General features: G+C 41.6%; 2 protein-coding genes across 2 annotated transcripts; both read right to left on the bottom strand.

Moving 5' to 3' along the window:
• Positions 1-2,567: 2,567 nt before the first annotated feature.
• On the bottom strand, positions 2,568-5,077 carry LOC147900940 (UDP-glycosyltransferase 83A1-like). Its single transcript, XM_087375721.1, has 2 exons — positions 4,143-5,077; positions 2,568-3,916 (listed from the first exon to the last, which is right to left on the bottom strand). Exons 1-2 carry the CDS (start codon positions 4,720-4,722, stop codon positions 2,967-2,969), a joined length of 1,530 nt encoding a protein of 509 aa, XP_087231847.1. The 5' UTR covers positions 4,723-5,077; the 3' UTR covers positions 2,568-2,966.
• A 23,580-nt stretch (positions 5,078-28,657) lies between these two features.
• Positions 28,658-30,795, bottom strand: LOC147900939 (beta-hexosaminidase 2-like). The gene is made up of 2 exons (XM_087375399.1): positions 30,013-30,795; positions 28,658-29,610 (listed from the first exon to the last, which is right to left on the bottom strand). The coding sequence occupies exons 1-2, from the start codon at positions 30,788-30,790 to the stop codon at positions 28,658-28,660; spliced, it is 1,731 nt and encodes a 576-aa protein (XP_087231525.1). The 5' UTR covers positions 30,791-30,795.
• Positions 30,796-72,089: the final 41,294 nt, after the last annotated feature.

Here is a 72,089-nt window from a genome sequence, read left to right as displayed (position 1 = left end):
AGGGGAGTAAGAAACCATATCATTGTTGCAGGGTCAACATACGTGGTGCTCGAGGTGGATGGAATTTGAGAAGCAGAATGGGGTTCTGGAGGTCGCTGGAGCACTTCCAGGGCCAATGCAGCTTCTCGCTCCTTAGCTTCTTCATCTATGGGCTCTTCATTGTAGATGTCAGGCTCATCTACAAAAATAAGAGGATCAAAAAGGGCAGGGGCAGGGTCAAGGCTTGAGATCGAGGCCTCCTCTTCCATTTGTCCCTCTTGGAGAAGGAAAATAAAGGTCATTTCCCAAGATAGGAACTATTTCCTGTGTTTTCGATGACTCCACATCCTAGGAGGTCATCAGTGTCCACCTCCCTAGACCCTAGGGGTGTGAGCTAGGATCGAAAGCGATCTAAATGCTTCACGAACCTGGGTTCTTGATTGAACAAGTACTTCAAATAATCAATTGGGACCCATATTTTTGTAGACTCATCAAGTTGATATGCAAAACTTGTGATGTAGTCTTGCATGTACTTGATGAGGTCTTCAAAATCATTTGGGGCTCCCAAGTAGGTGCCTAGGACATCTATGCTCTTATCAAAGACTGGAAATAACTTCTCCTTTCTATCAATTAATGGAGTACGGGAGATGAAATTGTGGAAGGCAGACCTAGCAGAATCCATGGTATTTTGGTAGCTAGGAGAACTATGGCTATGATAGTGAGGACTTTAAAACTAAAGTATTTTATAACCTATATATACCCAAATGTTCTAAATATAAAAAATAAAAAGAATTATAAATTTTTTGGGAAAAACTTGGCATTGACATGAAACAAAACCATTCAAAACATCAATAATTGGAAAATGTCAAAATCCACAATTGTTCCACCCCACATTGTTTACAATCTTCAATATTGCAGGAGGGATAAAAGTGGCACTATACATGAGCTTCTCAGCACACTTTCCTATGTTTTCACCATTTATTTAAGGTAAAGTGAAAGGAATCAGACATGCCATCCTCCATGACCAATAGGTGTTCCCGCACGTCCTTGAGAGTCCACTGTGACATGGCAGTCACATTCTTAACATCTCCTAAATGAGGACCAATACATAAACTTACCCCTGTATTTTCATCGTCGTTAGAGTCAAGGGGGAGCCAATTGCCACATGTTTTCTTCTAGTGCGGCCTATATTGGAAAGCAAAATATAACATTTAGCGGGAGATGTGGTACTCGATAATCACATTGTCCTTACATACATGGCATTGAAACAAATCCCCCTTTTGTTCACCTCACCTGCTTCCCCAATTCACCCCAAGCAATTTCTCAAGGGCATTCTCATGTAGGCACTTGCATGACCACATGGTTTTTGTTATGTGCATCTGGATATTCTGAAAACAAGAAGCAAAAATGTGTAGGGCATAAACCAAGACAATCTTACCCATTTAGAGCCAAATGTAAACTTCATGGCCATGCCCACATTCTTTGCAATCTTTTCCTTGTATGATTGCATTGTTCTTGTGTCCACCATGCTGCAATCCATGTCTTCAAGTTATGGTGTTACAATGCATTGAAGATGGCCATAGCCTGATGCCGTCCTTGGAGTAATGTACTTGGCATTATACTAATAGATATTTCTATGTTTCAAAGCAGAGGACTTCTCTCCAGCATGCATTTGCCTTCCTAAATCCTCATGAATGGCTGAAGGAAATACATCTGCTATGCACAAGTGCTATTTCAAATTAAAATTTCAAACTGACTCATTACACCGGTTCTATTTCAAAATACAATTTCAAACTAACTCATTACACTTCAAAATCTTACACAAAATGCTGACTTACAATGCGATGGTATTGTCGATTGATTGCTTGATGGAGGAAGGCGCATGTCCATCCCCATGTAGATGTGTTGCACCTTTGCAAGCCATCCTTTCTTCCCAAGCTTGAACTTCATGATGTGGCCCTTCCATTCATGCAAAAGATCACCTCTTTTGCTCTTGGGAAGCTTATGTGGATCAACCTCCTGCCTTAAATCTCTCTACATCAGAATCGTAGTCATCAAAAGGACAAGACTTTGACATGTCAATGAATTACATTAACAAGAAGACAATGATGCAAGCAAGTGCAGTGAACCAAACTAAAGCCTCCAATTTATACACAAAAGACATATTTAGAGATATTCCAAAAAGAAAAGCACCTAAAGCCCCCAAAAGGTCAATGATGAAGAAGAGCCACAAAGCTCTTTCCACCGCTAATCCCGCAACTCGACATACCCTTCGAAATCCCTCCATTCTAGTAAGAAATCAAGGAGAGAACATGGCTGGTCCAAATTCCTTTTCAAAATAATTCTACAAGCAATCGCCTAAAAGAATTTGTCAGCCAACGAGAAGCTCCTCACATAAAGAAACTAACAAAAAGAGGCATCAACAACTTATAGAGTCATTAGCCTTAGGGTTTCCTCCACAAAGCTTCTACCTATAAGAACTAAACAAGGGATGGTGCCAGAGTGAAACATGAAAAGCTAAAAGCACTTAGCACTACAAAACTCGTCTAACCTGCCATTAGTAGAAAGTGAATCTCATCCTTTGAGATTTTGACCCAAAAAAGCACAATGGACTCCGAAGACCCATAGCAATTTCACAAGTGCAAATCCATTAGAATTAATTGAGGATATGAGAGCATTGAGGGTTGAGGGAGCTGACTATTTAAATAACAAAGGAACCCATTTTATGAGATACTGGAGTCAATGTGAGCAAATGTGCTCAGCGAAACAGTGAATTGGTTGAATAGTTCCTTCTTCCACCTGATTCCTAATAACAATGGAGCGGTTCAATAGTTCCTTCTTCCACGTGATGTGTGATAATTGGTTGAACAATTCATACTTGCATCTGTGTTTCTGATAAGAATGAATTGGTTCAACACTTGCTTCTAAGCGTCCACCTCATGACTGATGAAGTGAAGTCACAATTCACGGAGATAAAGTGCTCCATTTCAGCTTTGTTTCTCTCGATGAGCTAGACTGAGTTGCCTCGCCCACTCCAAGAACTTATGTAGATTGGTGTGAGATGAACCTGCCTCCCTCGAAGCTGCAAGAATCACTTCCCTTACCTTGGTAGCTTTGGCCCTCGCTTCCTTCCCTTCCTTTCCCTCCATCAACTTCCTCACCTGCTCCTCCACAGTCTTCCTCCCCAGCCAACCCTTCCCCTCCCCATCACACGCCAATCCCACCCCCCATTCTTCCACGATCAGCTTCTCATTCAGGAATTGATCCACTATCTGCGGCCATGCCAGCATTGGCACCCCCATCGACATGCTCTCAATGGTTGAATTCCAACCGCAGTGCGTCAGAAAACCTCCCACAGAACCGTGAGCGAGCACGAGAACCTGGGGAGCCCATGATACGATCTTGATGCGTCCGCTTGTGCGTTCCAGAAATCCTTCAGGAAGAGAGAAGTGTCCATCGCCCAGGATGTCCGGTCGGAGTACCCACAGCAATGGCCGCTGAGAAGCTTCCAAACCATGCGCTAGCTCTTCGAATTGAGGCTTACTCAACATAGCTATACTCCCCATTGAGACATAGAGAACCGAAGCAGTTGCCTGTGTATCTAGCCAGTCCAGGCATTCATCGTCCTCGGGCCAGAGTCCGGTGGTAATCCTGCTCCCTCTTGCACAAGTTTTTTCGAGAAACTCCAAAGGGAGTAACGGACCTACAGTACTCATTGTTGGGAAACCCTTCGGTAAGAGCTCTAGTGTTTTGGCTTCGAGCTCATACACAGAATTGCAGAGAACCCACTCCGACTCTCGCAGCGCCTCCACGTTCCGGTCACACGACAGAAAAATGGGTTCGCTGTCCGCCTTGCAAACGACCCACCAAGGTAGTTTCGAGCTAGGCAAATCCGGAATGCCTGGAAATGAGACGACGGCATTCGAATCAGGAACACCTGCGCGAGTCGAAGATAGGAGAAGTGTGAGTATTTGAGCATGATTTTGGAAGCAAATATCTGCACTCGTATCGGTAGCCCCTACTGAGTATCTGAGCGTGCTTTCAAACCAAAGCTATGCTAGAAACATCATCAACAAGCATCATGCTCAAACCAAAGCTATGCTAGGAACATTATCAACAGGCAGAAATAACCTGTACGAATTGTAATCGTAGCTAGCGCTTACCCATTTGAGGGAACTCCTGCTTAGAGGCAGCAGCTGAAGCATGGCAGATCAAAGCGTGTGTTGCGACGGTGGGAGGCCAGAAACCTACTCTTGGAATCCCAAACTTCTTCGCAACATCGAGAGTTCGCACTGCGCTCACGTCAGAGATTATGCATGTCACCAGAGGCCCCTGCTGATTCAGGTTCTGGATCAGATCTTGGAGCACTGGTCCAATATTCTGTACAATGTTAACCATCAGCCTCACATCGTTGTCGCGGTTGTCACCTTCCGAAAGGCCATCAGGAATTCCCACCAGACGGATGTCCAGGCCTTGTTCAGAGGGCAACTGAGCACTGTTAGATCTAAGAATCCGGTTGTGGTTGTATTGTGTATTAACAAACGTGATGACAAACCCGTGGGAGGCCAAGAATCTGGCGAGTTGCATCAGAGGATTGATATGTCCGGTTTCAGGAAAGGGCACCATTACTGCGTGGGGCTGGAGGGAGGGATCCATGGATTGACTGAACGGGGGCTCAGCAGAGCAAGAGAGTTGTTGAAATGAAACAGAAGCTACGATATGATGAGGGGCCGGTAGGTGCATTCAAGGCGCTCTAGTATCTATCTCTCTCTCACCTTTTGAATCCTTGAAGATGGTAACTTGCAAAGCCTCACTCTCTCCCTCTCTTTAAAAAACACTGAAGGAGAAGACAGTGTGAGAAATATCTCGAGAAGAATCGGCAAGGTGACAGCGCCACACCAGCTTCTTGCAGGGTTGAGTAGGCACGAGCTGGAGATACTACAAGTTGGTTCTGTGGACGTTAGAAGGTCCTGCTCTAGCCTCCAACCGGATTCTTCACCTCTCTACCAGAGTACGCTGCCGTCTCAAACTTTCTGTACAAACTGTTGGCTAACTCTGAGTCTCTGACGTTCCTCCGTCGCGAACCAGGTCAAAACGTCGAGGTACAAACAGGGGATCCATTGTGATAATGTAAGGAAAGATGTTCGAACTTTGAGGAGAGCCGGCAAATTTGTCGGTGAGCGTGCATCTGAGCGACGTGAGAGCGTGGTGTAGCAACAGAAGTCAAGGTAGGGAATCACGATATCTCCATGAATCATAGATGATTGCTACGACAGAATTTTTGTCTTGAGAGCCATGTCAAATATCATTGCCACGATTTTATGTTTTGGGAATGTTATTAGATTATGAAGTTTGAACATGCTTTACGTTTGATAGCACCCACTCAAATCCCAAAATTATTAACCGCCCTTTGGTTCGGGACTGTTGACCACCTCTACTAACTGAATATTTAAATCTTTCAAGGGAGGAAATTTTCAAATTGCCTTTATTTGACCAGCGAAAACACAAAAGATGGCAATGACGACGTCAAATCTTAAGCTTGGTCAACAAGTCAACATTAGATGGCCTCCTCTTTCACTCATGATCATCCTTTGATAAGCACCTTCTTAATACACACGCATATTTACTCTACCCTCTCCTATGGCCGTTGCCCCCCCCTTCATCATGCCCCCCCCATGTAACATGGTAGAAAAGTATTACCAAGCTCATGTATATAGCCTCCATGTATGTAGTCTTATTTCAATGGTTGTGGAGAGAGAGAGAGAGAGAGAGAGAGATGTGTATATATTTAATATAAGAAGTGCCCAAAGGCACATTGCTAAATTGTCATTCCAAAATGGAATTCAAGGACAAGCTAGCCTACCATAGTGGCTACAACTATACCAACTATAAAATCCTCTCCAACTAGCATGACATCCTTTGGTACCATCATTGAAAGTAGTACATAATTATCTCCCCCTTCCTATGAGTCCTCGCTAAAGTCATTGCCCTCGTCATTGAGCTAAACATAGGTAGGACCCTCCTTCTACTAATTCTCATCATCACCACTTCCCCTCATAGCATTGCTCTCCATGTCCACTTCATGAGTCATTCTCGAGCCTGATTTTGCAATCCATATAAGCACATTGCATTGGCATAACTAAAGGAGGAAGGGAAGGAGGGAGTCAATCGGATGATGACATATGGGAGAGAAATATGCACATGGGGAGGGAATGGAAATTATCCACATAGGAAGGGATTTGTTACAATCGTAGAGGTAGATGGAGGAGTCTCCATGAGGATGGAAAACTCTCTTGATAATTTAATTGGAAAAAAAGATGGCATATAGAAGATAAGAAATATGAACAATGGAAGGTGTATGCAATGGGAGAGGTCCTCCTTTCTAGCTCCCATACCCCCATTTTATAGATAATTCTCCCTTCATTTATTGGAATCCCACGTCCAAAGGGGGGGCACAAGGTGGGTATCTTCTATGCAGGCATCCTAATATCTCTAGTTTTATAGACAATTCTCCCTTGGTTGTTGGAATCCCTCATTTATATCTCCATAACTTCATTTTATAGACAATTCTCCCTTCATTTATTTATAGGAATCCCACATGCAGAAGGTAGGTATCTTCTATATGGGCATCCTAATATCTCTCAATGGGGTGTGACAACCCTTAGGCCCATTATCCACATAAATCCAGATGATATCTTCTAAGTCAAGAGTGGATGACTCACCTCCTTGGACTCTTTCCCTACTTTAATATGCACACCAGCCTAATGAGGAAAAGTGGAGGTTGACACAAAGATTCTTGCCACCTCATCTTACTTTCTCCTTATAAACTATTATCCCTTTGGCAATGTACAACCACGCACCATTCAATACACCCATGGGACCATCCACATGGGAGGGTTTGCACCAGAGAGATATTGTCACCTCAATCATGGTCCATAGCCCTCCTATTCTATGTTATCATGCCACACCATAATACCTAGATTGCATATATTGCAATTACATTGTGTTCTCGTTTACCATGCGCACTGCCAACCATTGCTTTCACATGTGAAGGTTGACCGCAGTTGTCTACACATCAAAGTCACAATATGTACATATTTAGAATCTCTCCTAGAATTTCCATGCTTCCATAAATTAAAGTCTGAGATTAAGCTTCAAGGATCTTCTACTGTGAAGAATATAATTTCAAATGTTCACCTCTATCCTCCAACCTATGGAGGAGAGTAGTGGTACAAATGTCATATGCATATTCCCCAAGGATAATATCTCATCCTATCACACATGATGCATGAGATAGAGATGTAAGAAAAAGATAGTAAGAAATTATAGATATATAGAAAAAAAGAAGAAAAGATAAGGCTTAAAAAGTAGGCCATGATATATAGTATTACCACTCAATCCAAAGTGGGGTTTCCCCAATGTTTTTTGCTTCATTGTTTTATTAGTTCTTGGTAGGGGTTTTCTTGTCATCATCCCTAGCCTCCTTCTAGTCATTCTTATGTTAATGAGTAGGCTTGACTAGATGTGACTCTTGTATGGCCTTTTAAATCACCTTCTTTCAATGTTTTAAAAAGTAAATAGCATTTTCTTTGGCATCCACCCCGAGTCAAATGTGAGATGATCCAACATTTAGAACTCATCATGCAACTAGATTGGAGAATATTAACCTTCTTTTCCTTTAGTTGTGGTCTAAAATCTATTATGACTTCTATAAATTTAGTTATAACATAGTTGTCACATTTGCAAAAGTATAGCATGAACCTATTTGTATCCATAATGGGGCCTTGGTCACCATCAAGGGAATAGTGAAAAGGGGCATCGGTATCACCCTTGTCTAGAATTCAAGCCATGTGAGGGGCATGTAAGTGACATGTGCTAATACAACTACTAGAATGGATCCTAGTGTCTAATTGTTATAATGCCTTAGGTATGGCATTGAGAGTGAAATTTCATGCTCTCAGATTTCTCATTCTCTTGCTCCATCTCCCACATGATTTTCTCTTTCTCATAGGTATTGACCTTGTGGATGAATATTTTTCTCTTTAAACAAAATAATAAACATTTTCTTTGAAGGACCATTAGGTCCACTAGATACATGCCAGGTGTTTTGAATAAATGTTTCATATTAAAATAATGTATTTTTTAATTTAAAAGTATAAAATTTGTTCAAATCATTCAAAATCACTTTGCTTACAATTCGGTAGCCAAAACTGGCTGATTGATTAACTACTATGGTACCTACTACTTACCTTGTGATTAAATCCATACTCTGCATGGTGTTGTCAATGTACCACACAGTAAGTTGTATGTACCATGTGGTGAGTTGTATATACCAGGCAATGTTTGGTATATGCAATGATTTTGTGACATGTGGCAAAAGTACATCATGTGATTTGTCAGGGTTAATATGTGGTAACAAGATCTTATCCTATGGTATTTTTGGCTTGGGTCTATAGAAAGGGGCCCCACAATATTGTTCACAGTTTGTCCATAGGTTTCTATTCATTGCTTGCATCCAAGTTTGCTCTTGCTGACTTTTTTTTTTCTCTTGCTGAGTTTCGTTTTCTATTTATTTGTATCAGTTCAAAGCTAGGAGCGTGGCTCACAGTTGTCAGCTTTGATTACCTCACCTAGTCTGACATATTTGTTTTAGGTTTTCAATTTCTTCCTTTTTTATTCGCATTTTTCATTCAGGGTTGGGGGTGTGGCTTTTAGTTGCCAGCCTTGATCACCTCATCTTTTCTAACGTGTTTGTTTTAGGGCTTTAGTTTTTCTTTTTTTTGTTTGGGTTTCTCATTCAGGGCTAGGTCTGTGACTCGCAGTTGCTGGGCTCGATCACCTTGCTCTAATTGACGTGTATGTTTTTAGTTTTGTTCGTGTTTGTAAAATAAAGAAAAAGAGAGAGAGGGAGTGCAAGATTCTACATGTGTAGGATTTTCTCCCCATCTCTGAAAAGCCATTATTAATGTCTATGTAAGGCAAACAAACAATTTTGTGGCATTAATATCACTGATAATAAGTTATGGCACTTTAAAGAATTTTCAAGTAGCTTTTCTTTCCTTGTTAATATACGAATCTACCATGTGACATTTCCCTTAATATATTTGGTGTAAGCCAGGTAGACCTTGGGAGAGAGCAATCTAAAATTGTCTTGTCCCATGCTGACATAATTAGATGATTATAGAGATAGTAATCTACCTATTGAAGTAGGCGTGGGATCATTGGTCACCTTTTCGCACATCCAACTCGTTCTTGAGTAAGAATCTACTTGCCCAATGATCATTCATAACATCATGCTTTGTTAATGAATGTCAGTATTTCACAAACATAGAGCAATAACTAGCAACCCCCCCCCCCAAACTGAGGGTTCATATTAATATGTCAAAAAAGAGACAGTCAGTTTTACATAAAAAGTTTTGTACCCCATATAGGGGAGAAGTAACAAGGGGAGTCTTCTACCAAAACGAGTCACACTGCGATAGATAGGGTCATAATTAAGTAGGAGATATCAACCTATCTCTTCCTTCAGGACCACGTGAGTAATAACCTTGATAACAACAGTCCTCGAAATGTGTATGTAAGGGCACGAGCATCTATGTTTCTATCCCTTACCAAGGAGCTCTCTCTTGGGTCGCTAAAGGAATTGGAGGAAGATTTCTCTTGACATATTCTCATTGTGCACTTTAAATGAGGCGCTTGCAGGGTAGGTAGATGAGACAAATCTCTTGAAGGAGGGTGGGGGTGGGGGTGGTGAGGCTTTCTAGGGCTCTAGGAGAGCAACAGTCTTCTAAGCTTGAAGGGAAGGCACAAGGGGTTCTTGCAACGGGTAATGGTGAAGAAGGATCAAGTAGAGGTGCCACAATGGGTTTGAAGGTGGAAGGGGTGGAATCAAGAGCGGTTCCAGAGAAAGGTAGAGGTCTCTAAGGTGCCGTGGTGGTCTATGCTTGGCATAGCATCTCATCTATTTCTTTCAAGTCGCTCTCTGCAAGAGTGTGTAGTTGCTCCAATAGTGTGTTCTCTTCTTTAGCCAAGTTATCTTCTTTCTAAACATACACTTGTAGTTGCATCTGAGTTTGGAGCATTCTTTGAAATTGTCACTTCTCTCCTCATTTCAAGCATAGATTTTGAAAGAAGTTAGTAGCATCCACGCGATTATCATTAAAGACTTTTGCACATCGAGAAAATCATATAGACCACAACACAGAAGCATGGATAGCATTCTAGTTGGAGGGAGCTCTACCAAGAGTGCCACCCTAAATGAAATCTACCTCCAATGTTTACCTCTTCTAAATCTAACTTTGTCTATGTTTCGGCGGATCAAGGTAGCCCATGTTGAGTCTGGTTCCAGATTGGCTTTGATTATCCATTGACTCATGAATCTTTTCGAAGACTTAGATCAACATCCACAATCCTCAACCCTCCTGTCTCTTTGGGCAGTGGGCAAAATTGCCATGTTACTCTGGCCATTTTGTGGTGGTCTGCGTCCCCCCCCCACAGGAAAGACCGAAAAAGGCTATTTATCTTCCCTATCCTCTTATCCCAGCATGATAAGGGATTCTAGCACGATCAGGAGTCCTCTCACTCCTTCCACACAACCAACCATGGAAGTAGAGAGGTGTCTCAAGAGGGACAAAATAGTTCCATCAATCGTGATCAACCACAAACCATTGTAATACCCCTCCCTCCTCCATGGGGTCCTGGAATGGAAAATCTAGACCAAGAAGGGTAGCAAGAAAGGCAAAGTGAGGAGATGGAGAGACTAAAGAGTCTACAACAAGAGGAAGTATTTGGTGGGCTTGCAAATATCATGAATCTTGGCCCCAATCGTCCAACCAAGCAGACCACACGGAAGAGCACCATCAACCCTCTGTGCCTCGAGATTGTCACATATGAGGAGCCTTTGGTACGAGCTGAGCAAGAGCCTCAGATTGACTCATAGCCTTAGCCAAAGGGAAAAAGGCCAAGAACAAAGAAGACCTATAGGCATAAGAGGCCACCTCGACAGACCCACCAGACACAAGAAGAGGAGTCCAAAGAGGAGGTCGCAAGGGAGGAGAGGAAAAAGAAGTTCAAAGTAGACAAGAAGCCATAGAGCCATGTTCAGAGGCCAGTGCAAGGTCCCCCAAATATTAAGAGGTGCAAGAAGTCAGGCATGAAGGCACTTCAAGAGATCTGTAAGTTCTAGACCACTGTGGACAATCTCATTCCCCATGCACTCTTCCAGCTTGTTGTACGTGAAATAGCACATCATTATAAGGATGATGTGCATTTCACTTCAGGTGCTATGGGAGCAATTCAGGAGGCAATGGAGAAGGTAGTAGTAGGTCTTTTGAAGATCCAAACTTATGCGGTATCCACGCCAAAATAGTAACAGTGATGGACAAGGACCTTGCACTCGCCAAGCGCATCCACTCCAATCCATCCCTTAGGTCCTAGATGTTGTTTATATTCACTTGGTGTAATTTGAATCATTTTGTAAATCCCTTCCCTTTGAGTCCAATGAATAAAATATATTTTTATGTTGTATTACTGTTCCCATGTTATTATACATGTTATGTGATGTTTTCCATAATAGTATGCAAGTTCAATTTAAATTCGAGTGGTCAAATGAAGTTTTTTCGACCAAGTCAAATAGGATCAATACACGTCGTGGCAAGTTTTGACTTTTTTGGTCTCCCCGCGTGATGCTAAACACTTTTCCCTTCTGTGCCAGGGTGAGATTCTTGCTGGGGTGCTAAAAAATAATCATTATAGTGCAAAAAGTTATCTGATGGCATGCTTTTGAATAGAATAATGAATTGAAATTTTAATGCCAACAACAATTAAAGTTACGTGATACAATGAAAACATAAAAGAAATTTCGTAAAAGAACACAAAATGGGACATTGTAGAAAAAGCATATCTGTATTCATATAAAATAAAAGTTATCTATAATAAGGCTTCACAGCCTTTCTCCCTTCTCTAAAACATTGAGAATATTGGGCTTTGAAATCCCAAATAGACTCCTAGCTCTAAACCTAGTAGATAGAGCATCAAGGCTATTGTCGTTGCTGGCCCAGGGACATAGGGACATGGCTATTATCATTGCTGGCCAAGGCCATGGCTACTACCGTCAATGCCATACCTTGAAAATTGGTTCCAAAAGCATTGAGGGTAGCCATGCAGTTCACCAAAATGACCTTGTCATCATTGCGATTGATGTCAGCATGACCAATCACTCATGTGACAAGGCCTTACAATTTAGGAGATGAAATCGTGGAAGGTAGACCTGGCAAAATTTATGGTAGTTTGGTAGCTAGGAGAACTATGGCTATGATAGTGAAACTTTTTGAAACTAAAGAAACTTTATAACATATATATACCCAAATGTTCTAAATATAAATAATAAAATGAATTATATTTTTTGTGTGCAAAACTTGACGTTGACATGAAACAAAACCATTCTAAACCTCAAAATAAATTGCACCAATATGAATTGGAAAATATCAAAATCCACCATTGTTCCATCCCACATTGTTTACCATCTTCAATATTGTAAGAGGGATAAAAGTTGCACTATGTATGCGCTTCTCTACACGCTTGCCTACCTTTTCACCATTTAAGTTAAAATGGAAGGGATAAAGTGGTGCTATGTATGCACTTCTCTGCACACTTGCCTACCTTTTCCTCCATGACCAATAGGTGTTCCCACACGTCCCTGAGAGTCCATTATGGTGTGACGGTCACATTCTTTACATCTCCTAAATGAGAATCAATACATAAACTTCCCCCTATATTATCATCATCGTTAGAGTCAAGGGGGAGACAATTGCCACCTGTTTTCTTCCAGTGCTATATTGGAAAGCTAAATATAACATTTGGCAGGAGATGTGGTACTTGACAACACCATTGTCCTTACATACATGGCATTGAAATAGATCACCCTTTTGTTCACCGGACCTGCTTCCCCAATTCACCCCAAGCAATTCCGCAATGGAATTCTCATGTAGGCACTTGCATGACCACATGGTTTTGTTCTATGCATCTCAATATTCTGAAAACAAGAAGCAAAAATGTGCAAAGGCATAAATCATGACAACCTTACCCATTAGAGCCAAATGTAAACTTCATGGCCATGCCCACATCCTTTGCAATCTTTTCCTTGTATGATTGCACCATTCTTGTGTCCACCATCATGCAATCCATGTCTTCAAGTTGTGGTATTGCAATGCATTGAAGATGGGCATAGATTGATGTCGTCCTTGGAGTAATGTACTTGGAATTATACCAATAGATATTTCTCTGTTTCCATGCAGAGGACTTCTTTGCAACATGCATTTGCCTTCCTAAATCCTCATGAACGACAGTAAACTTACCTAAAAAGCACTCGATTGGTTCCCACTCCTCAAAGTCTAAAGGAACTACATTTGCTATGCACAAGTGCTATTTCAAAAGAGTTGAATAGCTCGGGGAATTACAAACAGGCTGAGACAATGATGATTGAATACTTAGCCCCATTATATTTGTTTTCAAACATAAGGGGGGATGGTTGATGAGCTTAGCTAGGAGAGTAATATTTTTAATGACCACATCAAGAGGATAGTCTATTAGTAGTGCTATGGATAAAGATCATTGCAAAGTGATAATCATGACTAGGTTTAGTAATCATTTAGTATAAAAAGCATGTTAGTGGGCTAACAGTTGCATGTGGTCATCATTGAGCATTGGCCTTAGTTAGGAGCGAGGAGTGGTGGAGATGGTCAAGCACCCATTTTATAGAAGAGGTGCAATTGATCATAGTGATGCAGCCAATAGATGATTAGAGGTTGGCACACCGAGTGCACACTCTTTTAGAAGGGGGTTTAGTTAGCTATTTGGGTTGTAACATGCATAGGGAAGAACAAGAGAGCAGTGTGCTGAGTTTCTATTCCTCTGACCTGAGTTGATAGGTTGAGTGTTCATTGCAAGCCAAAGCATCTTAGTTGTATGAAGTTGATTTGATTCAATGGAAATGAATGAGAAGCTGTTTGTCTCTTCTATTCAGCTCTATTGTAATGCTTCACCATCTAAGTGTAAAGTGTGTGATAACTCGATGTTCTCCCATCATCATACAGTTCTCCTCCAATAGCTAACCTTGACATCCAAGTGCTCAATGGTGCGCTACTAAGAAATCCTATGTATCACATGCGTTCAAGGGGTGAATTTTTATCTCAATAAAAACACCTCTATTTACTTATGAACTAAGTGATTTTTTCCTAAAGTTGAATTATAAAACCCCTCTTTTTATTGTAATCCTATGAAATTTTCCCAAAAAGTTGAATTAAAATTCTCCTCCTTTTGAATGCATGTGGTACACTAAAATTTTATGAGGTGACCCCCCCGAGCCTGAGTGTTTTATTTGTTGGTGTTTGTTATGCACCTGAGCATGCTCACCTTAGGAATGCAAGAATGATCATATTCAATAAGCATAGAAATGGATTGGGTAGTAAACCAAGAGCTTCGTTAGCCGAGTGAGAGTTCAAAACGGTCAACATTTTGGCAATGCTATTAGGGAAGGGTCAAGTGAATTTTGAGTTGATGAGCTATCAAGGTAGGATAATTAGAGAACAGAGTTGATAGGCTATGTCAGTAGAACAAAAGAGTTCATGTTAGCCCCATGATGAATTGAAACATCTGTTGGAGTTGTGGGATACTATAGTAATTTATTAAAGTATCTCCAAATGAGTGGCATCAACTAGTATTGTGCTTGATGACCGGGGTATGGAATGAATTAAGAAGGTACTCGGATTGGTCTTTGACTACTTTCTAACTTGAGAAATGGTTGACACATGCTCGGAGGTAAGAAGAAGATACACATCCAAACGTGAAGAGTATTTGAGCTAGAGGTAGTGATTACATCTATTTATGCGAGGTGGAGCAATCTCGGAACCAGAGTTCAATGCCTAAAGAAGGCTAGTAGAAACAACTGTCCAATAGGAGCAACAAGAAGAGAGACTCGGCTACGCTATCCCAAGAGTGGAATTTGATTATCATGCAAAGCCAAAAGGTTAGAACAATGGTGTCAGGTCAAGGTGTCCCAAAAGGTTGGCGGGTAAAGGCCATCATGGCAGATGGAATCTGAGAACTCATCTAACGAGAGTTTGAATTTTGAACAGATTTCTTTTTTTCCCAAAAAATTTTGAACTGATTTCCATCTCCTTGATAGGACAATTTAATGAACGCAAAGACCAACTTAGAGAGTGATGAGAACGTCTTCGTTGATACTCGACTATATCTTGGAAGGAGTGTGTCAAGAAAGGTATGAATCTAGAAGGCCAGCTATGGACAAAGAATCCATCATCATGAAGACATGCATGCTTCTGATGTGGGTAAGAGGCACCACCATAGGTCTGAGGTGAATGAGGAGCAACTACGGCAGTTCGCCTGAGTTTCTCTCACAACAGACAAAGATACTACTTAGTTGACACATATACATCAAGTTGTACCCTTGAGACCTGAAGATAGTTCCAACTGAGTCAGGAGTCGACAACTACCTCACAACTAAGAAGGCGACTATGAGAGGTGTAGCTAGTCAGGTTCTTTTAAGCGGTAGGCCTACCTACTCGAGTTTTGGAGAAGAATAGTTTTAGCCCAGCTCCAACATCGAGGTAAAATTCCAAATTTTCAAAGGCATAGATGATGAAGATCTTTCAGGTCATCTACAAAGTTTTTTGCGTGTCTACCATATTGATGGCGCAATAATAGATGAAGAGTATACGGACTATTTTCCATGTACCTTAATAAAAAATGCTTAAAGGTGGATCAATTTGTTTTCTTTTGGGTATTTCTCCGACTTGTATACCATGTCTGAAGCTTCCTTGTGAAGTTTTTAATAGGAGATTAATGAAGAGGATGTGAAAACAAAGCCAAGTGAAATGAAACAGAACAAGGGAGAATTTGTCCAAGGCTTTGTGATTATTAGGATGAGAGCTCTTATCAATCAATTGAGTATGGTTCTAGATGACAAGTCTACGTGAGCCTGATTAAAATCGTAGGATGTACCTAGATAGATTTGTGCAAGCCAAGATAGTTAATCCAATTAGAACCTACATGAGGAACTGCTAAATCAAGGTGCCACCTTGGAAAAAAGTGAAGGTTCCAAAAACAAGATGAAGAAGAAGGATGCTCAAAGTGATACTGAGGAGGCACCAGCAAAGAAAGATAAGTTAAAAACCAAGCTGAAGAATGCCTTAAAAGAATTGGACATTTGAGGTAAGCCAGGTAATAATGAGATGAGGTGTAATAGGTGTTCCAAAGGTGGACGTGTGGAGAAGAGAAATGCAAGACTAAGTATTGTAATACATGTACCAAATTTGGCCATGATGAGTTAGGTTGTTGGTTTAATGGCAAAAATTGCAAAGTGTTAGCAAACCTAGTGGCGACTGGTAACTAAGCAAAGAGCAGCAAACCACCACGTCTCCAGCAAAAAGACAAGGGTAAGAATGGTAAAGATAAAAATCATCCATCTAAAATCAAGTGTTTCTGTTGTGGAGAAAATCATTTGCATTTTGATCAACCAATTTGGGCAAAGCACTTGAAATTACCATCAAGCCTTACTTTATCTTATTAACAACACTGGCATTCAAGGATGGCTTGTTCATTCGATAATTTTGCTACAAGAGTTCAACTTCAAAATTATTCATAAACCAGGTAAGATCCATGTGGGAGCTGATTGTTTGTCTAGGTTACTAGCACCCGAGAAAACACATGGAGTTGATGTGGAATCACTAGATGGTGAATTGTTTGCAATTGATTACTATGAGAATGAATACGCCAAGGTACTTTTCTATAGGCACTTTTCTTGAAAGTATGCCTTGAGAAAAACACATGCAATTAGCTTTAAAGGCTTGGAAATACACTTTGATTGGTGAGAAGCTTTATCATCGATGTGCAAATGGTATTTTGCACCATTCGGTGTTACCACATATAGGAGCTATTCTATTGCAAGAGGCTCACTCGGGTCCATTAGGTGGAATTTTCTAAGGATTGTTAACTATGCTAGAAATGTTTTCAAGCAGGAATATGGTGGAAAACATTATTCAAGGAGGCTCAAACCAGAGTTGTATGCAATGTGATGTGTGTCAGCACACTAGACGATTATTGGCTAATAAGTTTATGCCATTGCGACCCACACGGCCATGGGAAACCTTCCAACTCTAGGGTCTATATTTTGTTGGTCCATTCAAACTAGCCAGTTCACTCAAAATAAGTACAACCTCATTACAATGATTGACTATGCTACAGTAACTAAGTGGGAAGAAGCTAAGGACCTCCGAGACAACTTGGCTTGGAGCACATCTAAGTTTGTCTATGAAAATATCATATGCAGGTATGGATGCCCTCTACATCTTGTCACGATTCAAGGGACACATTTCCTCAATGATGTGATGCAACTACTCAAAAAGGAATTTAAAATCATGCATACAATTTCCACTACTTACTATGCTCATGGTAATGGTGAAGAAAAGTCAACTAACAAGAGATTGAAACTCATTCTCACTAAAACAGTATATTCTACTAAGGGTGAATGGAACACCAAGCTACACTCTGCTTTGTGGGCTTATCATACCACTTGCAAGGTAACTATAAATCTTACACCCTTTCATATGGACTTCGGCTTAGAGGTAGTTGTTCCCTTAGAATTCATTGTCCCAAGTCTTCGAGTTGTTTCCCATCATCATTTGGGTGAAATGGAGGCAATCAAGCACTACAAGACATGGGTCTCTTTTTGACACTGTCTACCAATGCTTCATGGGCGCGGACATGAAAATAGTTGGTACAGTTGGTGGGTGGGGAAGGTGTCAGTATAGATGACAAAATGCTAGTCGGTATGGTTCTCGATATTCATGTCAGTATAGGCATCGGTATATATCGACACTTTTCATCGACATTGATACTTACTTTGGGTTAACTTTTTCATATCGACATTTTTACATAACGTCGTTTCCAAGGGGAACCAAATTTATTTTTTACCACAAGTTTGGTCATTTGAGAGATTAAAAATATAAGAGTATGTACACCGAAATTGAGATCAAAACACTCATATATTGATTATGAACTTAACATACTGATGGTGAACCAAAATTGAGATCAAAACACTCACTATAAAAATGAGAGGGCCAAACATAAGAAGCCTCGTCGATGTCAAAACAATCAATTAGTATAAATAATATTTTATATGAATTTTTAAAATATAAAATAATATTATATTTTTTAAAAATGCATAACATCATTTATAATATTAAAAATATTAATATTACAATATTTTATAATAATATTTTAATATAATAAATAATATTATATATATTTTTAAAAAATAATAACTTATTCATATACACAAACTATTTATTTATTTTTAAATATAAGTATAAATATAGTTTATATTAAAAATAATAATAATATAACTTCCTTTTTGGTGCATCCAACCTATTACTCAAATCATATTCTTTAGTGATTTGGAATCATTTATTTCTCTAGAAGGATTTTGGATGACGCGCTTTGTCATAAGAGCAGCGTGTTAACATCCTTCCCCTTCTCTAATCATAAACCAATTTTAATCTCCCTAGAGAAGGGTGAAGGGAGGATCATCATATCATGATTCAAGGCAAACCCCTTTTTCTTTCAGCAAAAGGCTTTCAGAGGAATTGCTAGTATGGTAGACAAGTGGGCATTAGGGGAGAATTGGGTCTCCAAAGGGCCCCCAATTAGTGTTTCCTAATTTTAAGGGATTAGTAAGGTACTTGAGGTGTACCAATGGGAGTGCTCCATTTTGTGGGGCAATGCCATGTTGAGGTGGAGGGTGGGCAAACCTGTAAACAGCCCCTATTGGCTACTCCTCTTACACTGGAGACCACTCAAACAATCCCCCCCCCTCAACCCATGCTTGACCCTCCTCCCATGTGCACCTCCCCCAGATAATCATAAAATTCATTCAAGAGGTTGTGGGTCCTTCTGGGCAAAATTTCCCCCCCTCTCAGCTTGTTGCAAGTCTGACCCCTCCTCTTATTTGGTCTAGTTCCATTCTCCCTCCATTTTTCAAATGTGGGAACTCATTTGGAAGCTACTCTGCCTCTTGCTCTAGTCCACTGTCTTTCTCCCTCTAAAGCCCCTCCTATAGAAGCTACCCTTTCTCTCTCCATTTGTAGCTACAGCACCTCCTATAGTAGCTACTCACCCCCCTCTGCCCTTTCTCCTTGCATTCCTAGCTACAGCACCTCTTGTAGTAGAACTGACCCCCCTCCACTCTTTCTCCCTCCATTCCTAGCTAGAACACCTCTTGGAGTTGATCTCCACCTTCAATTGCACCCTCTATACCTGCCCCTCTCTTCTCTCTCCCTCTATTGGAGCTGCACTTTTAGGTCCACTCTTGCATGGAGAGGAGACCAAACACATTCTCTGTGTCCGACAATAGCAAAAATGCACTGGCCGATGATTGGGTGCCTTGCACCTAATAAAATACTTATTTGAGCAACCTGTTAGCTGCACCCCCAATCTGTTGCTCATGCAATAGGTTAGGTGCACCCCAACCTGTTGCTCAAGCAACAAGTTGTGGGAACCTCAATTTATTAAGCAACAGGTTGTGTGCAACACAATCTATTGCTTAAATCAAGATAATTTACAGATTATTGCTTACATTTTAGGGATTTCTCACAACCTATTGCTTAAATAAAGATATTTTATAGATTATTACTTGCATTTTAGGGTTTGGCTAGGGTTTAAGATCTAGGGTCTAAGATTTATGATTTAAGGTCTAGGGTTTAAGGTCTAGGTTTTAGGGTTTAGGGGCAACTATTAAGGGTCTAAGGTTTAGGGTCTAGGGTCTAGGGTTTAATGTTTAGAGTCAATGGTTTAGGATTTATGATCTAGGATTTAGGGTTTAGGGTTTAGGATTTAGTGTCTATGATCTAGGGTTTAGGGTCTAGGGTTTAGGGATTAGGGTCTACGGTCTAGGGTCTAGGGTTTTAAAGGATTTAAGATATAGGTTTTAGGATTTACTATCTAGGGTCCAAGGTTGAAGATCTAGGGTTTACAGTCTAGAGTTTAGGAGGGTTAAGAAATGGTTTTGTTCTTTATTGCGCCATGATAGTTCAATTAGAACATACATTTCCAATGATCATACTAGACCTTGCAAACTATTTTGTTAAGATAGTAAAGGTAACTATTTTGGTAAGCTAGTAAAGGTAAAGCTAAATGGTTAACTTGTTTTAAGATGTCAGTGGCTCCTAGTCCTACTCCTACCTATGCTTGCATAATTCATTAAGACCTTACTTAGGACAATATAGCATTTAGCATAATGTTCTCCAATGCTTAGGTCAATGTAATGACTTTTTTACAGTTGTACCAAGGTGAGGTGAAGAACGTGAAGAATCTCTCACAAGCTTCAAGGTAGCAAGAGATAGATATGCAGACTACACAAGTATCCTGACGAAGGTGATGCATAGTTGATTGCAGACGATGACATGGATGATCTTCTTGGCTCACAAGATTACGCAAAGAAATCACGGACATATATCCTGGTATGACCCTTTACTTTTCTTTTACAAGCATTAGATTTAACTATAACCTATCAATCTCACAAGCTTTTGTATTTTTTATAAACGGTAGAGGGGAAGGAAGAAGAAATGATTTCACGTGGATCTGAAGTCAGGAAAGCCACAATATTTCCTTCAAGTTTAATCAATATGGTGATTATTGGAAAAACTGAAAGTGAAATATTTAAGACAATAAAAGGATCATCGAAAGACTTTCCTAACATAGACAATCAACTACTTCGCTTAAATGGGAACTCAAAGCATATGATGATGGCGTGGCTCACACTGAAGAATTCTGAAGATTTAGTCTAACCTACAAGAAATAGGAAGCAACTTTGATGTTCAGGTTCTCATTGGACAGCAACCTCAATGTCTATCATTTGGTGAAGAAGAGATTCAAATCCTAAGATGCACTTATTCATTTCCTTGTATGTTATGATGGATAGGTCTACATCAAGGTTAATAAGTGCAATTGAACAAGTCACAAAGTATGATGGTGACTTGAAAGAAGCAATGGACTTACAATGGTGCGAGGTTGTAGAGAAAAATGATGCATACAGCTGTGGGTGGAGAGTGTGCTACAACTACAAGTTACTCCTCGATGAAATATTTGATGTGAAGGGCTCACAATCCTCAATGTCTACATATTCCAATGTAGAACTATATACATTTGTGGCTCATACCATTCGATACATAATTGCTCAATCCCCAATTAAAGTAAATCAGATACCCAAGTTTGCATCAAAGGCTCTCGTGAGGAAGTAGAGACTAAATATACTCCCAATCCATCACAGCCTTTAAAGGAGTCTACTCCCGAAGCATCACAATCGAGTCCAACCACTGCAAAAGTAGAGATTCAACATACACCCGAGGAGTATAAACCCAAAGCATTAAAAGGGAGTCCACTCACGGAAGTAGAGACTCAATCTACGGCAAAGCATCACACCATTTTGGGGAGTCTACGTCCAAAGCATCCCAGCAAAGTCCATGAGTGGAAGTAGAGACTCATTCTACGCCGCAAGCATCACAACCTCCCGACGAGGAGTCTATGCCTAAGGAATCACCATCTACCCCACACTCAAAAGCAAAGATTCAATATATGCCCAAAGAATCACAACCAAGTCCATGTTTGGAAGTAGACAAATTCTATGCTCGAAGGAAGAGTCCATATACACCTAAAGCAGATTCAAAGCCTCAAGAGAAAGAGTCTACTTCCACAGAATCACAACAGAGTCCATAGCAAGTATCAAAATCCACTTCATTGTGAAGCTTTATGATGGGGTTTAGCATGTACATGAGTTTTTTTTGTGGGAAAAACTTTATTGGCAAGTGATGCATGTACAAGTGCAAAGTCGCAAAACTTTGTATTTGTGATTTTATTGCTCATAATGTTATTTTGGTTGATTTTATTAAATGTGTGAATACATTATGGGCATTTATCATGGATACATATTAAATGTGTGACTTGTTTTCCTTGGCCCACAATCTTATTATGGTTGATTTTATTAAATATGTGAATACATAAGGGACATTTACTCATTGATACATAAGGGACATTAATCATAGATCCATATTAAATGTTTGATGATGAAGAAAAAGCATCTTTTAGTCCAATCTATTATATACATTAAACTCATGATAAGAATATAATAATTATTTCTAAGATATCACTTTATTCAAAATCTATTGTCTCAAATTACAGTATTGCACTTGTTACCTCACACTATCTAGTAGAGTTTTCTCGTCAACAACAACTCCTACTCTCTCAATTAATTTAATCAGATTCACTTTATTTAAATTCTAACTTATTATACATAATAAACATATCATGATAGGAATCTATAATTATATCATTCTTGTCTTCATTTAAAGTCTAACTTATTAAATATAATAAATATCTCGTGATAGGAATGTGATTATTATATTATTCTTGTCTTCAATCACTTTACCATCACTTTATTTTATATATTTCAATGTACTCAAATCTATCGTCTCTCATGTCTCTCATTACGGTTTTGCATCTGTTACTTCACACAATCTAGTAGTCTAGCATTCTCTAGCCATCATTTTAGCAACATCTCAGCCTCTCCCAATTCTTTATTCTAAATCTTTCATCTCACATTATGAGTTTGCAATTCTATAAATCCCTCTCTAGTCGTTCGTCTTCTACATCTCGCCCGCAGCGCCCGCAGCTTTACAGCCAAACACTTCTTGTACTTTGCTCTCATTACCTTCCTCCTCTCCTCAAGCTTACTCCTTCCATCTTGCCCACCGCCTTACTCTAGAACTCGAGTCTACTCCCATTATCATTCTTGCACTCATCCATAGCCTTACTCTCAAACTCTTCTTGCATCTTTCCTTGAAGTCTACTCCCATTACCATTTTTGCACTCTTCTTTCATCTCACAACCGTACTCTGAACTCTTCCTCCATCTCGCCTTACTCCCTCACTATCTCTTGTTCCTCATTCCATATTCTTGTAGCTTAAAGCTTCATGGATCTTTTTGAAGTCATCAATTCTGTGGAGGAAGCCATTAACACCAACACTTTAGAGGCGCCTAGAGAAGGAGGAGAGATAAAAAATAAGTAGGTCTACTAGCGAAATAGATAGATTACTTTCATATAGGAGAGAGCTAACAACTTTTCTAAGTGAGGTTACTTCACGTAGGGCTTGTTATGGGAGATTTCCACCCCATGAAGCACAAGCCAAGAAAGTGCTATACAAGAGAAAATTTATAATTCCTTACTTCTCTTCTATAGTTTTAACTACATTGATCATGATGAGATGGTCTTAGCAGAGGAATGGGTTGAATCTAGGATTTTCATGGCAAAAATCAATGCCTTCCAGTGAGGGGCTTTTTATAACTTTTGGTATTTGTTAACACCATTATAAATATTGTGAGAGTTTGCTTAATATTGTAACTTTTGAAGGTGTTTGTTAACACCATTATAAATATTACGAGTTTACAAATATTAAATCTTATCTTTTGGTGTAACTTATCTGTGTCACGATAAATTTAATAATTTTGATTTCATCTTGGTGGGTCCTGAAAGTGTGCCTGGAAACATTGTCTCTCTAGTCGGGCCAAAGCACCCCATCCTCTTGTGAGTCGTGCCTGGGCTGCATGTGTCCGTGAAAAGGGGTCCAATGAAGACTACTCCCAAATATGTGTAGGACTAAACTATATCCACTGGCTCGTCACAATAGGTGAATTTGAGTCGACGAGTCACTACATGTGAGGTGTTGTGAAGACCATAACCTTGGTCTTCCTAAGGTTGATTGTCAAATCTCTCTCTCTCTACAAAACACCACTAGTACCTCCAGATGTATTTGCAGCTCTTCCACTGAGGATGATATGAGGACTATGTCATCAGCGTATAACAATATATGTATCATGAGTTCACCCAAGAGTGAACCCTCGTCTCCTAGGCGATCTACGAAAGATGCAATCTCATCGATGTAGAGTCCAAAGAGGGTCGGTGAGAGTGGACATCCCTACTTCACTCCAATTTCGCTCTCGACCCAGTCCAATAGACCGACGTACTCTACCTATGACTGACTCATATAAGCTCACCATCCCACAAATCAGCATCTCTAGAATCTACATCTCCTGTAGTCGCTTGACCATGTGGGAATGCGGGACCGTGTCAAAAGCTTTCCAAAAATTTACAAAGCATATGTAGACATTCTGGCGTCTAAATCTTGCCTCCTCAATGACAGCTCTCAAAGTGAATATGTGGTCTAAGGTAGAATGCTGCCTCTAGAAACCTACCTGTCCTAGTGCTCGCTGCCCTCAAGTCTCTGTATGATTGCTGAGCTCCCTCTCTAGAACCGATCCATAAATCTTGGCCAGAGTATGACCAATCATGCGGGTGCAGTAAATCCCAGTCTCCATAGGGTCTCCGTCTTTGTTTATCGGTACAATAGTGGTGGTGCTCCATGTGGGTGGGAAGCCTTAACAAAGAACATAGTTGAACATGTGTGCTAGGACCAGTCGAAGCTAAGACCTTCTGTCCATGTGCAAAGTGCTCAATCTGTAGGCCCCATGATCCTGTGCTTTCTAGTTGTGTAGGTGACGAAGTGCAACCGACACATTTTGTGTCATAAACAAGTGACAAGTGGTGGGCCTGGGCATAAAGGACATGTCCGGTGGTGTCTAAATCTGGACATCATAGAGGGAACATGCATACGTGTGCCAGCCATCTGGAGTGAAATGAGTGAGTGAGGGAGAGAGTGCATAGGGGAGAGGAGAAGAATGAAGAGAAGGGAGAGAATGAAGTGGAGGAAAGAAAGAAAAGGATACACGTGAACAAAAAATTGGCCTCTCTTATGTGTTTAATTTCTTCATTTTGATTTCGTGAACATATCATGGGTCAATAATTCCATCATCTTATAAAATGTGTCACATATAAGAAAAGCATTATGTTCTACAAATGATCTTGAGAAGTTTATGATGTGAAAATCTAGTTCCCCAATTTCTTGCTACCTTCATAAGTAAAATCACAATTAGACATAGTTGCAATATCTTGGATGCTTGAGGCACTAAAGGAGAAGAATGAAGAGAAGGGAGAGAATGAAGTGGAGGAAAGAAAGAAAAGGATGCAGGTGAAGAGAAGCAAGTCATGACAAGGGAGCCTAGTGGTCACCAAAAAGTTGGCCTCTCTTATGTGTTTACTAACTTCTTCATTTTGATTTTTTGAACATGTCATGGGTGAAGAATTCCATCATCTTATAAAATGTGTAACATATCAAAAAAAGCATTATGTTCTACAAATGATCTTGAGAAGTTTATGACTTGAAAAGAGTTCCCCAATTTATTACTACCTTCATGAGTAAAATCACAATTAGAGATAGTTGCAATATCTTGGATGCTTGAGGCACCAAATCCTTAAAGAGAATACCATAATCTTATGGCATGTGCCATGCATGCTTTGTCTCCTAATGAGTCCCTCGTGTTGATTGCATAAGAAAGTATTCTTTGCTAAGAATGATATTTTCTCAAAAGTAGAGAGAGATAATGTGGATGAAAAACAGTTAAAAGAAGAGAAAGATGAAGACGACTCAGATGTAGTTGAATTGCCCACGGTTTTAAGGCACCATAGAGGTTGTAGAGGCATGGCAGCAATTCCTCTAGTTATCAATCAATAATGCCAATCATTGAGGCGACACAAGGCCTCAATAGATTGCAACTTTCCATTGGCCCCTAGGTTGCCAGATCATAGGGACTCAGCAAGGGCAGAGGTGCGAGGCCATAAAAGCCCATCAAGGATAGGAGCATCATCTTCCTCCAACCAAACTAACACTTCACCTCCAAGCACAAGTTTGGCCTCTAGTGAGGTGAGGTTAAAGTTGATATAATAGTCGTAGATGCATTGCCATGTCTTATAGGGGGCATGCCAAGAGCCAGCATTGCCACCATAGTTTGGTTTGCAAGGTTGGTTATAGTTCAAAAACATGATAGAGATATGAGGGCATAGGTAAGAAGTTGTATTAGATTTCGAGCCATCGGAGAAACTTGTCAAATCCTAGCCTCTAATAGCCAATTTTATATTTGGATTTGTTCAATTTATCCTACCATATTTCCACAAGAAAAGCTCTTTATAGGGCCCCTTTTTTAGTCCAAAATTATGGTAATACGAGCTTTGCTTTGTAAGCCCCCCTTTATGAGGAGGAGGCACTGAGTAGAGTGCATGCTTAAGAGGTCTCAATTTAGACACTAGATGGGCCGCATGCATCCTGATGGTACAACTCATTAATATTAGGCGGTGGTTTATGACATTATCAACCTAAGCTAGCCGATGCTATGGCCAATTAGCTAGCCGCCTATTAAGCACCAACTAATTGTAGGTGCATAGAGCATGCCACGTGTGATCGGGTATGGGGGCTACCAAGCCCCGCCCCCTATCCATGCAAAGGGCCTCTCTCTCCTTCCAAATAATCCACGAGGGATGAGAGAGAGGAGGAAATACAAGCCTTTTATATCCAAGGCCACTAGGGCTACATAGTTGTATATGGGACTTCTCCCACAAATGAACACATGTCACATGCGCAGGTTCCCCTTGCCAATTCACCATGCTTCAAGTGAGGGGTGAAGGACACCACCTCCAACACCCCCCTGTGGACAACCTTGAGCTAAACTGACTCCAAACCAAACAGAGGAGGGGCCAACCACACAAGGCACGTGAGACACAGCAAAGTCCATGCTACCAAACTACCATGGGTAGCTAGGGCCAAAGCCCACGGGAGGAAAAAACGAACACCTGTTAGGAGTTGTGAGAGCCGCCCCTGAAATCAAGGTACATGCACACTTAAACGCCACCGTGGGTTGCGCCAACTTTGTCACCAAATAGTCTGACCGCCATGTGTCATCCATGCAAGGGCTGCCCCAAAACACACAGTCAAGTCCGTAGGCCGAACCTGCTCTCATACCCTGTAGGTGCGCAGAGCACGCCATGTGCGCACTGGGTATGGGGAGTCCCAAGCAAAGGGCCTCTCTCTCCTCCCAAAACATCTCAGGAGGAATGAGTGAGAGGAGGAAATACAAGCCTTTTATATTCAAGGCCACTAGGGACACATAATTATATATGGATTTCTCCCACAAATGTACACGTGTCAGAGGCATGGGCTCCCCTTGCCAATTCGTCATGCTTCAAGTGAGGGGTGAAGTCCACCACCTCCAACCCTAATATCGTAGCAATGGCTATATAATGATAGCTCGCATAACCCATGGGAATTGAACACTTTCTATCACCCTTATATTCACCCATCCTCCATGTATCCTTTGTCCTCTACTATTCTAGTTCACCATTGAAGCTTTTTCATCAAATCACAGGGGTGGCAAGCTCTCTCTCTCTCTCTCTCTCTCTCTCCCTCTCTCTCTCTCTCTCTCTCTCTCTCTCTCTCTCTCTCTCTGTCTCTCTCTCTCTCTCTCTTTCTCTCTCTCTCTCTCATATGCAAAGATCTTGTTGTCTCTAAAAATATGCTTTACATCCAAATTTGTATTTTCTTACTTGGAGGGAAACATGTACCCTGATTTTTAATTAGCTCCCTCACTTGCATTGAGGGAGGTGCTAGAACCTAGGTATTATAATTACTAGGAGGTCCATGGGCGATCCAAGCCCAAGTGTGCTCTAAAAGGAAGTACATTGTGGGGTTGCCACATGGCTTTGACATCAAGGGAAATATCCCACCTAACAAAATGTGAGTTACAAAGGCCAACCTTATAAGGGTTGGAGGAGTGAGAATCACCCATTACTACATGTATGGTTTGAAGAATGGGCATCTAAGAGTGGCTTGGCAACTAGGGTGTGAACCTTGGCTACATCTCCATGGTCACATGGCACCCTTGCATTAGGTGGCCACAAATGATGCATGTAGTTGTGTGAAACATAGTACACACCCCCATGCCTTGGGTGGCCATTCATTTCGCACTACACACACACCCGCACACGCACGCACACACGCACATGCACACGCACACGCACACGCACACGCACACGCACATGTGCACATGCACGTGCACGTGCACACACACACACACACATGCACGTACACAGAGAGAGGGGGGAGGGGGGATGAGTGAGGGAGGGAGAGAGTGCGTAAGGGAGAGGAGAAGAATGACAAGAAGGGGGAGAATGAAGTGGAGGAAAGAAAGAAAGAAAAGGATACATGTGAAGAGAAGCAAGTGATGAGAAGGGAGCCTAGTGGTCACCAAAAAGTTGGCCTCTCATATGTGTTTACTAATTTCTTCATTTTGATTTTGTGAACATATCATGGGTCAAGAATTCCATCATCTTATAAAATGTGTCACATATAAGAAAAGCATTATGTTCTACAAATGATATTGAGAAGTTTATGATTTGAAAAGAGTTCCCCAATTTCTTACTACCTTAGTAAGTAACATCACAATTAGAGATAGTTGCAATATCTTGGATGCTTGAGGCACCAAATCCTTAAAGAGAATACCATAATCTTATGGCACGTGCCATGCATGCTTTGTCTCCTAATGAGGCCCTTGTGTTGATTGCATAAGAATGTATTTTTTTCTAAGAATGATATTTTCTCAAAATATGTAGCTGAGAGATACCAATTTTTTACAATGATAGAATGCTCCAATGCAAGACTCACAACTAGATGTAGTTGCATTGCCCAGGGTTTTTAAGGCACCATAGAGGTTGTAGAGGCGTGGCAGCAATTCCTCTAGTTATCAATCGATAACGCCAATCATTGAGGCGATACAAGGCCTCAATAGATCGCAACTTTCCATTGGCCCCTAAGTTGCCAGACCATAGGGACTCAGCAATGGCAGAGGTGCGAGGCCACAAAAGCCCATCAAGGACAGCAGCATCAGCTTGCTCAGACCAAAGTAACACTTCACCTCCAAGCACAAGTTTGGCCTCTTGTGAGGTGAGGTTAAAGGCGATATCATAGTCGTAGATCCGTTGCCATGTCTTATAGGGGGCACACCAAGAGCCACCATTGCCACCATAGTTGTAGGAGGTATTAGGGGAGACGTTGATCTCTTGATCCACAGCAGTATTGTTGCCCACAAAGTCACCACGACCACAATCTAGGTAAAAGAAGTCCGCGGATGCTACAATGGTATGATAGCCTGCAGCCGTGAGGAGCTTGGTGTTAAGCGGGCCCCTATTCCATGTCTCCAAAATGGCAATCTCTTGTGGTAAGACTTTGGAGCTAACATTAATAGTAGGGCTAAGCAACACATCCTCCCAATAAATGATTGTCTTGTTGTGTGCAGTAATAAAGGGTTGCGTGGTGGCCATGAACTTTTGTAGCAACTCCCCCAGTGTACCACCCTCATGGATGTAGGACTGCACATCTACCTTGTCCATCCAACAATCTGGCAACACCTCATCACCCCCAGCATGGTACAAACCCTCAGGGAACATGGATGCTACATCATCAATCACATTTTTCACCACATGATAAGTTTTATTATTCAATGGGTCTAACTGTCCTGGTGTTGGCTCCAAGGCCATGGTGGCGCCTCCTGGGTAGTACCAGTACTTGTCTCGACAAGTGACAATCTCTGGGTAAGCCCCGCCCCATGATGCACTATGCCCTGTTGCCACGAGACAATTGGATATATCAACATCAAGAGAGAGAGAGAGAGAGAGAGAGAGAGAGAGAGGTGAGTGCTCCTAATTGATTAAATGTGGTGTTCCTCTACAATCTTTACATGTACATAAATCCATTTGATAAGAACATTGTGACAACTCATAGAGAGAGGGATAGAAAATAGCTCATGAGTTTAGGTGTAAACCATGCTAGACTTGACATACGATGACAATATCAGAGAAAAAGGTAAAAGAACTTTTATAATTTATAAAGCCAAGAAAAGGACATCCTTTCTAAAGTGTAGCAAAGAACAACTTCTACAAAATTGGAAAATGAAGAGAAAAAGCATTTTTTTGCAAATAAATGAAGAGAAGAACCTTTTAGTGATGAGGATAGGTAGAATTACCAGGGGTGTCGACCTCCGGCACAATACGCACACCATAAGACCGTGCATAGGCCACAAGGTGTTGTATATCTTCAATGGAGTAGATAAACTCGGGGCCATAAGAGCCCTTAAGGGCGAGTTGGGGCTCTGAGGAGAGGTCCACGGGAAACGACTGGGAATCCGTGAGGTGGAGATGTAGCACATTAAGCTTGTTGTGGGCAAGGGCACGCACAGTACGGAGCAGATGAGGGAGCGGGTAGAAATTACGAGCAACATCCAACATCAATCCACGGTACGGATAGAGAGGTGCATCATCCACCTTGACACCATGCTCCACAACGAGGTGGCCCCCACCACCTTCCAGTGACTTCCAACACACAAGTTGGGAGAAGGTCTCGAGCCCGTGGAGGGCACCCCAGACAGTGGGCGCCTCCAAGGTGGCATTGGTGCCGCCTCCATGTGGCAGTAAGAGAGAATAAGACTCGTCCACCCCTTGTTGCAGGTCAGCCTCCAAATTTGCAACCTTCACGGTCACATACGCAAGCGCTTCAACGAACCCCTGCGTCTCTGCCTCAGCTTCTACGCCATTGCTAACCTGCACAGGAACCCATTTCTCCTTGAAGATGAGCCGACGATACCTCCTACTCGCGCGTTGAAGCTCCGGACTCTGCTGGGACACCCGGAAAGAGAACGAGGGCGCTAGAGGAATCGGAGGACCAGAACCCCACACGATGGATCTGGGTTGTGGCCACAGGAGTACCTCCCCCTGGCTGGGCTGTGCCAGAATCACCAGAAGCATTATTATCGCTCCCAACAGGGTGCTAGGAAATAGGAAGCAGAAGCTCTCCTCTGCAGGAGCAGCTCCAAACATGGTGGGATCCAAAAATGGGAGGAAGTGGGCAAGAGAAAGGAAGGAGAGCGGATGGGATATAGACTGAGCAGCAGAGGTCTTCTGGGCGGCAAGCTGTTCGCTTTGCGGAGGTCTGAAGGGACGACTGGTAGCATAGAACAGGCCGGCAAGACGGTCCTAGGAAAAGACAGCACATTTGAGCTGCCTTCTCGTTTGTATCCATTCGGTTGGGGCCCATCACATGAAAGGTAATTCGGTTGGGGCCTCTTCTAAATCTCCATTTTTTAAACCTTTCTTTCTTTATGCTCTTCACTCCACTCGCATATGTGGCCAAGATGGAGCAGCCTCTTCTAAAAATTTTCCATTTTTGGCCTACCTTGAGAGTAGCCTTAGCAACGCCTCAAATTTGGCAAAGTAGAAATTAGGCATTTTTAGAATTTTTAAAAGTACATTTTTGTTATTGGACAATATCTTACTTCCTCTTTTAAAAGTGCTTTCCATGTAAACAATCATGGCTTTGAGTATGCTTTGGCACTACTTTGTGACTGCTTTCTTTTGTGAGTGCTTTTGCAGAGCTTTAGCACTGCTTGTGAGTGGTTTGGTAGAGCTTTGGCATTGCTTTACTTGCAATATGCAAAGTACTCTACATGTGCTTTGTGGGTCTCACTGCTTTAGCACTGCTTTGTATGTGTGCTTGTCAATGCTTAATAATGCTTTGTGACTGGTCTACCACTGCTTTCTCATTTAAAACTACTTTCCATGTAAACAGTTATTGCTTTCAGTATGCTTTGGCATTGATCTATGACTACTTGCTTTTGTGAGGATCTGAACAAGTGGAACACTGGACATTTGAACAGATGAGAATTCAAAAAGTTACTAATGATGGTATGGATGATAACTCAATCTCATTCAATGGTCCCTACTTCGAGGTAGGTAAGGATTTGAGATGGACCATGCAATTTTTAAAGATTGGAAAGACTCGGCATGTGGTTTTTAATGATAAACATAATGTATACTACAACATCAAAGAATTGAAAGAATATGCCAATGTACCAAGCTCTATTTCTTCAGAGATGGATGATTCCAATGCACTCAAATATAGCACTGACATCTTATCAGGAGTCGATGAGTTCATTGGTACTGACGAGAAAGAAAAAGATTTCACAAGTGATGCCTTATCCAGGGTGGATGAGTTCATGAACTTTGAGAACTTGGGCAAAGATGTCAAAAGTGATTTCTTATCAAGCATGGATGGCTTCATGGACACTAATAAAGTTCTTGGCATCAAACCAAGTAACTATGGAAATCATGCACGATGATATAGTGAGTGATGTTCCCTTAGGAGTAGAGGAGTTTCAAGACTATGGAGTTATGAAATCCATAGAAAGTGCATCAATGAGTGATGTTCTCTCAGGAATAGATGAGTTTGAAGATCATTCTGGACACTCTATTGCCACTGTGACAAGTGATTCTACAATTGTATCAAAAGTAGGGATGAGATCAACAAAGGACTATTCGGTATTTGACTTTGACGGTGAAAAAGTTAATATTACAAATGGTTCTACGAATGTATCAAAAGCAAGGATGAGATCAACAAAGGACTATTCAGTATTTGACTATCAGAGTGATAAGATCAAGGATGCAACATCCCATGAAAACAAAGTGACAAATAAATCTTACAAGGAGAATTGCACAAATCCAAATAAGGATGTACATAATGTCCCAAAACGGACATACAGATGCATGAAACGAAAGCGAGTCCAGGCAGATCCAGAAAAGCAACCAAAGAGAATAAGAGTAATAAATGAATTTGAAGATCATTCTGGACACTCTATTGCCACTGTGACAAGTGATTCTACAATTGTATCAAAAGTAGGGATGAGATCAACAAAGGACTATTCGGTATTTGACTTTGACGGTGAAAAAGTTAATATTACAAATGGTTCTACGAATGTATCAAAAGCAAGGATGAGATCAACAAAGGACTATTCAGTATTTGACTATCAGAGTGATAAGATCAAGGATGCAACATCCCATGAAAACAAAGTGACAAATAAATCTTACAAGGAGAATTGCACAAATCCAAATAAGAATGTACATAATGTCCCAAAACGGACATACAGATGCATGAAATAATGAAAGCGAGTCCAGGCAGATCCAGAAAAGCAACCAAAGAGAATAAGAGTAATAAATGAAGATGTTATGCTAAAAGCAATGCGATCTACATGATGTAAGCGTAGATGTATGCGATCCATTAATTACTTACATGACATTAAGGGCTATAGAGAACATGTCTGGCAAAGGAAAGGGAGCAGAAGAAATGAATACCTACTCACGAGACTGTCTTGCTTCCTTGTAAATGATAAGAGAAGGTGAAGTTCAGGACAATAGATAAGGCCTCTTATAAATGGAAAAAGTATTTGCAATAATGCATATCACATTATTACAGGATTATCACATGGCACATATTGGAATTTGGTTAATAAAAGTATGGAGTAAATTTTAACATTCATGGAAACACAGGAAGGCCTAAAACAACAGCCTTAACAGTTGCAACAACAACAATTTTGAAAGACTACATTCACGAAAATGCTTTACCACAACCCCATCTATCAGAAATGCATCTTCCAATAGGTTTGACAAAAAAATAAGTATTTAACTCTATTGGAGAAACACAAAGGCAAAGAGGGCATGCATCGGCATCTTTTCATACTTTGTATACTCTTTGGAAAAAAAGCTTTGGACATGTTAAAATCCCAAAGAGGCAAAAAATGTCAAAGTCCAATGATTGTGATAATCTAAAGTGAGCACTTAAGAGTGCAAAATCTCCAGAACAAAAAGAAGCTTACAAAAAAAAGAGAGAATTTCATCATGGACTTGTTTGACATTTTAGAATAAAATATGCATTTTGGAAGGAGCAAGCTATTTCTCATCCAAATGAGTACATGTGCATTATTGCAAATGGTATGGATCAAAATACAACAACATTACCTCGATTCGGTAACACTCCACTTAAGCTACAAGGAAAATACTTTTTAAAAACACATCTATGTGGAGTGTTAGTGCATGGATTTAAGTTTTTTGCAGACATATGGATTGATTCCTTGCATCTACATGATAGCAATTAAGTTGTAACATCCGTTATGAAGCCAATTCACAATGTACATGCAGAAAAAAGGTCGCCTTCCAGCAACTTTGAGAGCACAGGCAGACAATTGTGGACAAGAGAATAAGAATTACTCTTCTTTGCATTTTGCTCAATGCTAATCGCTCATAGAATCTTCAATGAGATTAAAGTTGGGCTTTTATTGGTTGGGCACACACGAGGATATCAATCAGGTATTTATCACGGTTTCAAGAGAGCTAAAATACAAGGACTGTGAAGATAGTGGGAGAGAAGGAAGGAGTCTCACTTGTGGCTTTCTCACATACACAATGGGAGAATACACACAAAGGTGGAGGCTGAAAACAGTTTTCCTCTTCTTAGTTGTGAAAGCCAAAAGAACTCTAGTACAAAGAAATAGAAGAACCCTATATGTGGATCTCAAACCAAAATCAGCTAGCTAAGGTGGCATACTAACTGAGCCACGAACTAGAGTACATAGGGATAGCTTTCATCCAGCTATTATTCATGGGCGGTGTACCAACCGCATCTGCAGCTAACAAGTCGGTGACATAAATGCACAATGGTCACCCTGGCATACCACGAGTGGAGCTCGATATTTCAACACTCCCCCTCAAGCTCAATCCCAATTCCTACACACCAAGCAGGTCTCTGAACTTGTGCAGCTTCTCTGTGCCCAATGCCTTCGTGAATATGTCAGCTACCTGATCCTCTATGCTGACATAAACTAGATCAATAAGACCTAGTAAGCCTTCTCCCACACATAGTGATAATGCACCTCAATGTGCTTTGTTCTAGCATGATAGACTAGGTTATTTGCCTAGTGTATACTGCTTATGTTGTCACAATAAATGACAACTGGCCCATCTGTATACTGATGCATATCATAAAGTAGCTTATGCAACCAAGCTACCTCACATGCAGCCATTGCTGCACCCCTGTACTCAGCCTCTGTGCTCGACAAGGCAACTATAGGCTATTTCTTACTGCTCCAAGTGACTGTAGCACTCCCAAAAGAGAACACATATCCACTGGTAGATCGTCTATCAGAAATACTACCAACCCAATCAGCATCAGTGTATCCATGCAACTGTATCTGAACCCCAGTCTCATAAAATAGTCCATACTGCAATGTGGACTTCACATACCTGAGTATGCGTCTAGCCGCATCCAAATGCAGTTTCCTTGGAGCCTGCATAAACTGACTTACCAATCCAATAGCATAGCTCAAATCTGGCCTAGTAATAGTCATATAAATCAAACTTCCTACTATGCATCTGTACATAGTAGGGTCTACCAGAAGCTCACCTGCATCTGTGCTCAGCTTCACATTCTGTTCCAAAGGAACTGAAATAGGCTTATAGCCTGTCATCCCATATTTGGACAGCATGTCCAATCCATACTGCCTCTGCAAGAGCTGTATCCCACTTGGTGATCTAATCACCTCAATGCCCAAGAAATAACGCAGCTCTCCCAAATCCTTCATCTCAAACTTCTGCTTCAATAGCATTTGCACATGAAGGATATCTTCATCACTATCACCTGTGATGATCAAATCGTCAACATAAAATAACAAGCAGCATAATACCTTTCTCTGTTTTTCTCACATAAAGTGAGAAATCTGCCTTGGAAATATGAAAGCCAATAGTGACAAGATACTATCCTATCTTGTCAGACCATGCTCTAGGTGCTTGCTTCAAGCCATACAAGGCTTTCTTCAACTTGCAAACAAACTCAGGATGAACAACATGAACATAACCTGGTGGCTGCTCCGTAAAGACCTCTTCTTGCAAATCACCATGCAAGAAGGCATTCTTTACATCCATCTGATGTAAAGACCATCCCTTTGATGCAGCCATAGCAATGACTGCTCTTACGATTGCCATCCTTGCAACCGGACTGAATGTTTCTTCATAATCAATGCCATATGTCTGTGCATACCCCTTGAAAACTAATCTTGCCTTGTATCTGTTCACAGAACCATCTGCATTGTGCTTGACCTTATAAACCCACTTACAGCCAATTGCATTCTTGTCTTTAGGCAAAGGCACCAATTCCCATGTAGCATTTGCTTCCAAGGCATCCATTTCTTCATCCATCTCTTTCTCCCATTTTTCTTTTCCCATGGCTTGCTCAAAAGAAGTGGGTTTTGGTTCCTGTATCACTTTGACCATATAGGCATAGTGAATGGCTGTAAATCCATCATATTTCAGCCTATCCATAGGATATCTAGCTCTGGTACACCTGCGCAAAATAGGCTCACTTCCAGGTGCTCTCAAAACATCCCTGGTCTTCCTTGCTCTAGGTGTAACAATAGAAGGAATACCCAACTCATCACCAATGCTCTATTCTGAGCCACTGGATTCACCATCCACATAAGAGTGACCTGCATTCACATCAAACATGGGCTGATCTACCTTGTCTTTTCCTTTTCGTGATACCTGTGTACCACTATCTACATTGGTTTGAGGAGATTCTCTTGATCTCAATCTGCCTATCCATGGCGAAGTATGTGATCCACTGCTAGAGGACACTACAGGTCCACTGATATTTTGTGATTGCTGCTGTGAATTCTGTGCAACATTACCATTTTGTGCATCTACATCATCAATCACATTTATTGGTTTATACCAGCTGCTCATCTCATCAAAAACAACATCTCTACTCACTGTAAACTTACAAGTAGAAGGGTTATAGCATCTATACCCTTTCTGCTGCAGAGAATAACCAATAAAGATGCACTTCTCAGCTTTTGGATCCAACTTGGACCTCAACTCATCTGGCACATGAACATAGGCAATGCAACCAAAAATATTCAAATGAGAAATATTTGGTTTCCTACCAATATACATCTCCTTTGGCGTCATGCCATGTATTGCTATAGTGGGAGGCCTGTTCATTATGTAAACTGCTGTAGCAACTGCTTCAACCCAATAATAATCTGGTAGGTCTTTTTCATTTAGCATGGCCTGAGATACCTCTCCAATATGCCTATTTTTCCTTTCTGCAAGTCCATTTTGCTGTGGGGTATGACTGCATGAATATTGCTGCTTTATGCCATGCTCCTGCAGGAACCTTGCAAACTCATTTGAGAGGTACTCTCCCCCTCCATCTGACCTTAGGCATTTTATTTGCAGGCCTGTTTATTTTTCAACCATAGCTTTAAAAGCTTTGAAATGCCCAAACACTTCACTTTTCTTTTTCATAAAATATAGCCAAACTTTTCTGCTGTAGTCATCAATAAAAGTGACAAAATAATGACAGCCTTCAATAGATGCAGCTTTAGTAGTCCACACATCAGAGGATTAATTCCAATGGCTTCTTACTCTCTTGGACATGTCTAGGAAATGGTTTCCTTGCCTGTTTTCCAAATTAACAGGCTTCACATATCTTATGCATTTCTGCAACCTTGAATTTAGGCAATCTTGTAACAATATTTTGGGCCTACATTGATTTAAGTCGTTGTACATTGACATGACCAATGCAATTATGCCAGATATCAATATCTGCAACTACACTGGTCCCATGTGCAAACATTGCTGCACTCAATTCAGGCATGTCCGCATCCACAATGTAAACATCGTGCCCTTCTTCTTTCCTTGTGCTATCAAGCGACCGTTATTTTTCATATCCTCAACAAAGCATCCATGAGGATTAAATCTGACCTGCAAGCCCTGCTCAACCATTTGACCAACAGAAACCAGGTTCTTGGTGATCTTCGAGACATGAAATACATCAGACAGGTATTTCTTTTTCCCATCCTACATAGACAAACGAATTTTACCAATCTGCACAATAGGATGTGCAATATCATCACCAGTTTCCACAAATCCTGGTCTTTCCATTTTCCTTGCATCCTGCATCCATTCTGCATGACCTGTCATGTGGTTTGACGCACCTGAGTCAACATACCACACATCATTGCTTTCTTTTGCACTTGTCACAGAATTGGTCATGTGCTGCACCATAAACAGATGCTCATTTCTGTCATCACACTGTCTACTAGAAGATGCATAATTCCCTTGCTGCAATTTTCCATTCATGATGTCATTCTGCTTTTTGTAGCAGTCTTTAGCCATATGACCCATTTTACCACAATAGTAGAATTCAACATTGCTGTTTGCATTTTGGCCTCTCTACCATCCACCACGGCCTCTTTGGCTCCCTTTGCCTCTAGAGTTACCATGTCCTCCTCCATAGGATTGGTTTTCTTGAGTTTGCTGCGGTGAGTGATTGTGGGAGGACTTCATTCCAAGGGGCAACATATCTAGGATGATCAAGTGGGAGAAATAGATGGTGATTCTTGTTGAGAGTTCTCGCTCAACATCATGTGATCATGTGTGCATAGCACCATCACGTGATCATATGTGCATAGCACTAACCTTATAGAGTGCTATAAAGGAAAGGGTTAGATCCCCTAACCCTAACCCTAAAAGGGTTTGTATATATTCTATTTTTTCAACTAATTCTAGTGTACAGTTAGTCATTTGTGGTGTGCTCTCTAGCTGTGCCCTCTCTCCTCATCTCCACTCTTCTCCTCTCCCCTCTTCATATTTTGTCATGGTATCAGAGCTTCCTTGTCTTCCGCTGAGACATTGAGATTCTTGAGAGCATGAGAGAGATCGAGAGATTGAGTGCTTCCATTCTTTCATTCCGTTGATGAAAGATTTTCGTCCATTCATTCTTGAAAATTTCCGTTCATGTGAGGAATTTCCGTCCATTGAGTGAGAGAGAAAGATTTCCTCGAGATCTCTTGTTCATTCCGAGAGAGAAAGAGAGATTTCTATTTGAGAGCGAATGAGAGAGATTTATTTCCTTGAGAGCTTCAAGAGAGAGACATTTCTGAGTTTTGTAAGGTACTCTGATTGTGAGAGAGACAGGGAGAGATCTTGTTCTTCATTTTGAGAAGTTCTTGAAAGGTTTGAGGACTACTCAAGCCTTATCACCAAGCTCCGTGCGACCAGGTGACTCCGAAGGCAAACCTTCAACAAGCAAATTCCAAGAGCCCCTCGCAAGCCATCTGTAGCCGCCTCCATCTACAAACAAAGGCGGCTCTCCATCATTAGCAGAAAATTCAAATCGCTCGTCGCATCTGCTCCTTCACAGCTGAAGGATATCAATGAATGACCAGCCCTCTCGAGAGGCCAAAATCGGGATACTCCAGACGACCATCCTCATCAAACAGTGCAGACTCCAGGCCCAGGGTTAAGAACTCACGACGCACAGCTCAACAGTGCGTCAAAATGCTGGAACTAGTTTCACAATCCGTTAAATCCTTTGGCTTCATTCATATCAAGCTTTCGCAGCAATTGCTTGAAGACACTACATAGTTTCTTCTTCGACTAGTGACTTCTCCAACCAACTGCCCTGCCACGGGCTCTGCTCCAACGCCAATAGCCAGCGGCCTTCTTCAACAACGAGCAGCGCCACTAAACGGATCTCCTGCCTCGTGAGCCTCTACAACAGACGACACGCTCCACGGCTCAACGAACTCCTCACTTTCATCGCAAGCTTCTCAGTGTCTCGGGAGAAACTGGGGCTTCTGGCGTCCTGAATCTCTCCACCGAACAAGGCTCAACCGCGATCGAACAAGGCTCTTAGCCTTCTTCAACAGCAACTACGGTTGGGCGACCTCTGCATCAACACCCTCGCCGCACCAACGAGTAAGCACCTCCTACAATTAGCTCCAGCGAATAGCGACGGCCACCTCTCCAAGCAGCCATCAAATGCACGATCTCCGCCAGAGCTCACGGGCTCCCTCGTCACATAGCGCCATCGCATCGTCGACGGAAATGAGGACGGAATCTACAAAGATTCTGTCAGAATCTTGAAAATTCGGTGGCCCTCCTTTTGACACGTGGCAGTTATCCCCAACCTTATCTACCCAGGGTCACCACACACACAGGTGTGGTCAAGGATCAGCCACGTGGCACCCTTATCCACAGTGCCACGTCAGCTGCCACGTCATCACTACCACGTCATCACTGCCACATCATCTGCCACGTCATCAGGCCACGTCATCAGTGCCACATCACCCTGCTGACATCATCTGTGCCACCTTAGCACTGCCACCTCAGCAGTCCAGTAGTCCAGTCAGCACTGACCCCTGCAGGCACAGTCCCTTGCCAGGCACACTGTGCACACTCCTGCCACCTCAGCATAGAGCTTCACTGGCACACCTCTTGCTAAGCACAGTGCCACATCATCACTGCATGTGACTCACAGTGACACATCATCATTGAGCACCATTTGCACTCCTTTTGCCCCTCCACCTAGATCAAGTCATATCTCTTGATCCAGGAAGAATTGAGGGTGCTCCAAAAAGGAAAGTCGCTCGATTTTTTGTGCTCTACGCGCTTGTTACATCACGCGCACATTTCGGCGCAAGTTACACTCACATTTGAGCCTCGCCGACAAAACCACTTCCTTCACGCACATTTGCCTCTACATCGACGCATCTGACCCAGCACTTAAAAAGAACAAAGGAAAAGGAATTATTTGCTGCTCTTTCATCGATCGACGGTTGGTTTAGATCTAGATCAGAGTAGACTAGATCGCCATAGAGGGGACGCTTTGAATTCCCCAAGTTGCCAATCTAAGCCATGCCCGAAATTCCCGACTAGTACCTACTCGGAGTCAGTCCATACGCTCACATCCGATTTCACATCATTACAGTACCTGAAACCTTACGTTCATCAGTTCAGTGAGCAGACTTCAGAGTTCAGAGGCATTGCAGATTGATTCAGTGGGCAGATAGCACTTGATTTCACACACACATGCCACCATTGTAAAGCCTATTTGGCTATCTCACGGCATCGTGCACATCATTTTTCAGCCTTGTAAAGCCTCTTGGCTATTCCCGGCATCATTGCCACAAGCCTTGTAACAACAGGTCAGATCTTATATACAACAGTTCTATCTTCACCGATGGTACAGAGATTTCACTTGGCATCTTCAGTGTATTTGCAGTTGATTCATACAGAGTTTTTCAGGACACTTTTGAGTACATTGTTTGCACCATGTCGACTAGCAACCTCAATCTGGAGGCATCTGCTAAGTTAGACAACTCCAATTACGGTACATGGAAATACCGAATGGAGACCATTCTTGTGCTTCAGGACAAATGGGAGTATGTCGATGGATCCATACCTAGACCATTGGCCGATCCAGCCACCAGTAGTTCTACTCCATCTGTTGTCACAGCACCAGCAACGGGATCTACATCGGGATCTACATCTACACAAACAGTTTCCGCACCAGTAGGAGATCCTGCCATTGCCCGAGCTCAAGCAGAATGGGATAAGAAAGACAAGTATGCCTATCACCTGATCAAGCAGAATGTGCAAGATGTCATGCTAGGACAGCTCAACACAGTCAAGACATCAAAAGAAGCATGGGATATGTTCGCAGCTCTCTACGAGTCCAAGAACACATCCAAGATTCTCACCCTGAGAAACCAGATCAACCAGAGTTTCCGCAATAGCAGTGAAACCGGTCATGCTTATGTACTCCGCATCAAAGACTACAACAATCAACTTGCAGCAGCAGGAGAGACTATGAATCCCGCAGAAATGGTTCAAGTAATCCTGAATGGACTAGGAGAAGGATATGAGAATCTAGTCCAGAGTATTGCCATCCAACGGCAAATTCCAACACTTGAATAACTTCAGTCAGTTCTACTTGGTGAAGAACTCAGGACTCAGGCAATTCAAGCACATAAAGGTCATTCTAATGATCAGGCATTCACAGCTTCAGACAGAAGCAGAGGCAAAGGTAGAAATAGAGGTAGATCATATCAGAAAAGTGGTCATCATCATCAACAAAATCAAAGTCAGAATCAGCATCAGCATCAGCAGCATCCTCAGCAACATCAAAATCAGCAAAGAGGAAACCATTCCAACTGAGGAAGATTCCAAGGACGAGGGAATGCATCCACCAATGTGTCAAACATTCAATGCAACTATTGTCACAAGTTTGGACACTATGAAAGAGATTGCCGCAAGAAGCAGTATGACCAAGGCGGTCAATCCAGCAGTAATCGAGGGAATTCCCGAGGAAGAGGAAATCATCGTGGTGGACATTCTAGTCACAGTCATTTTGCAAATGAACATGGAAATATGTTTCTTGCAAGTGAGGAATTGCATCAGACTGCTACAATGCACCTAGACACTGATTTCAATCCCAAAGAGGATTTCAGCTATCAAGTCGACCAAGTGGAACAGGATCCTTGGTACATCGACAGCGGTGCATCATCTCATATGAAAATCATCAGGAATGGTTCACAGAAATGAAGCCATTAGAAGGTCAAAAGAATGTCATCTACACAGCAGACAATACACCGAATCCGGTTCAAGGGACAGGTGTTATCCCTATGAACAATTTCACTGGTACAAAAGGATTGGTCAAAGATGTGCTCTATGTTCCGAAGCTCAGCAAGAACCTTTTGTCAGTAGGTCAAATGACGGAACACAACTACAAAGTCATCTTCGACGGTGATGAATGCACTATCAGAGACAAATCCAAAAGAGGTTAGCTAGTAGCAAAAGGTGTCAAGGAAGGACGCTTATACAGGATGCTAGCTACAGTACCAGATAAGCATGCCATGTCAGCTCAAATGCAACAGATGCCACTATCCGCAAAATGGCACAAGAGATATGGTCATGTCAACTTCAAGTACTTGTTAGATCTAAGGAATCAAAATATGGCAATTGGGATTCCAAAGCTACAGTTTCTTGGAAAGGTTTGTGAAGCATGCTGCTTCGGCAAACAAAAGCGAACCAACTTTGTCAGAAGTACCTCTCGTGCACGAGGTATTCTTGATTTGATTCATACAGATGTATGGGGTTATGCCCAGACCCGCAGCATCAATGGTTCACTTTATTACTTGACCTTCATCGACGACTACAGCAGATATTGTTGGGTCTACTTTCTGAAAGAGAAATCTGAAGTGTTTGCCAGATTTCAAGAATTCAAAGCCATGGTAGAAAACCAAACAGGCAGAAAGATCAAGGTCATGAGATCAGATAGAGGAGGTGAATACATGTCTTCAGCATTCATGAACTTTTGCAAAAATCACGGCATTCGAAGACAATTCACATGTGCAGATACTCCTCAGCAAAATGCAAGAGCTGAAAGGAAGAATGGGACTTTAGCAGACAGTGCTAGAGCAATGCTTAGTGAAAAGCATCTTCCGAATCAGTATTGGGCAGAAGCAATAGCTACAGCTAACTACTTGCTTAATCGGCTTCCTACCGAACCGATACAAGGTATGACTCCTTATGAAGCATTCACTGGACACAAGCCACGCATTGGGCATCTCCGCATATTTGGTTGCATAGCATATGCCCACATACATGATGATCATCGCAGGAAATTGGATGCGAAGTCACGCAAATGCATCATGGTTGGCTACAGTGAAGAAAGTAAAGCATACAAATTGTATGATCCCATCAACCGCAAAGTCATTATCTCCAGAGATGTAATCTTCGATGAGGAATCAGAATGGAAAACCTCACCTACACAGGAGATAGAAGCATCGACTTCACAGTCATCTATAGAACAGGTTGATGAAGAAGAGCAAGAATTGCCAGCAACACCCCAAGCAGTGCCACAGCAGCTCAGATGGTCTACTAGGGAAAGCAGACCACCAGCCAGATTGACATATGCTCAGAAAGGCAAAGCAATTCAGGTGGAAACCACCAACTATGCTCTTATGACTACCATCATGGCTACAGAAGAGCCAGTGTACTTCGAAGACGCAGTCGACAAGCCAGAATGGCAAACTGCTATGAATGAAGAAATGGATGCTTTGTATAAAAATAACACTTGGGAATTATGCGACCTTCCACCAGGAAAGAAGGCCATAGCCAACAAATGGGTATACAAAGTGAAGTACAATCCAGATGGCAGTATTCAGAGATACAAAGCCAGATTAGTTGCAAAAGGATTTGCACAACAATATGGCCAAGATTATGATGAGACTTATGCTCCAGTAGCAAAGATGGATTCCATACGGTTCTTGATATCACTAGCGACACTCAACCAATGGAATGTGTATCAACTCGATGTCAAGAATGCATTTCTCAATGGTTATCTAGACGAGGATGTCTACATGCAACAACCAGCCGGTTATGTTGAACCAGGAAAAGAGAACAAGGTTTGCCATCTCAAGAAAAGTCTCTACGGCTTAAAACAAGCACCCAGAAGTTGGTACAGCAGAATTGACAAATATTTTGCTGATCTGGGATACATGAAGTCCAATGCAGATCATACTCTCTACTACAAAGTTCAAGGGGAAGATATTACTATTGCACTTTTGTACGTAGATGATTTGATTGTGACAGGAAGCAAGGATAGCTTCATCAGAAAACTAAAACAAGACTTATCTGCAGAGTTCGACATGAAAGATCTTGGACTTATGCACTATTGTCTTGGAATTGAGTTCTGGAGAGATTCCGATAGCACATTCATGAGTCAGCTCAAATATGTTGACAGTCTCCTGAAGAAGTTTCATATGGTAGATTGCAAGATTGCAGCCACTCCCATGGAACAGAGTTTGAAACTTACTAAAGATTCAGAAAAGCCTACAGTCAATGACAGATACTACAGGCAACTCATTGGATCTCTTATATATCTGACAATCACACGGCCAGATATTTGTTATGCAGTAAGCTCACTAGCACAGTTTATGGCAAATCCAAAACAGTCTCACTGGAATGCAGCCAAAAGAGTCTTGAGATACGTCAGAGGTACAAGACAATTTGGGATAGAATACAGAGGAAGTCATCCACGGTTGCATGGATACTGTGACAGTGACTATGCTGGAGATCATGAGACCAGGAGATCGACACAGGGATATGCATTTTTCCTTGGTCAAGGTGCTATATCATGGTTGTCAAACAAACAGCCAACTGTTTCTTTGTCTTCGACTGAAGCAGAATATAGAGCACTCACTACAGGTGCATGTGAGGCTATATGGCTCAGAAGACTATTGTCAGAAACAGATTACTTTGATGAGTCAAAGCCAACAACAATATACTGTGATAATCAATCGGCTCAAGCATTGGCCAAAAATCCAGTATATCACTCCAGAACAAAGCACATTGATGTCAGAGAGCACTTCATCAGAGAAAGAGTGTTACTTGGTGACATCACACTGCAGCATTGTGATAGCAAAGAAAATGTTGCAGACATCTTTACCAAACCACTCGGTAAAGAGCTATTCGAGAAACACCGACTAGCTCTTGGTTTGATGCAGAGGAAGGACATTCCCATTAAAGGGGTGTGATGGAATGTAATGCTCAATCCTTCTTCGATTCCCCAGAATCATCATCTTGAGGGAAGGCCTACTTCATGATGTTGATCTTGAGGGAAGGTGTTGAGAGTTCTCGCTCAACATCATGTGATCATGTGTGCATAGCACCATCACGTGATCATATGTGCATAGCACTAACCTTATAGAGTGCTATAAAGGAAAGGGTTAGATCCCCTAACCCTAACCCTAAAAGGGTTTGTATATATTCTATTTTTTCAACTAATTCTAGTGTACAGTTAGTCATTTGTGGTGTGCTCTCTAGCTGTGCCCTCTCTCCTCATCTCCACTCTTCTCCTCTCCCCTCTTCATATTTTGTCAATTCTCATAGATGACCTTATTCAATGCGTCTGCCAGTGAGGCAACTAGCAAAGCACCATAAACAGGACATGCATGGTAACCTGATGTAGTGAGACCTGAACAATAGACGCAATTAAGAGTTGAAGGTGGGTTTAGGGTGCCACATCCTTTGCCTATTCATAATTAGAAGTGCAATGCTTACCTGAACACTCGCCATAGCCTGGGAAGTCATGCATCGTCCACATCAAGACTACTTTGTAGTTGAAGTCTCGTGACGAGGGAGGCCTGCTCACATCATGCACCTCGATACCTCTCCAAAGTATCTCTAGCTCGTCAATCAAAGGCTCCAAATAAACATCAGGGTTTTTGACTTTATGTTTCCCTGGAATTAGAAGGGACAGCATAACATGTCCTTTCTTAATAGCCATAGAGGTTGGAAGATTATAATTGACCAATATCATTGGCCATACACTGTAAGACGTGCTTTTGAGACCAAATGGGTTCACACCATCCATACCCAATCCAAGTCTCAAGCTCCTAGGTTCTTCCTTGAAGCTTGGCCATGTGTCTTCAATATGCTTCCACGCAGGAGAGTCCGCGGGAGTTCTCCACTTGCCATCAGTTGATCGATGGGAGGAATGCTATGACATGAGCTCTGCAATAGATTTGCACTTGAACAGATGTTGGATGCGAGGGATTATGGGAAAATGTCGCACAACCTTACGAGGCACGTCCAAAGTTTTGAGATCTGCTCTATATCTTGCCTCTCCACAAGTAGGACACTCTCTTGCATCCTTATGTAGTCCACAAAACAAAACGCAATCGTTGACACATGCATGGATGTGTTTGTAATCTAATCCTCCAAGAGAGGTCACATGTTGCCTTGCCATATCTTGAGGTCGGTAATTTATTCTCCCTTGGAAGCATTTTACACAATAGCCTGCACATGAAGACCATAAATGAGAAAAAGCATTCGAGTAATTGACCCACTAGCATAATTCACCATGTTTGCAAAATAGACTTTAAAGCTTACTTGAGTAATGCATTCAAACTTGCATTGCTCCATCTATAGATGGTTTGCAAGTTTAGTAACTCAAGGGAGGCACGTAGAACAGAGAATGTGCACCCCTCAAACAGTGGAGTCGATGCTGCAGTAAAAAGATAATCATGCTCCATTCTATCATCCCTCCCTTGATGGACATATAAATCCCACACCATATCATCAAACACCTCCTCCTCCATGGCTTCATGAGGTAATGGCGGAGGGCTACTATCACCATCACTCTATGCATCCATAACGGTCCCTCCTAAAGATCCCACCTCATATGGCTAACGCTTCGCCTCCTCACGGTGAGCATAGGGCAACATATGCGGGTGTGGCACTGCATCCTGTATCAAATTAAAATGGGATCATAACTCAAACATATGAACACCCATAGGTATCTCAATCAAACTTAACTTACAAACCCTTACCCTGTTTATGGTCACATCCCATTCTCCATACTTTGAGATGTGATTGAGTGTAATCATGCGTGCATGATACATATTTCCTCGACATCGATCACACATACATTTGATTTTTTGCTCCAACCACATTTCGCGATGGTGGATACGGAGGGATTCATCCTCACTAGAGCTACTTGTTGAAGATGAAGACATCCTACAAACAAACAACCCACCAAATTTGCTCTTCTTCAAATATTTAATTTTAAACTCTGTGGCACATCTAAAAGTTCTCTGCTCTTCAGAAATTACAAGAGCAAACAACTCCTCGAAATCAAAAAATTTTTCACGGACGGCAATAGATGTCCGGAATTGTGCATAATCCTTTCCTAGACCATTCAAGGTCACAGAAACTAAATCATCATCTTCCACTGGCGACCCAATGGAAGCAAGTGCATCTGCAATCTTCTTCACCCTCATGTGATAGTCATTGATGCTCATATTTTCTCTCTGCACATTGTGCAACTCCTGCTTGAGCTGCGTTTTCCTGGCTTGCGTATTTGTGCTATACATTTTTGCCAAAGTATCCCATGCCTCCTTTGGCGTACTTGCATCCTGAATATGCACAATCATAGAATCCGAAATACTGATAGACAGCCAGTACATAACTTTTCTGGCTCTCTCATGCCATCCTTTAAATGCCTGCATTTCCTGTTGATTGGGTACATTAGGAAGAACTAGTTCTACATCATCTCCTGTAATGAAATCCCAATAGCCTTTTCCCATAAGGAAATTTGTCATTCTAAACTTTCATGCTTGGGATTTGTTCTTATCAAGCTTTTCAGTGACAATCTGTGAAAGAGAATCAGATGCCATTGCAGAACACTACAAAATATTATGTCACTGCAAAAAACACAGCTTTTGCCTCATAAGGGCAAATCTACAAAACTGACGAAAGTGGTATTTGACCACACAGTCACTTCCTAGTGACGATTTTGCATGAACAGGCAATAAGGATGATTCTGTATCTCCCAATATCTCTGCACACAGGCATATGATGCAATTTCTACAGCAACTTTCCACCGACCTGTAGAACAGTGGCCGCACAGCAAAAACAAGGCCTTTTTCTGAGTGCTTGCAGAGAACTTAGGCCTCCAAAACGGGCCCCGAAATGGCCCCGAAATGCCCTCTTGCCACACCGCAAAGGGCGTCTCAATCTGAGACAATGACTCTTGCACTTCTGGCTATGCTACCTGAGAGATTTGCTCCCAAACTCAAAAAAGGAAAGCAACACTGGTCCTCTTACCAGGATACCACGAACTTCGTTTGCTTTCTTGAGCTCCTTACCATGAACCAGGCTCTAATACCATGTGAAGATAGTGGGAGAGATGGAAGGAGTCTCACTTGCGGCTTTCTCACATACACAATGGGGGAATACACACAAAGGTGGAGGTTGAAAATAGTTTTCCTCTTCTTAGTTGTGAAAGCCAAAAGAACTCTAGTACAAAGAAATAGAAGAATCCTATATGTGGGTCTCAAACCAAACTCAGCTAACTAAGGTGGCATACTAACTAAGCCACAAACTAGAGTACATAAAGATAGATGTCATCCAGCTATTATTCATGGGCAGTGTACCAACCGCATCTGCAGCTAACAAGTCGGTGACATAAATGCACAACGGTCACCCTAGCATATCACGAGTGGAGCTCAATATCTCAACAAGGACATGGAGATGATGGATGACTTGATAAAAAAATGTGGGAGGCAAGTGGGTGGCTGCAAGGAAGGAACAGTATGCTCAATGGTTGAAAGGATGTATGATTGGAAGAGATTTATTCTACCTTTCATACAAAAAGATGGTGATGCCCTGATAGGTCATGGCGCTCCACACTATTTTCTCTTTTTCTTAAAGGATGAAAAACTATGATGTAGTGGCAACACTATTCTCTTGATTCAAAATGGAACTTGAAGAATCTTACTCTCTCTTAACTTCAATTTCGAGCAAAGAAATGCATCCAACATGGGCTCCTATAAAAGAATTCAGCAAGAAATTCAAAGGTGAAATAGAAGGCTTAAAAGCTTTTATTACATGCAAAGAGGAAACGCTCCCGAGATTTCCTGATTGGAAGCCCTCTTGGAAGGAACACACTACTGTTGTAATTAGCAAGACCTACTAATTGATAAAGGACCTTGTAAAAATGCGAGATGATATTCAGGCAGAACGGCCTTTATTTTGGCCAAATATTGGTAACAACTTGTGCCCAGCATGTGGTCTCTTTGAAAATGAGTTTGAATCACTGCTCCCACATCCATATATTGTGGACCCAAGAAGAGAGATTTTATGACACAAATAGACATAGACGTCCATTTTTTTGTTGCACTTCGACCATCGAATGATGAACATGAGAACGTGAAGTTTTGGGTTGCGAAAGTAGTGGACGTGAGCAGGGAAGAGATACAACATTTACAGTGGTATGGTATGAGCCAAGGGGTAGGAAGGAGAACCAAGACAACAATGCATTATATAGTAGTTGTTTGAAAAAGGAATGGGTCCCAAATCATGATGCAGTTTCAAAACTTTCCATAGAGATAGTCATAGTATCTTGGAAATCAAGGATGGAGAAAACAAAGAAGCACATGTGATATGATGTAGAAGAAAAAATAAAATTGTTGCAACCAATTATTTCACACATTACAGAGTTCATAAAGATGCTCGCCACAGAGGAAGTAGAAGGAGATAGCGCAAATGAAGAATGCCCATGATAACACCATTCAAATATCAAGAGAAAGAGTGAAGGTGGTGGTGGTGGTAAGATGAGAGTGAATGAAGATGGCACCCAAGCGACAAGTGATGACAGAAAGGACATTTGAACAAGAAAATGTTTGGATCGCTCACTTCTATGACAATAGAAAAGGACATTCAAACAAGCAAATGTTTGGATCGCCCATTTCTATTTAAGTCACTATAAAGGCAGAATTGAATTATTAAAAAGGCCATGGCAAATCCTTTCATGTTTGGATCATTTGTTTGTACTTAAGTCACTATAAAGGCAGAAATAAATTATTGAAAAGGCCATGACAGAGATCCTTTGTACAAAGACTCATCCAGAGAAATATTTCTTATAAACTTATGATAATGTAAAATTGCAAGCATAGCTATAGTGGTGGTGGCACAAGAAAATAGATTTTCCTTTGTTTAGGATTAACTTTTAACCACTTGTTTTAAACTCAATGCAAAATCATGAACAATTATGGGAATCCAACATGAGTCTCATGTGAGTCCACTGTATTAGAGAATTTGGGAATTTCCCAAGTCCCACTTTCAAATAAGGGGTTAAGATTTGACCATGTGGCTAAATCGTAACCCCTTATTGGGGGGACTCCCTAATATAGGGTTGAGGGAAGATTCCAATTTCAAGTAAGGAGCTAAGATTTGACAATATGGCCAAATCTTAACCATATTGGGAATTCCCAAACTATTTGAAAATTCCCAAATGCCCTAATATAGTGTTATCAGACCCAATCAATTAACATAAATACATTTTCTTTGGTTTAGTTAGGAGTAGCTACAACCACCTCCAAAAACCAGTGCAATGATTGCACCAAGCCAACATCAGTATGATGGTCATGAATCTAGATCAGTGTGGGAAAGCTATATGTAGATGACAATTGGCGAGTTGTGGGTAAACGGCAGGTGGCAATTTGTGGGTAGATGACAGGTGGTGATCTTCGGGTATATGACATGACAAAATATGAAAATTATGATGTACAAAGATGCAACATAGAGACTAGGTGAAGGATGGTAGAATTGCTCATATAGTGATATGTCTTGAGCTCTTCGGTCTTCAAAACAATAAGTTTTGATAGGTTGTGTCTCATTATTATGCCAGTATGGCAATCATTATGTCAGTAAGAATTATAGTGAGAATGTGTGTCTACTCAAAATTCAAAATAATGCACACCAGTGTGTCACATTGTAGTCCCAAAACTAATCCTAAAATAGTTTTGTGATTGGCTACACACAATCGTGCATTGATCCTATTATTTATATTAAAGTTTTAGAAGAGACTACACTCAACAAGTATAATAACTCAGCCATTTTTGAGAGAAAATTTTGAACAAAGAGATTGTATCAAAAGATAGCTTATAATAGTTACTCCGCAATTTTCTAAGAGCCTTATCAAGGAAAACTTGAACAAAAGAGATTCCACCTACATTCAAAGATAGTTAATAAAAACTTGAACAAAAGAGATTACACCTACATTCAAACATAGTTTATAAAAACTAACAAGTAGGCAATTGTTGAGAGCCTCATGGATAAAAATGTTGTCTTTGATCAACCACCATGCTGGTTCTTGGACTTGTGGAGTTATTTGGTTAGGATTAAGTATTTCCTTATGCAACCACCTAGACCACCACATTGACAAGGCTTGGAGTGGTGGTCACTATGTTAGTTCTTGGAGTTTTTTTTAGTGCTGGTTTTAGTTACTCCTAAATAAGGAAAATTTGTTTCTCGACCCTTGATGGGTCCCCTTTTAAGTTGATATAGACCTTGATGGGTCCCCTTTAGGGGCAAGGCCATATAAACATGCCACTAGACAAATCCGGCATGTTTGTGATGAGAGTGAGATTGTGCTAAGGCTTGGCAACACAAGATGAGTGTAAGAACTAGGGAGGCTCAAAATATACAAGAAACTTCATGAAAGAGAGAGATAATATGGGAACACTCTAGTCAACGTATTGCAAATTTCCTTATCAACAATACAATAGAGGTTTCTTATATAGAGAGTGCCTTTAGAATAGTCAACCCATGTGGGATCCTATGATCCACATCTTCCCTAGTGATAGTCCTTGATCCACATCATCTTGTCATTTAGTCCACATTCTTGGGTGGTACTTTTATTCATAAAATATCATACCTTTTCCTCTAATCATGTGCACATGGCACCATATCTCTTAGTGCCTCCCCTTGGTGCCATGATGCATTGGCTAGAAGGTGGTTAGATGTGAGTAAAAGTCAATCACCTCCCCTTAGTACACTCTTGCTACTTAAGGTGGTCAAATGTGGCATTACAACATGAACAATACCTCCTTTGGCTGCTTACATAGCTACACGTCAGGTGGTCAAGTTTGATACTGGAAACCAAAGCCTACTTGTTTGGTGACCTTTACAAAACATGGGATAAAGGTGGCAAGGTTTTCTTCTTAATTTATTCTGTTGTTTCTGCTTTGCACTTTGCTTGATGAAGCTCTATGCATGATTCTTTGTTCTTTGTGTGCCTTTAATGTTTAATTTGTGGATGCCATATTCTATGCTATGGTCATCTCTCATGCACTTGTACTTTTGGCATGCTTACAAGAGCATGTGTGCATTCATTCTTTGCTTTTTCATTTGTTGTGAAAGGTCTTACCAATTTATTTATTTTAATATTGGTAGTGTCTAATTCCATATATTAGTTTTGATGTTATGGTGCATAGGCTCAAAAAGATGATCCATTTTGCTTTTTGGAGCATTGACAAATTTTTCTTGGATTAAAAGTTATGAATTGTTAAAGTTTTGAGCAAGAAGAGGAGTCCAAGTGATGATGTGGTAGTGGTCACATGTAAAAGAGAAAATTGTTCTTAGTAGGGATCTGTGTGCTTATGCATCATTACTGACATGGCATGCTAACACATTGTATATGATGTCGCACTATGGACAAGCCAATTCGCCATGTGACAATCTACTGACTAATGCCCATGTTTAACTTAATCACAATTAGCTTATAACTACCCCTATGTACCACGTGGCCTAAGATCTTAGACAAAGACTTGTGGAGCAATAACCTTAATGTCAGAACGACAAACTTGATTCCTCGTGCTTCTGTTTGTTGTTGTTGTTGCATAGAACTTGTTGTTCATTGGTGGCTTCTTGTGGCATTTGAGTTGTTGGAGCATCAAAATCCATTTATTGAGTTTTGATGAGTGTCATTGCTAAACATGTTGCATAGGACTTGTCGTTCTCATTGTTGAATTCTTGTGGCATTTGAGTTGTTGAAGTGCCAAAACTTATTTAATGAGTTTTAATGAGTGTCATTATTACTAAGCTGCTGGATGAACATTGTTTGCTTGGAGTCCATTGTGTCTGATTAGTGCATGTGGTATCATGGTCGACATTGCAATGTGCTATAGGCTTTGTTATGGTTGTTGCTTTTGTAATTGTCATGAGATCCATCATAGAGTTTCTCATGGCTGTGCTTGCTTGCTGATGCATTTTTAGATTGTTGTAGTCTAGAGTTGAAGTTGCTTACTAAGTGTGCACTAATTTTCTTTGTTGTTGGAGGTTTCGGCTGGCTTTGCATGTACTACTTGATCAATGTAGTCAGCACTTCTTGGTTCTATTTGTCTCTTGTCTATGGATTAGATTGAGTTTTTGGACTACGTAAACATTTGCATTTTACTACTCAGTCTCAATTTTGATTTCTATTTCTCTTTTTCCCACACTAATTGCTCTTTTCTATATTGAGCGATTGAGCTTGTTGTTGAAAGGGCTTGTGTTTGTTAGCTTTGCTTGCATGACTATATGTGTCTAACGTTGTTGTAGTTTGATCTCTTGTAGATTTAGCTCATGGTTTGCATGTGCTCCTTCTTGGTCCATAGCATTAGGGGAGAATTGGGGTGTCCAAAGGGCCCCCAATTAGTGTTTCCTAATTCCAATGGTTAGGGAAGGATTTGAGGTGTACCAATGGGAGTGCTCCTTTTTGTGGGACAATGCCATGTTGAGGTGTACCAATGGGAGTGCTCCTTGTGGGGCAATGCCATGTTAAGGTGGAGGGTGGGCAAACCTACAAACAATGCCCTATTGGCTACTCCTCTTACACTGGGGCCGCTCAAACCATCCCCCCTCAGGACCCTCCTCCCTTCTGCACCTCCCCCAGACAATCCCCAAATGCTTTTAAGAGGCTATGGGCCCTTTTGGAGAAAATTTGCCCCCCTCTTAGCCTTTTGCAAGCCTGCCCCCTCTTCTCTGGTCTAGCTCCATTATCCCTTCATTTTTCAAACGTGGGAACTCATTTGGCAATTTCTCTACTCCCTCCTTCTCTGGTCCACTATCTTTCTCCCTCTCGACCAGCACCTCCTATAACAATTGCTCATCCCCCTCTTCTCTGGTCTAACTCTTTCTCTCTCCATTCCTAGCTATAGCAACTCTCGTAGAAACTGCTCATCCCCCTCTACTCTTTGTCCCTCCATTCCTAGCTACAACACCTCCTACAATAGCTTCTCATCCCCCTCTACTCTTTCTCCCTCAATTCCTAGCTACAACACCTCTTGGAGCTGCTCTGCAACACCCTCCACTTTAGTTGCACCCTCTATACCTACCCCCGCCCCTTCTCCCTCTCTCTCCCTCTATTGAAGCTACTCTCTCCCTCCAAGATGCACTTTTAGGTCCATTCTTGCTATTGTGACCTCTCTACAAGCATGATGAGGAGACCATACAAGTCCTCTGTGTCCCATAGGAGAAAAAATGCATTGGTTGAATGGGTGCCTTCCACCTATAGCTTGAATGATTGGTTAGTCATGAGAGGATTTTCCAAGGGTCCACATTAGCTTCCCAAGAGCAAGAGAGGTGATATTTTGCCTAAGTGGAAGGGCTGCATCTTCAAGTTCAAGATTGGGAAGAAAGGATGGCTTGCAAAGGTGCAACACATCTATATGGGGAAACACATGTGCCTAGCTACATCAAGCAATCAATAGACGATACCATTACATTGTAAGTCTGTATCTTGTGTAAGTTTTCTAAATGTAATGACTTAGTGTGAAATTATTTTTTGAAATAGCACTTATGCATAGTAGATGTATTTCCTTCATACTTTGAGGAGTGGGAACCATTCAAGTGCTTCTTAGATAAGTTTATTGCCATTCATGAGGATTTAGGTAGGCAAATGCATGCTGGAGAGAAGTCCTTTGATTTGAAATAGAGAAATATCTATTGGTATAATGCCACTTGTACATTACTCTAAGGATGGCAAAAAGCTATGGCCAATGGCCATCTTGAATGCATTGCACCAATACAACTTGAAGACATGGATTGCAACATGGTGGACACAAGAACAGTGCAATCATACAAGGATAAGATTGCAAAGGATGCGGGCATGTCCATGAAGTTTACATTTGGCTCTACTTGGGTAAGGTTTTCTTGGTTTATTCCTCTTCACATTTTTGCTTATTGTTTTCAGAATATCCAGATGCAAAAAACAAAAACCATGTGGTCATGCAAGCACCTACATGAGAGTGCCCTTGAGGAATTGCTTGGGGTGAATTAGGGAAGAAGGTCAAGTGAACAAAAGGGTGGCCATGCATGTAAGGACATTGTGGTTGTCAAGTACCACAAATCTTGCCACCAAATGTTATATTTGGCTCCCCCTTGAATCTAACAATGATGATAATACAAAAGTAAGTCTATGTAATGATTCTCATTTAGGATATGTCCATAATATGTTACAATGGACTCTCAAGGATGTACAAAAACACCTATTGGTCATGGAGAATGGCATGTCTGAGTCCTTCCATTTTACCCTAAATGGTGAAAAGGTAGGCAAGCATGCAGAGAAGTGCATGCATAGTGCCACTTTTATCCCTCCTGCAATATTGAAGATGATGAATAGTGTGGATTTTGACATTTTTCAATTCATAGTGGTGCAATTTATTTTGTTGTTTTAAATGGTTTGGTTACATGTCAAAATTTTTCCCAAAAAAGAGAATTTAATTTATTAATTATGTTTAGAACATTTGATAATATATAGTTATAAAGTTACTTTAGTTTCAAAGTTTCACTATCATAGCCATAGTTCTCCTAGCTAGCAAACTACCATGGATTCTTCTAGGTGTGGCTTCCTTGATTTCATCTCCCATACTTGTTAGTTGATAGGGAGGAGGAGTTATTCTTTGTCTTTTATAAGAGTATAGATGTCCTAGGCACCTACTTGGGAGCTCGAGACAATTTTGATGACTTCATCGAGTATATGCAAGACCACATCGCGAGTATTGCATATCAACTCGATGAGTCTACAAAAAATATGGGTACTAATTGATTACTTGAAGTACCCATTCAATCAAGAACCCAGGTTCATGAAGCATTTAGATTTCTTTCAAGCCCAGCTTACACCCTAGGGGTTTAGGGAGGTGGACACCAATGACCTCCTAGTATGTGGGGTCATCGAACATAGGAAATATGCTCCTATCCTAAGAAATGACCTTTATTTAAAAGGAAAAAAGGTTTGAAAAAAATTGAACATTTAAAATAAAGGAAAAGGGGAAAATATATTTTTAAAGGAAAGTATGGGGGATTCTTTTTTAGTTTTCATCCCAAAAAAATATGATTTAAAGAAGGAAATTGGGGTGTTTTAAAGGGTGATGAAACAAGAAAAATGGGAATTTAAATGAGGTTAAAGAAAAAATAGGGGGGGGGGGGGGGAATGGGGGGATAATATGAATAACTACATGTCAGTAACTACATGAATGTGTGTAAGAGTGTAGAAAATGTGAATGTGTGTGTGTGGGGGGGCAGGGGAGGGGGGTCATATAAATTACCCATAAAGTCATTATTATTTTAAGAGATTCATTGTTTTTCTACACGCTAGAAGACAAAAAACATGAAAGACCAAACATAACCTTGATGTCATGGAGAAAGAGGTATTGTTCTCCATCGACAAGAAGAGGAGCAAGAAACCATATCTCTATTACAGCGTCAAAAAAGGTGGTGCCCAAGGTACACATAATTTTAGAAGTGGAAGGGGGTTTAGGAGGTCTCTGGAAAACTTCTAGGTCCAATGCAGCTTCTTACTCCTCAACTTCTTTATCAATGGTCTCTTCATTGTAAATGTTGTGCTCATCAATAGAAACAAGAGGATCTGTTGGTAAGCTGAAAGGAAAGGAAAGAGTGGACACAAACTCAGAATACTTGCATTACTTGCTTATAGAATGAAGAAGAGTGAGGTCCTTAAGTAGGCACCTCATACATGCTCACTGACATCACTGATGACTTCAGAGCTCCACAATCATCTCCTCAATCTGCTCCTAGATTCTCTCAATCATCCTATGTGGCTCTCCACCACCTAACTATGCTTGTGGGCACCTAATTGTGCCTCTAGCACTCACACATAGAAACCAAGGTGTGCCTGAGGCATACATCTTGAGATATCCCATCAAACCCCCCCTCAAGGAAATGCCTCAGGCTATGTCAAGGATACATCTAGTCTCATAGTTTCTCATGCCATCTCATGGTGGTCAAGGATAAATCTATGGCTAGGTTCTCATGCTAGCAAGGGTTCCCTTGGGTGTAAGGTAAATAAAAGGGATACAAAAAGACCTTCCAATGGTTATCTCCCCTGCATGTACATGCACACAATGTCTGCAGGAGGTACCATGGAGCAAAACATACACATGGCCTACATCATAAGGTGACCAGAGGTGTTTACAAAACACAAAAAAACACAATAGTTTATTTCATTCATTTTGGAGGACTATCCAGGCTAAGTACCTTGACATAAAAAGAGAGATCTGGAGCATACATAGAGATGATTTAAAATGCATAATCTTCATGGGATGCCTCATCTTGTGGAGGCTCTTCAACTGAAAGTAGATTTGCATTTTCTGTCTTTGCTTTGGCTCTGCGAAACTTCTCATTATGGTTGTTCTTGCCACAGTGCTTGCATGGATTAATTTTGAAGCAGTCCTTTGAAAGGTGATTTGTCTTTCCATAGTGATTGCAAGGGGTATACTTGCCCTTCTGGACTTTTACAGCATAAACAGTGTCATTGCCTTTCCTGAGCTCCATATGCCTTTCTTCTTCTTGGAGAGCAAAGATAATACCTTCAAGATTAGGATTAGGAAGATTTTTCAAAGTGGTAACTATGTGATCATAATCTTCAGGCATACTCTTAAGTAACACTACCATAGCATCATCTGGAGTAATAGGAGAGTTGATAGAAGCTAATTGAGTCATAAGACTCCACATATAGTTGACATGAGCTGCTAAAGTAGTACCACTAGCCATCTTCAATTCAAAGAAAGAGATTTTAAGTGATAGTTTAGAGATGTGAGAGCTAGCACCAAAAATCATGTCAAGCTTCTGCCAAGCTTCTGAAGGAGACTCCAAGTCAGAGATATGGTGAATATATCTCCTAAAGCAAGAGCAATGATACCATATGCTTTTTCTTCTCTAGATGGATCCCTTGCCGGTCGTGTCAGAGTTGAGGATTCTCCAGCATTGGAGGCCGTAGAAGAAGCGGTAGGAGTCGGTTTGACAAGTCCCCATAAGTTCTCCCTCATCAATGCAAATTTCACCTTCATCTACCATGTGTGGAAGCCCTTTCCATTGAACTTCTCTAGATTCAATAGGGTAGCCATGAGAGGGTCTAACCCAGATATTGGGCAGTGTCTATCTCTCTTACAAGGCAAAAAATAACTAAAAGACTTCCAAAATATGAGCACTTGATGTAGCAAAGACTAGTGACCAATATTCAATCAATGATGCTTCTTCTTACATGCTTCATAGAAGTGGCTAAAATGAATACTTTCCAATCAAAACTAGGTCTAGCAATTCAAAACAAAACTGAAGCCACACTTGTACTGAAGTTATTGAAAGTTTCAAAAAACCAGAAATGCTAGAGTAGCATTTTATGTAGCATCATCTTCAAAAACTTGTCCAAAACTGTCAAAACCAAAAGGCTGAACTTGGAGGGCTTGTAGCTCACTCTTCAAAGCAAGGAAAAGAGGGATTTCTGAAGCAAAAGAAAGCTCATATACCACAGAGGGTCCAGCACAGAGGTTGGATGAAATGGTGCACACTTTTGCCTGGGGGAGTTGCTACAGGCTGAACCTGAGTTTTGATGATTTCTCCCTCGTTACTGAACCAAATGAGCTGAAAAATGGCTCAAAATCTTTGTCTTGAGTCGCCCATCTACTCCTAAGAGGTCTTAGGCAATGGCAGAGCAGGCAGGGAGTATTGAGCAATAGAAAAAATGGCAAAAAATGCACTGTTTGGGAAATGGCAGCCATCACAGACGTTTCTTCTTCAATTGCTTGTAGGTGGAAGTTCGCCCATACTAGAGGAGTTTCCAGCTCAGAGGGTTTGGGCAATGGTCGTTTGTAGGTGGAGAACCAAGCTCTCAAAGATTTTGGGAAGAAAGAGGAAAATGGAGAAGAAGAAGATGATGATGTGATAGAAATGGGCTCAAGGGGGATCAAAGGGCTCTGATACCATGTTGGTAAGCTGAAAGGAAAGGAAAGAGTGGACACAAACTCAGAATACTTGCATTACTTGCTTATAGAATGAAGAAGAGTGAGGTCCTTAAGTAGGCACCTCATACATGCTCACTGACATCACTGATGACCACCCTTCTCTTTCTTGAACCCTTTAGCGACCAAACGGGCCTTGTACCTAGGCACATCATCACCTGTGATCTTCATCTTGTAGACCCATTTACATGGCAATGCTTTCTTTCCATGTGGAAAAGAAACCAAGTCCCAAGTCTTATTCTTCATAAGTGAACTCATCGTTGATTGCATAGCATACTCCCACTTGCGTTGATCCTCGCGCATCATAGCCTCTCTGTAGCAAGAAGGCTCCCCGCAATCAGTAAGCATCACATAGTCCACCCCTGGAACAAACCTATCAGGTGGTCTAGACACTCTAGATGATCTTCTCAAGGGCATTTCAGCTTGCTTTCCCACCTGCATATCAGCCACATTTGGCTCATCATTTCCACTAATAGATGATCCATCATCTACCCTTGATTGTATACCTGTGGGAGTATTTGGTGGTACCATTTCTTGCACATTTGGTGCACGGACAGCTTGCTGTCTATCAACATATGCAGGTGGATTCACATCCTGGAAAGTGATTCTCCTCATTTCCACATCCCTCATGGGTGCCTTATGCATCTTCTTCTCATTGAAGACTACATCATGGCTGCGTATGATCTTCTTTGCTTCTGGATCCTAGAGACGATAGCCCATCTCTCCACTTTCACCATAACCCAGAAAGATGCATTTCCTAGACTTAGGATAGCTTCTTCCGAAGCTCTTTTGGCACATGTGCATATACCTCACACCCAAATATACGCAAATGAGAGTAAGAGGGCTTCTTGCCACTCCATGCCTCTTTAGGAATACGACCATCCAAACTCTTACTAGGTGATCTATTGATCACATGCACTACAGTCTTCATTGCCTCAGCCCAAAAACCACCAGAAAGACTTGCATTGGAAAGCATGCATTGCAACCTTTCTTGAATGGTACGGTTCATCTTTTCTGCAACTAGATTTTGCTCTGGAGTATGAGGGGATGTGAGCTCCCTCTTAATCCCACGTGTATCACAGAAATGTTGAAAGTCATGAGAGAGATACTCTCCACCATTGTCAGTCCGTAGGCATTTAAGCGTTCTACCTAACTGATTCTCAACCAAGGCCAGCCATTTCTGAAATACCTGGAACACATCACTCTTTCGAGCTATAGCATAAGCCCACACCTTCCTAGTTGCATCATCAATGAATGTCACATAGTATTTAGCCCCGCCTAATGATTGTGTAGGCATGGGACCACATACATCTGAATGCACCAAATCAAGCTTTTCAAACTCTTTCTTTCCCCTTCCTTTATATGCACATTTAGTCAACTTCCCATAGAGACAGTGCTCACAAAATTCAAAATCAGAGAAACTCAAATGCGGTACATAACCCAAAGAGCATAAGAGTTTCATTCCATTCTGGCTCATGTGCCCCAACTTGCAATGCCACAAAGAAGTGCTTGGCTGCTCGGTTATTGCAACAACATGATCAAATACCCTTGATACATGTAAGGGATACAAAGTCTCACACTTGGCACCCCTAGCCAAAAGCATAGAGCCCTTCTGAATTTTCCAACTCTGAAAGCCAAAAGTGGTGTGAAAACCAGCATCATCTAGCTGACCCACTGAAATAAGACTCTTGGTCAACTTAGGCACATGCCTCACATGTTTCAAAATAAATGTAGACCCATTTGCAAAATAAAACTTTATGTCACTAACTCCCACTATGTCACATGCATAGTCATTTCCAAGGTGCACATAACCTGTCTTTCCATTATCATAAGTGGAGAACCATTCCCTATGGGGAGTAACATGGAATGAAGCACCAAAATCCAAAATCCAATCCTGGGAATATGCATCATCTGAAGTGGTAAGCGACTCTGCAGATAAACTAGACATAAAGAGGACGTCATTGTCACTATCATGTGTGACTGCATTGATCTCCTCGATCTTCACTTTTCCTTTGTCCTCCCTTGGACTCTCTTCGTTCTGATTTGCACCCCAATTTGCATTCTTTTTCTTATCCTTTTGCTCTCTTTTCTGCTTGTAGCAATCCTTTTTCATATCGCCCTTCTTTCCACAGTGGTAACACTCAATGTTCCGTGCCCTGGATTTGCTATGAGACTTCCCTCTTTCTTGGGACTTCCCCCTGAACTGTGATCTGCCCTTTTTCACATTTAAGGCTGCATCCTGCTTGTTGCCGTCCATAGACTTTCGTCTAATCTCCTCGGCCGACAAGCTACCCACAAGATCATCAAATTTCAATACTCCACTAGGTGCAGAGTTACTGACAGCTGTACGGAAGGTATCCCATGAGGATGGCAATGAACATAAGAGAAATATTGCCTTAATCTCTACATCAAAATTCATCTTCTGAGCTTGAAGCTGGCTGAAAATAATATTGAATTCATTCAAGTGAGAAGCAATGGAGACCCCTTCCTTCATCTGCAGCTCAAACAACCTCTTCATGAGGTAAACTTTATTAGAGGCAATTTCCTTCTCATAAGTGGCACACAGTTTCTTCCACAAATCTTCTGTAGTCTGCTCATTTACTACTGTGAAATAAACTAACTCTACAAAGATCAAGTCTAATAGTAGGCTTTGCTAATGCATCCAAATCATTCCAATCATCCTCAGACATATTTGCAGGCTTAGCTTCAATCCTTGCCAAGGGTTTAATCTGCTTCTTTTGAATAAGCACATCCCTTATTTGTTCTTTCCACAAAGAAAAGTTTGTCCCATCAAACTTCTTAATGCTAAAAAACTCCTTTTCAGACATGGAAGAGGATGCCATGATGCAAATGAAGCAAAAATCCCAAATGCTAGTGCCTACAAGAGAGAATCACACCAAATACCAGGTGCACCCAAATGTGTATGCCACAATAGACTGAAATATCACCAAAACTTAAAGCTCAAAGCATCAAAAGATGCATCTGACTCATGTGCATATACTATGCATCCATATGAGCAAATCTGGCCCAAAAGAAAATGCCAACTGCAATGGCAATCCAAAATGCCAATAAGTGCCAGATGACTCAACCATAAACACCGCCCACTGGCATATGCATCAATAATATCTCATCCAAGAGAGGATAACACTATCAGTGCATCACCTGCAATGTGTCAAAGCTGTCCCTCAGCATAAAATAGCATCCATGTGCAAAGCGTCCATAAAAACAGCATCCCACAAGGCAATTTGGGCCTATTAGCACATCCAATAAGGACCGCAATGCATCCAAATGGCCTATAAATCTTCCACTGCAACCCAATGCACATCACAAATGAGCGCACACTGCTCAAACTGCAACCAGAGTGATCTGCATAAGGTATGCTCAAGAAATCATGGTCCCACGGTAATGACCACTACTGAAAATAGAACCTGTGATGCCTCAAAACATGGGCGCCATTGCATAATCGGACTCAGCAAGAAAATCTGCAAATATCTCTCTTCTGTCGGAACTCCAAAATCCCAACCGATGAGTGAGAAATGGGAGTCAACACTTATCCACTGCCATGTGGCATAAATCTAAGCTTTCAAAACTTTAGAATGAAAAATGCATAACAAAGAGACGAAATTGAATACACAGAGATCTATAACTCTGAAAATCCTCCACCGAATCACGCAAGAGCTAACAAGTAGGGGTTTATGGGCATTCGAAATGCAATGGGACAAATGAATTTGGAAACCGTGGTCTCAATCACTGGGTCCAACACACGGACTGAAAAAAGTTTTTGGAAACAGAGCTATTTGTAAACTCCACAGAAGTGCGAATGATGAGAAACATAGAATTTTTATGACCTCCTGAGTCCACTGGAACTGACAGATCTGCAAATGGTTGCTCCAAACTTGAGTTCCAACACCCGGGCAGAAAAACGCAAAAACTGACACAGTGAGTCAGAAATCCAATGAAATGATCCTAGATTCAAGAATGAAGGTGTTTCCAAGCTCGGGCTCTCAAAGCCACTTCGCAAAACCAAAGTGACTTTTCCAAAGGTTTCTCCAAGGTCTCTGCACACTCGGATGCAAGTAAAGTCACCCACAAAGCTTCCCACAGAGCTTCTCCTTCCTCCCATAGAGCTGCTGAGCTTCCAAGCATTCACGCACGCTCAGCTAGATCACTCGGGCTCTGATACTAGCTGAGAGTGCTCTCAACAGAAGCAAGAACGGAAGAGGGAGGGAGAGAGACAGAGAGCCACACAAGTTTTGGTGGGTGCAGAACACCCTAATCTTCTTTTTCATTCATTTATATATGTGTTTGAGTATTGTACATAACCAGGGTAAAGGCACACTGACCTTTAACCCCCACAAAATGATGTAGTCTCTTGAGGGGTGGTGGAGACTAAGACGAAGGGTACAACGGGGGTCATCGGCGTAGTCTCAGCTCCTAGATGGAGGCCATCGATTTTGATGGTGTCATCACTGTGGAGGTCTTCAATGAGAAGAGGTCCTCCTTGCACCTGTTTGCCCTTATCTTGAGGACCTAGCTACTACATGCGTAGTTGTCGTTGCATGAATTTGTGTAGCTGGCTTTCCTCATACCAGTTGAGTGGCTGACTTGGTTTTGATTGCACCTGGGTGACCAAAGTGGCACTTGGCATTGGCCTTTATGTCTTGGGCCTGGTTTTTGTTTTTTCTTGCTCGGTCTGCATAGGACCGATGGCAGATTTCTCGACGAGTCCGAAGCTGATGGGTAGATGCTAATTTTTAAGGTTACAGTAGAGGATCGACATGTACAACATGGGGTTGTTGATGATGTCCCCGTGGGTGGTGAGGTCCTCTCTCATCTGGATGTAGTAGTAGTTAGTCCAGTTCATTTGCTACATGTTCACCATTCACACAGCAAGATATTGGGCGCCACGGATTGATGATGATCCACATGCTTCACTTGAGTTAGCCATTGCAGAGCTCTTGCTGGGCGCTCTACCTCGAGCTTGTAAATGGTGTTGAATTGGATGCGGCAACCTCTGCACTTGTGGCAGTCGTAGGGACAAACCTTATTCAGGGAGTCAAGGTTCTTCCTTTGCTTGGAATATTTTTTTGCCACCAGTGGCAGGTTGAATACTGCCCGCACCGTGTCTTGATTCTACCATTTTAGTGGTGGGGGTTGCCTACTGCATCTCTCAAGACACCGATTTTGGTGTTGTTGTCATATGTCTTGAGGAATTCCGCCAGCAGCTTCATGTCCAAGTGGCATGGGAAGCAGTCTACTCTCTGTAAGCCTGAAAAGTTAAGGGCTTCCACGATTGTCGGGTCTTGGAGAGTGGCGTATGCTTCTACGGTGTGGTAGTGGAGGGTGTAGTCCTTGAGAGTGCTCACAACGGAAGCAAGAACGAAAGAGAGAGAGAGAGAGACAGAGAGCCACACAAGTTTTGGTGGGTGCAAAACCACCCTAATCTTCTTTTCATTCATTTATATATGTGTTTGAGTATTCTACATAATCGGGGTAAAGGCACAGTGACCTTTAACCCCCACAACCTCCCACTTAAAGGACAATGTGCCTTTAAGGGAGAACAACTAGTGAGCATACTATCCAATGCCCATCAATACACGACAATACTCAAACCGCTGACTAGGTAGACTCTTCGTCAGCATATCTGCAGGGTTATCATCTATATGAATCTTGACAAGCTCTATGCGCTTGTCCTCAAGTACCTCCCTGATGAAATGGTACCTGACCTCAATGTAATTGGTCTTTGCATGAAAGACCGGATTCCGTGCTAGCTGAATAGCACTCATGGAATCACTATGCAATGTCGGTACACCTATATGAATCCCCAAATCTCCCACTAGCGGATCAAGCCATATAGCCTCCTTGCAACCCTCTGTGGCTGCAACATACTCAGCCTGTGTGGTAGACAAAGCAACGCACTTCTGTGCGTGAGACATCCACGAAACTGCACCACCTGCAAAGGTGAACACATAACCAAAAGTGGATTTCCTACTATCCACATGCCCTGGATAGTCTGAATCTATGTACCCAAGTACATGCATGTCTCCTTTACCAAAGCAGATGCACATCTCCTTGGTACCCTTCATGTACCTCATGATGCACTTAACTACCTCCCAATGCCTCTTTCCTGGATTCCGGCTAACAACTCCCATTGCAAATGCAATGTCTAGTGTAGTAGCTATCATAGCATACATAAGACTCCCAACCGTTGATGCATAAGGAACCTTGGCCATCATGGCCCTCTCCTTATCTCATTTGGGACTATCTATATGACTCAGTTTCACATATGGAGGCAATGGAGTACTCACTTCCTTCCCCCCCTCCATATTGATATGCTGCAATACTTTTGTAACATACTCCTTCTTTGAAAGCCAAAGGAATTTCCTACTCCGATCACGCGTGATGCGCATACCAAGAATATGACCTACAAGTCCCAAATCCTTCATATCAAAGGCCTCATGTAACTTGGCCTTTAATGCATCTAGCTCATAAGTATTCTTGCTAGCCAATAGCATATCATCCACATATAGTGCCAGGATTATCAGGCTATTATCCTTAGCCCTTTTAGTGTAGAGGCAGTGATCAATTTCACTCCTTCTAAAACCCTGGGACTGAATGAAAGCATCAAACTTTTGATACCATTCTCTAGGTGCTTGCTTAAGACCATAGAGACTCTTCTTCAGCTTACAAACTAAATGCTCTTTGCCCTTTTCTTCAAAGCCTTCCGGCTGCACCATGTAAATTTCCTCATGCAAATCCCCATGCAACAAAGTTGTCTTGACATCCATCTGCATAAGCTCCATATCCTCTGCTGCCACTAGTCCAAGCATGCATTTAAGTGTGGTCATCTTCATAACCAGAGAGAATATCTCATCAAAGTCCACACCCTTCTCTTGCTTGAACCCTTTAGCGACCAAATGGGCCATGTACCTAGGCACATCATCACCTGTGGCCTTCATCTTGTAGACCCATTTGCATGGCAATGCTTTCTTTCCATGTGGCAAAGAAACCAAGTCCCAAGTCTTATTGTTCATAAGTGAACTCATCTCTGATTTCATAGCATACTCCCACTTGTGTTGATCCTCGCGCATCATAGCCTCTCTGTAGCAAGAAGGCTCCCTGCAATCAGTAAGCATCACATAGTCTACCCCTGGAACAAATCTATCAAGTGGCCTAAACACTCTAGATGATCTTCTCAAGGGCATTTCAGCTTGTTGTCCCACCTGCATGATTGTATACCTATGGGAGCACTTGGTGGTACAATGTCTTGCACATTTGGTGCATGGACAGCTTGCTGTCTATCAACATATGCAGGTGGATTCACATCCTGGAAAGTGATTCTCCTCATTTCCACATCCCTCATGGGTGCTTTATGCATCTTCTTCTCATTGAAGACTACATCATGGCTGTGTATGATCTTCTTTGCTTCTGGATCCCAGAGAGGATAGCCCACCATCTCTCCACTTTCACCATAACCTAGAAAGATGCATTTCCTAGACTTAGGATCTAGCTTCTTTTGAAGCTCTTTCAGCACATGTGCATATGCCTCACACCCAAATATACGCAAATGAGAGTAAGAGGGGTTCTTGCCACTCCATGCCTCTTCAGGAATACGACCATCCAAACTCTTACTAGGTGATCTATTAATCACATGCACTATAGTCTTCATTGCCTCAGCCCAAAAACCACCAGAAAGACTTGCATTGGAAAGCATGCATTGCAACCTTTCTTGAATGGTACGGTTCATCTTTTCTGCAACTAGATTTTGCTTTGGAGTACAAGGGGATGTGAGCTCCCTCTTAATCCCATGTGTATCACAGAAATGCTGAAAGTCATGAGAGAGATACTCTCCACCAGTCCATAGGCATTTAAGCGTTCTACCAGACTAATTCTCAACCAAGGCCAACCATTTTTGAAATACCTAGAACACATCACTCTTCTGAGCTATAGCATAAGCCCACACTTTTCTAGTTGCATCATCAATGAATGTCACATAGTATTCCGACCCGCCTAATGACCGTGTAGGCATGGGACCACATACATCTGAATGCACCAAATCAAGCTTTTCAAACTCTTTCTTTCCCCTTCTTTTATGGGCTGATTTAGTCTCTGCTTCCCATAGAGACAGTGCTCACAAAATTCAAAATCAGAGAAACTCAAATGCGGTACATAATCCAAACGGCAATCCAAACGGCATAAAAGTTTCATTTCATTCTAGCTCATGTGCCCCAACCTGCAATGCCACAAAGAAGTGCTTGGCTGCTCGGTTATTGCAACAACATGATCAAATACCCCTGATACATGTAAGGGATACAAAATCCCACACTTGGCACCCCTAGCCAAAAGCATAGAGCCCTTCTAAATTTTCCAACTCTGAAAGCCAAAAGTGGTGTGAAAACCAGCATCATCTAGCTGACCCACTGAAATAAGACTCTTGGTCAACTTAGGCGCATGTCTCACATGTTTCAAAGTAAATGCAGACCCATTTGCAAAATAAAACTTTACGTCACCTACTCCCACTATATCACATGCATAGTCATTTCCAAGATGCACACAACCTGTTTTTCCACTATCATAAGTGGAGAACCATTCCCTATGGGGAGTAACATGGAATAAAGCACCAAAATCCAAAATCCCTTCCTAGGAATATGCATCATCTAAAGTGGTAAGCAACTCTGCAAATAAACTAGACATGAAGAGAACATCATTGTCACTATCATGTGTGACTGCATTGATCTCCTCTATCTTCACTTTTCCTTTGTCCTCCCTTGCACTCTCTTCCTTCTGATTTGCACCCCAATTTGCATTCTTTTTCTTATCCTTTTGCTCTCTTTTCAGCTTGTAGCAATCCTTTTTCATATGGCCCTTCTTGCCATAGTGGTAACACTCAATGTTTCATGCCCTAGATTTGCTACGAGACTTCCCTCTTTCTTAAGACTTCCCCCTGAACTGTGATCTACCCCTTTGCACATTTAAGGCTGCATCCTGCTTATTGCCATCCATAGACTTCCGTCTAATCTCCTCGGCCAACAAGCTACCGATAACATCATCAAATTTTAGTACTCCACTAGGTGCAAAGTTACTGACAGCTGTACGGAAGGTATCCCATGAGGATGGCAATGAACATAAGAGAAATATTGCTTTAGTCTCTGCATCAAAATTCATCTTCTGAGCCTGAAGCTGGCTCAAAATAATATTGAATTCATTCAAGTGAGAAGCAATGGAGACCCCTTCCTTCATCTATAGCTGAAACAACCTCTTCATGAGGTAAACTTTATTAGAGGCAGTTTCCTTTTCATAAGTGGCACATAGTTTCTTCCACAAATCTTCCGTAGTCTGCTCATTTACTACTGTGAAATAAACTGACTTTTTAAAATGAAGTCTAATAGTAGATTTTGCTAATGCATCCAACTCATTCCAATCATCCTCAGACATATTTGCAGGCTTAGCTTCAATCCCTGCCAAGGGTTTAATCTGCTTCTTTTGAATAAGCACATCCCTTATTTGTTCTTTCCACAAAGAAAAGTTTGTCCCATCAAACTTTTTAATGTTGAAAAACTCCTTTTTAGACATGGAAGAGGATGCCGTGATGCAAATAAAGCAAAATCCCAAATGCTAGTTTCTATAAGAGAGAATCACACCAAATACCAGGTGCACCCAAATGTGTATGCCACAATAGACTGAAATATCACCAAAACTCAAAGCTCAAAGCATCAAAAGATGCAGCTGACTCATGTGCATGTACTATGCATCCATATGAGCAAATCTAGCCCAAAAGAAAATGCCAACTGCAATGGCAATCCAAAATGCCAATAAGTGCCAAATGGCTCAAGCATAAACACCATCCATGGGCATATGCATCAATAATATATCATCCAAGAGAGCAAAACACTATCAGTGCATCACCTGCAATGTGTCAAAGCTCTCCCTTAGCATAATATAGCATCCATGTGCAAAGTGTCCATAAAAATAGCATCCCACAAGGCAATCTGGGCCTATCAGCGCATCTAATAAGGATTGCAATGCATCCAAATGGCCTATAAATCATCCACTGTAACCCAATGCACACCACGAATGAGCGCACATAGCTCAAACTGCAACCAGAGTGATCTGTATAAGGTATGCTCAAGAAATCATGGTCCCACGGAAAAGACCACTACTGAAAATAGAACCTGAGATGCCTTAAAACATGGATGCCATTGCATAATCGGACTCAACAAGAAAATCTGCAAATATCTCTCTTCTGTTAGAACTCCAAAATCCCAACCGATGAGTGAGAAATGGGAGTCAACACTTATCCACTGCCATGTGGCATAAATCTAAGGTTTCAAAACCTTAGAATGAAAAATGCATAACAGAGAAACGAATTCGAATACACAGAGATCTATAACTCTGAAAATACTCCACCGAATCATGCAAGATCTGACAAGGAGGGGTTTTTGGGCATCCGGAATGCAATGGGACAGACGGTTTTGGAAACCGTGGTCTCAATCACTAGGTCCAAGACACGGACTGAAAAACGTTTTTGGAAATAGAGCTATTTCTAAACTCCACTGGAGTGTGAATTCTGAGCAACATAGAAGTTTTAGGACCTGCTGAGTCCACCAGAACTGACAGATCTGCAAATGGTTGCTTCAAACTTGACTTCCAACACCCGGGAAAAAAAACGCAAAAACTGACACAGTGAGTCAGAAATCTAATGAAATGATCCCAGATTCAAGAATGAAGGTGTTTCCAAGCTCTTGAAGTGAATTGGACACCAAAAGCAAGAAATAGTTTCCTCTACAAGTCAATATGGAGTCTCTGTCATCGAACGGAACAGGGAAAAGCTCAAAAAACGACTTTTTCTTTAAAAAACACTTAACAGGCTCTCAAAACCACTTCGCAAATCCAAAGTGACTTTTCCAAAGGTTCCTTCAAGATCTCTGCACACTCGGATGCAAGGGAAGTCACCCACAAAGCTTCCCATAGAGCTGCTAAGCTTCTAGGCATTCACGCATGCTTAGCTAGATCACCTAGGCTCTGATACTAGTTGAGAGTGCTCACAGAAGAGGGAGAGAGAGAGACAAAGAGCCACACAAGTTTTGGTGGGTGCAGAACCACCCTAATCTTCTATTTCATTCATTTATATATGTGTTTGAGTATTGTACATAACCGGGGTAAAGGCACAGTGACCTTTAACCTCCACATTCTTGACACTAGAAGGCGTAGCGCGAGTGAATTACATAAGTATTGAGCCCTTCGGGCCATGCTTCTCCTAATGGCGAGTGCGCTTGTGAATGCACGATCTTGTATTTTCCAATAGTGGGTGCTAGGGTGCACATCCGTGTTTTCATGGGGGTTGTGCCTACTGTGGTTGGCTCTTCTTGAGTCACCGAGTGTAGATCCTCTGAGTGTTGTAGATCCTCCGAGTGTATTTTGTCCGACATCGAATTGTGGCCAAAGGAGTGCTCTGGGAATCTAAGGGACATGTGGCCTCTGGAATAGGGCAAGGGTGGAGGTCCAGGTGTGACTCAAATTCAAAGAAGTCATTCTCCAACTCCATGGTGAGCAGAAGTGGAAGTTGTGTTACGAGGGATTCGATGGATGAGGAGGAACAGGAGGACATCAATTTGCTGGTGGAGGTGGAGAAGAAGTGGCAAGAAACTATCAAAATTCTGAATAAATTTTGCTAGAGTTTGGTTGCAGCAGCTATGGCGATGACCCGGTGGGGTAGGCTTGCTTATAGATTTTTATCCCCCCAACTAGTGGGATACTGGTATTGCAACAGTCGGTGCTGAGTTTGATGGCAATGATCGATGCGAAGTCTATTAGGCCGCCGACGTGGTACCCAAATGGCAATGGGGCGATGTTGTGTTGGATGGTGACGACCTGATGGGGATCTTGATCTCGCGACGGTTGATGGAGAAAGCTTTAATGACGTTCGATGGTGCACTCTTTAGCGGTGGTCGGTGGTGAACTCTTCAGTGATGGTCGGTGTTATAGTGGCTATGGAAAAATAAGAAAAAAGAGAAGGAAGGGGTAGTGGTGTGGGTGAAATGTGGGTGGAGCGGAGTGCACTTGTGTTGTGCAACGTGATAAGGAGGTCAGCGTGCGAGAACACGAGCACTTATAAAAAATGTGAGGGCGGACCCTAGTCACCTAGTGCTAACCGTGTGTGTGCGTGTGGTGTGCTCGATAGGGACTAGTGTGTTGCTGGTGCGTCAAGTGAGATGCCTACCGTATTGACTCACCTAGACCTAGATGTGATGATTATGCTGAATGCAATGGATGTGGATGCCGTACTGTAGCATAGCACGAGTAAGGAGCCATGTAGAGTACATGTCTAGATTGTTCTTTAAAAGGAGGGGGCTATTCCTTGATGGAACATGCTCATTCTTATAAAGCCACCTAGCTAGTACTTTGATTTCCCCTTCCCTTCCTTTCAAATAAAGCATGGCCCTCTTCCCTTGATGTCTCCATCTTTACATTCCTCCTCCCATCATGTACATGCTTCTCTTTCTCCTCTCCCTTTCCCCTTGTGCCATAGTCTCCCTCTTCATTCCCTCCCCTTCTAATCCCTTTTCCCCACCCATGACAACGTTTCACCCTCACGTTCTCCTTTCCTCTATGGCCCTTGAGCGTTGTCATGCTTAGTGTCTAGCCTCTTGTCCTGACTTCTTTTCTAGGTAACAGAAATGGTGTGGCTACTGGGATTGAAATCTCCACAACTAGTGGCATAAAATTCGTTTCTCCTATGATTGGGCGTGATTCTATGACACCTTCCATCTACGATTCTTAGCTTCTGCACC

This window comes from Dipteris shenzhenensis, chromosome 6 (genome assembly GCF_047967505.1).
Source record: "Dipteris shenzhenensis isolate YYH24624 ecotype China chromosome 6, Dip_SZ_1.0, whole genome shotgun sequence".
NCBI classification, from domain to species: domain Eukaryota; kingdom Viridiplantae; phylum Streptophyta; class Polypodiopsida; order Gleicheniales; family Dipteridaceae; genus Dipteris; species Dipteris shenzhenensis.
Note: the sequence above shows the minus strand (reverse complement) of the source record. Positions and strands in the feature narration are given on the sequence as shown.

Bases quoted from the DNA above. Each gene is read 5' to 3' on its own strand.
- LOC147900940 (XM_087375721.1), bottom strand. From the start codon at position 4,722: ATGCACCTACCGGCCCCTCATCATATCGTAGCTTCTGTTTCATTTCAA. The intron at 3,917-4,142 runs GTAAGCGCTAGC...CGACTCGCGCAG, and splicing joins GCAGGAGTTCCCTCAAATGG to GTGTTCCTGATTCGAATGCC.
- LOC147900939 (XM_087375399.1), bottom strand. From the start codon at position 30,790: ATGCTTCTGGTGATTCTGGCACAGCCCAGCCAGGGGGAGGTACTCCTG. The intron at 29,611-30,012 runs GTAATTCTACCT...TCGTGGCAACAG, and splicing joins GCCGGAGGTCGACACCCCTG to GGCATAGTGCATCATGGGGC.